The sequence below is a fragment of the Taudactylus pleione genome, unplaced genomic scaffold (assembly GCF_031769625.1).
Source record: "Taudactylus pleione unplaced genomic scaffold, aTauple2 ptg001263l, whole genome shotgun sequence".
Lineage (NCBI taxonomy): Eukaryota > Metazoa > Chordata > Amphibia > Anura > Myobatrachidae > Taudactylus > Taudactylus pleione.
This window is the reverse complement of record NW_028285663.1, coordinates 179251-250911: the sequence shown is the minus strand read 5'-3', so window position 1 is coordinate 250911 and position 71661 is coordinate 179251. Positions and strand designations below refer to the sequence as shown.

Below are 71661 nucleotides of genomic sequence, written 5' to 3'. Positions count from 1 at the left end.
TACCGCAGTCCCTATGACTACGTAGTGTTAGGTGTGAGAGTACCGCAGTCCCTATGACTACGTAGTGTTAGGTGTGAGAGTACCGCAGTTCCTATGACTACGTAGTGTTAGGTGTGAGAGTACCGCAGTCCCTATGACTACGTAGTGTTAGGTGTGAGAGTACCGCAGTCCCTATGACTACGTAGTGTTAGGTGTGAGAGTACCGCAGTCCCTATGACTACGTAGTGTTAGGTGTGAGAGTACCGCGGTCCCTATGACTACGTAGTGTTAGGTGTGAGAGTACCGCGGTCCCTATGACTACGTAGTGTTAGGTGTGAGAGTACCGCGGTCCCTATGACTACGTAGTGTTAGGTGTGAGAGTACCGCAGTCCCTATGACTACGTAGTGTTAGGTGTGAGAGTACCGCAGTCCCTATGACTACGTAGTGTTAGGTGTGAGAGTACCGCAGTCCCTATGACTACGTAGTGTTAGGTGTGAGAGTACCGCAGTCCCTATGACTACGTAGTGTTAGGTGTGAGAGTACCGCAGTCCCTATGACTACGTAGTGTTAGGTGTGAGAGTACCGCAGTTCCTATGACTACGTAGTGTTAGGTGTGAGAGTACCGCAGTCCCTATGACTACGTAGTGTTAGGTGTGAGAGTACCGCAGTCCCTATGACTACGTAGTGTTAGGTGTGAGAGTACCGCAGTCCCTATGACTACGTAGTGTTAGGTGTGAGAGTACCGCGGTCCCTATGACTACGTAGTGTTAGGTGTGAGAGTACCGCGGTCCCTATGACTACGTAGTGTTAGGTGTGAGAGTACCGCGGTCCCTATGACTACGTAGTGTTAGGTGTGAGAGTACCGCGGTCCCTATGACTACGTAGTGTTAGGTGTGAGAGTACCGCGGTCCCTATGACTACGTAGTGTTAGGTGTGAGAGTACCGCGGTCCCTATGACTACGTAGTGTTTGGTGTGAGAGTACCGCGGTCCCTATGACTACGTAGTGTTAGGTGTGAGAGTACCGCGGTCCCTATGACTACGTAGTGTTAGGTGTGAGAGTACCGCAGTCCCTATGACTACGTAGTGTTAGGTGTGAGAGTACCGCAGTCCCTATGACTACGTAGTGTTAGGTGTGAGAGTACCTCAGTCCCTATGACTACGTAGTGTTAGGTGTGAGAGTACCGCAGTCCCTATGACTACGTAGTGTTAGGTGTGAGAGTACCGCAGTCCCTATGACTTCGTAGTGTTAGGTGTGAGAGTACCGCAGTCCCTATGACTACGTAGTGTTAGGTGTGAGAGTACCGCAGTCCCTATGACTACGTAGTGTTAGGTGTGAGAGTACCGCGATCCCTATGACTGCGTAGTGTTAGGTGTGAGAGTACCGCGGGTCCCTATGACTGCGTAGTGTTAGGTGTGAGAGTACCGCGGTCCCTATGACTGCGTAGTGTTAGGTGTGAGAGTACCGCGGTCCCTATGACTGCGTAGTGTTAGGTGTGAGAGTACCGCGGCCCCTATGACTACGTAGTGTTAGGTGTGAGAGTACCGCGGTCCCTATGACTACGTAGTGTTAGGTGTGAGAGTACCGCGGTCCCTATGACTACGTAGTGTTAGGTGTGAGAGTACCGCGGTCCCTATGACTACGTAGTGTTAGGTGTGAGAGTACCGCGGTCCCTATGACTACGTAGTGTTAGGTGTGAGAGTACCGCGGTCCCTATGACTACGTAGTGTTAGGTGTGAGAGTACCGCGGTCCCTATGACTACGTAGTGTTAGGTGTGAGAGTACCGCGGTCCCTATGACTACGTAGTGTTAGGTGTGAGAGTACCGCGGTCCCTATGACTACGTAGTGTTAGGTGTGAGAGTACCGCAGTCCCTATGACTACGTAGTGTTAGGTGTGAGAGTACCGCGGTCCCTATGACTACGTAGTGTTAGGTGTGAGAGTACCGCTGTCCCTATGACTACGTAGTGTTAGGTGTGAGAGTACCGCGGTCCCTATGACTACGTAGTGTTAGGTGTGAGAGTACCGCGGTCCCTATGACTACGTAGTGTTAGGTGTGAGAGTACCGCGGTCCCTATGACTACGTAGTGTTAGGTGTGAGAGTACCGCGGTCCCTATGACTACGTAGTGTTAGGTGTGAGAGTACCGCGGTCCCTATGACTACGTAGTGTTAGGTGTGAGAGTACCGCAGTCCCTATGACTACGTAGTGATAGGTGTGAGAGTACCGCAGTCCCTATGACTACGTAGTGTTAGGTGTGAGAGTACCGCAGTCCCTATGACTACGTAGTGTTAGGTGTGAGAGTACCGCAGTCCCTATGACTACGTAGTGTTAGGTGTGAGAGTACCGCAGTCCCTATGACTACGTAGTGTTAGGTGTGAGAGTACCGCAGTCCCTATGACTACGTAGTGTTAGGTGTGAGAGTACCGCAGTCCCTATGACTACGTAGTGTTAGGTGTGAGAGTACCGCAGTCCCTATAACTACGTAGTGTTAGGTGTGAGAGTACCGCAGTCCCTATGACTACGTAGTGTTAGGTGTGAGAGTACCGCAGTCCCTATGACTACGTAGTGTTAGGTGTGAGAGTACCGCAGTCCCTATGACTACGTAGTGTTAGGTGTGAGAGTACCGCAGACCCTATGACTAAGTAGTGTTAGGTGTGAGAGTACCGCAGTCCCTATGACTACGTAGTGTTAGGTGTGAGAGTACCGCAGACCCTATGACTACGTAGTGTTAGGTGTGAGAGTACCGCAGTCCCTATGACTACGTAGTGTTAGGTGTGAGAGTACCGCAGTCCCTATGACTACGTAGTGTTAGGTGTGAGAGTACCGCAGTCCCTATGACTACGTAGTGTTAGGTGTGAGAGTACCGCAGTCCCTATGACTACGTAGTGTTAGGTGTGAGAGTACCGCAGTCCCTATGACTACGTAGTGTTAGGTGTGAGAGTACCGCAGTCCCTATGACTACGTAGTGTTAGGTGTGAGAGTACCGCAGTCCCTATGACTACGTAGTGTTAGGTGTGAGAGTACCGCAGTCCCTATGACTACGTAGTGTTAGGTGTGAGAGTACCGCAGTCCCTATGACTACGTAGTGTTAGGTGTGAGAGTACCGCAGTCCTATGACTACGTAGTGTTAGGTGTGAGAGTACCGCAGTCCCTATGACTACGTAGTGTTAGGTGTGAGAGTACCGCAGTCCCTATGACTACGTAGTGTTAGGTGTGAGAGTACCGCAGTCCCTATGACTACGTAGTGTTAGGTGTGAGAGTACCTCTGTCCCTATGACTACGTAGTGTTAGGTGTGAGAGTACCGCAGTCCCTATGACTACGTAGTGTTAGGTGTGAGAGTACCGCAGTCCCTATGACTTCGTAGTGTTAGGTGTGAGAGTACCGCAGTCCCTATGACTACGTAGTGTTAGGTGTGAGAATACCGCAGTCCCTATGACTACGTAGTGTTAGGTGTGAGAGTACCGCAGTCCCTATGACTACGTAGTGTTAGGTGTGAGAGTACCGCAGTCCCTATGACTACGTAGTGTTAGGTGTGAGAGTACCGCAGTCCCTATGACTACGTAGTGTTAGGTGTGAGAGTACCGCGGTCCCTATGACTACGTAGTGTTAGGTGTGAGAGTACCGCGGTCCCTATGACTACGTAGTGTTAGGTGTGAGAGTACCGCAGTCCCTATGTACCGCAGTCCCTATGACTACGTAGTGTTAGGTGTGAGAGTACCGCGGTCCCTATGACTACGTAGTGTTAGGTGTGAGAGTACTGCGGTCCCTATGACTACGTAGTGTTAGGTGTGAGAGTACTGCAGTCCACTATGACTACGTAGTGTTAGGTGTGAGAGTACTGCAGTCCCTATGACTACGTAGTGTTAGGTGTGAGAATACTGCAGTCCCTATGACTACGTAGTGTTAGGTGTGAGAGTACTGCAGTCCCTATGACTACGTAGTGTTAGGTGTGAGAGTACTGCAGTCCCTATGACTACGTAGTGTTAGGTGTGAGAGTACTGCAGTCCCTATGACTACGTAGTGTTAGGTGTGAGAGTACTGCAGTCCCTATGACTACGTAGTGTTAGGTGTGAGAGTACTGCAGTCCCTATGACTACGTAGTGTTAGGTGTGAGAGTACTGCAGTCCCTATGACTACGTAGTGTTAGGTGTGAGAATACTGCAGTCCCTATGACTACGTAGTGTTAGGTGTGAGAGTACTGCAGTCCCTATGACTACGTAGTGTTAGGTGTGAGAGTACCGCAGTCCCTATGACTACGTAGTGTTAGGTGTGAGAGTACCGCAGTCCCTATGACTACGTAGTGTTAGGTGTGAGAGTACCGCAGTCCCTATGACTACGTAGTGTTAGGTGTAAGAGTACCGCAGTCCCTATGACTACGTAGTGTTAGGTGTAAGAGTACCGCAGTCCCTATGACTACGTAGTGTTAGGTGTGAGAGTACCGCAGTCCCTATGACTACGTAGTGTTAGGTGTGAGAGTACCGCAGTCCCTATGACTACGTAGTGTTAGGTGTGAGAGTACCGCAGTCCCTATGACTACGTAGTGTTAGGTGTGAGAGTACCGCAGTCCCCTATGACTACGTAGTGTTAGGTGTGAGAGTACCGCAGTCCCTATGACTACGTAGTGTTAGGTGTGAGAGTACCGCGGTCCCTATGACTACGTAGTGTTAGGTGTGAGAGTACCGCGGTCCCTATGACTACGTAGTGTTAGGTGTGAGAGTACCGCGGTCCCTATGACTACGTAGTGTTAGGTGTGAGAATACCGCGGTCCCTATGACTACGTAGTGTCAGGTGTGAGAGTACCGCGGTCCCTATGACTACGTAGTGTCAGGTGTGAGAGTACCGCGGTCCCTATGACTACGTAGTGTTAGGTGTGAGAGTACTGCGGTCCCTATGACTACGTAGTGTTAGGTGTGAGAATACTGCAGTCCCTATGACTACGTAGTGTTAGGTGTAAGAGTACTGCAGTCCCTATGACTACGTAGTGTTAGGTGTAAGAGTAGTGAGTGTGAGTAGTGTGTGATAGTGAGAGATCACTGAGTGTGAGTAGTGTGTGATAGTGAGAGGTCACTGAGTGTGAGTAGTGTGTCATAGTGAGAGGTCACTGAGTGTGAGTAGTGTGTCATAGTGAGAGGTCACTGAGTGTGAGTAGTGTGTGATAGTGAGAGGTCACTGAGTGTGAGTAGTGTGTGATAGTGAGAGGTCACTGAGTGTGAGTAGTGTTTGATAGTGAGAGGTCACTGAGTGTGAGTAGTGTGTGATAGTGAGAGGTCACTGAGTGTGAGTAGTGTGTGATAGCGAGAGGTCACTGAGTGTGAGTAGTGTGTGATAGTGAGAGGTCACTGAGTGTGAGTAGTGTGTGATAGTGAGAGGTCACTGAGTGTGAGTAGTGTGTGATAGTGAGAGGTCACTGAGTGTGAGTATTGTGTGATAGTGAGAGGTCACTGAGTGTGAGTAGTGTTTGATAGTGAGAGGTCACTGTGTGTGAGTAATGTGTGATAGTGAGAGGTCACTGAGTGTGAGTAACGTGTGATAGTTAGAGGTCACTGAGTGTGAGTAATGTGTGATAGTGAGAGGTCACTGAGTGTGAGTAATGTGTGATAGTGAGAGGTCACTGAGTGTGAGTAATGTGTGATAGTGAGAGATCACAGAGTGTGAATAGTGTGTGACAGTGAGAGGTCACTGATTGTGAGTAGTGTGTGATAGTGAGAGGTCACCGTGTGTGAGCAGTGTGTGATAGTGAGAGGTCACCGAGTGTGAGCAGTGTGTGATAATGAGAGGTCACCGAGTGTGAGTAGTGTGTGATAGTGAGAGGTCACAGAGTGTGAGTAGTGTGTGATAGTGAGAGGTCACCGAGTGTGAGCAGTGTGTGATAGTGAGAGGTCACAGAGTGTGAGCAGTGTGTGATAGTGAGAGGTCACTGAGTGTGAGCAGTGTGTGATAGTGAGAGGTCACTGTTTGTGAGTAATGTGTGATAGTGAGAGGTCACTGAGTGTGAGTAATGTGTGATAGTGAGAGGTCACTGAGTGTAAGTAATGTGTGATAGTGAGAGGTCACTGAGTGTGAGTAATGTGTGATAGTGAGAGATCACTGAGTGTGAATAGTGTGTGACAGTGAGAGGTCACTGATTGTGAGTAGTGTGTGATAGTGAGAGGTCACTGAGTGTGAGTAGTGTGTGATAGTGAGAGGTCACTGAGTGTGAGTAGTGTGTGATAGTGAGAGGTCACTGAGTGTGAGTTATGTGTGATAGTGAGAGATCACTGAGTGTGAATAGTGTGTGACAGTGAGAGGTCACTGATTGTGAGTAGTGTGTGATAGTGAGAGGTCACTGAGTGTGAGTAGTGTGTGATAGTGAGAGATCACTGAGTGTGAATAGTGTGTGACAGTGAGAGGTCACTCTGTGTGAGTAATGTGTGATAGTGAGAGGTCACTGAGTGTGAGTAGTGTGTGATAGTGAGAGGTCACTGAGTGTGAGTAGTGTGTGATAGTGAGAGGTCACTGAGTGTGAGTAATGTGTGATAGTGAGAGGTCACTGAGTTTGAGTAGTATGTAATAGTGAGAGGTCACTGAGTGTGAGTAGTGTGTGATAGTGAGAGGTCACTGAGTGTCAGTAGTGTGTGATAGTGAGAGGTCACTGAGTGTGAGTAGTGTGTGATAGTGAGAGGTCAATGAGTGTGAGCAGTGTGTGATAGTGAGAGGTCACTGAGTGTGAGTAGTGTGTGATAGTGAGAGGTCACTGAGTGTGAGTAGTGTGTGAGAGTGAGAGGTCACTGTGACCGGACGCCTTTCGCCTAGGCCGTCCCTGGTCACGGGTTAGCGCTTTTGGACTCCCACTCACCGTCAGTGACCGCCTGTCCCTAACTCCGCCCACTGCGCCGTGGGCGTTTAACGATGCTGCCACCACCAAACTCTACCATCGGCGTTTGGAACCGCTTATTAGGTACACTCAGGCTCCTGCCTTGGAACCTGGAACCGCTTCTGCTGCGTATGCGTTTGATTAACTGCAGACACACCTCCTGTTTGGTGTCGGCTGTTCCCACCTGATCCCTCGCAATGGACCAGGTCTGCACGGTAGCTGGCAGAAGGCTTGAACTTGGAGACACGGAGCTCTTACCCAGAACAGCAGGAGAACGGAATAGCGTTTTGCGCAATTCTGTTAGTCGCAGGATTGAGGCACAATTGAAGTCAGGCAAGGCGTTTATTGCTCAAAGTCTTAAAAAAGACCCTCCCTTCAGATTGAAGGGGAATATCAGCATACAAGATGTTACAGGAATCATACAGCAGGTCTCCTCCACACAGAAGTTACAGGGTTGTACCACATACAGGGCTCACAGTCCCTCTTTTTATGTCATTCTAACACACACTTCCACAGGGGGTAAGTCTGCCCTGTGGTTTCCAACCAATCACCTTAAGTGCATGACCTGTGCATGTGCTGGCCACATGCACATTTAACATTGTCCCCTATGGACAGTAGGGAGTGGTCACTCCTCTGAGCCTGAGACTACCTGGTGTTTTGGTCACCACCCAGGAGTCAGCTCGTCTAGGGCTGGGGGAGGTTTTCCTAAAAAAAACCATACTTCCAGGAATCTGCTAAGGGACCAGCCCAGCCACCTAAACTTTAAACACAAACTGATTTATCATACATTATACTGTCTCCTAAAATGTTGGTATAACATGTCACAGGAAATAGTAAATGACATTCATCCTGATTCCATATCAATCAGTTTTTCATTTCCAACCTTAACACTATTCAGTGACAACCAAAAGGTTCTTAAAAACAAATTGTCTTTTCAGAGTAAGTTCTGTACATGTAGTGTTTGGCTATATGACACCTTCACACAGAGACCTTCCAGTCACCCTATTCATCACACCTCCTGCTAAGGGAATCACAATCAGCATCTAGTATCTGCAGACACAGAGGCTGCTCATGTCTTATACAGACATATATTCAAGAAGTGCATTTTCTCTACAAAATATACATGTAATCCATATAGTGCATAGCCTATTAAATATACGTTGCTTCATGCACTAATGCATTGCAGATCAGCTGCAGTGCATTACAGAAATACATATATACTTTAATACAGTTTATTATAAACCATGTGCAATGTGCTTTTACACTGTCCTTTTAAAAATGACGGCACAGCACGGGGGTTAACCCCTTCACTGCTGTGGCAGCCATTAACCCCGTGTGGCCTGCCTCTGGCCACACTTCTCCCCCCCCTCTCAAGCGGGCCACCAGAGGTCCATGTCCCAATGATTTGGCTCCTGGTCCCGCAGTCTCTTGGGGGGTTCAGGGAGATTACCTGGGGGGCTTCGGCTCCGGCCTAGACAGTTTGCAGTGGGCCTTTCCTTGTCGGTGCACAAGGTCCAAATAGTCACACTGAAGTCCAAGGCTCCACCACAACAGTCTGTCCGTTACCCTTTTGGGGGACCAGTCACACACATAGTGCTGAAGGTGGTCCAATGCCCAAACAATTGCCAACCACTGTGTTCCAGTTGTGGCATACCCCACCTCCCACTGTAGCAGTATCCTGCTCAAACAAGCCACAGGTTGCTCTGGCCCATATGGCCCCTCCTGGCTCAGTACTGCTCCCAGTCCGTACAATGACGCATTAGTTCGTACCACAATGTCCTGGTCCTGAAATTGCGCCGACTGCACTGGAGCTGGTATCAGAGCCTCCTTCAATGACTGGAATGCCAACTCACGAGCGGGTATCCAGTCCACTGACTTGGGAAGTCCCTCCCTTGTCAACTCTGTAAGGGGTGTCACTACAGTACTACAGTCAGGGACAACTCGTCCGTAGGGCCTTACAGTTTCTAAGGTCAGTACCTGTCTTGGGGTTGTGGGCCGGGGACAGTCTCTGGTTGCCTCCACCCCCACTGGTCTGGGCCTACCACTGTCTCCCCCCACTCTATACCCTGGGAACTGCACCTCTGTCATCTCCACCTGGCATCTGTCTGCACTACCTGTCAGACCTGCCCTACCATCCTCCTCCTATGACTATGGGAACCTACCCTGTCACCTAGGCCTTTTCTCACCACCTTGTCCGCTACCTGTTCCATAGTGATGGCGGGCAGATCACCAGCCTCTGAGCTCCGTGTGACATCCACCACGTGTAGGCTGCGTGTCTTCCCCGATCTACTTGGCACAAGCAGTGGACCTTGCTCCCTAACTGGACTATCCCCTTCTACCTTCCTGGCTTCCCTGTACCTTAACCCTCCCCGCCAGGTCACACTCACTGCCGCTATCCCTGAAAGGCCGCTGCCAGCTTGGCACGATATGCCTTGCAGATGTGGGTCAGCAAGCTGAGCTTCCCTGAACTCTTGTCTGGGGCCCTCACTTCCTTCTAAGTAGGGACAGTCTACAGGGGGATATGGGTTGGCATCGCTAGGGTCAGTTTGGTTGAGGTCAGTCAAAGGGAAGTCAGTGTGGTCACTCATACTCACCGCCGGAGTTGGTAAACCACTAGGGACAGGAGCATCACTGGGCACCCTCACAGGATCAAACGAGCCGGAACCAACATCCTCTGCGTTGCTAGGGGACGTAGGCATGCCAGAGGCAAAAGGCATGCTGGGTAGATGTGCTGATCTATCCGCTGTAATCTTTTCCTCTGGGCTGGTTGATGCTGTGGTAAGCTGTGCTGGCAGTGGTCTAGCCGCTGTGGTCTTTTCCTCTGGGCTGGGCTGTTCTGGTGCAGTTGATGTAGACTGTGATCCGGAAACTTGACTCCGGGCGATGGCGTCAGCAAACGTGGTAACGATTCCACCACCAAGGTCATTCCCCAGGACCACATCAGCTGGAAGGCCATCCATGACAGCAACATCCCTCAACTCTGGGCCAGCTCCCCAGTCCAGGTAGACTCTCGCCACAGGTACCTCTCGCTCCATTCCGCCTGCCACGGTCACTTTGGCAGTGCGACCTGGCAGTACTGTAGCAGGATCAATAAGGTAGGGGCTCACAACAGTGATTGAGGCCCCAGAGTCTCTTAATTCTTGTCCCTGCAGGGGCCCCACTTGGACCATCTGCAGGTGCCGCCACATATTTTGGGGTGGCCCCTTGGCCATGCAGGTGACTCTCTCCGTAGAGTTCACCTGATTCTCCCCACACTCCATTGGACTGTCTGGAGTAGGAACAGTCTCTTTGGGCTCACCTCCCCGGGTCAGGCAAGCAAGCCGGGCTCCAGCACTCGGATTTGGGGCACGAGTCTGGGGTGCTTGGGGTGTGGGACAGTTCATCCTCAGATGTCCGATTTTCCCACAGCCATAACACTTCTTGTCCAGTCGGGGCCCCGGTGGTCCCTGATGATTTGCAGGGAGAGGGCGGGGCGATTGCTGGCCAAGAGCACCCGGGTTGGAGGATGCCCGCTTTGGGGGGTGATGAGCAGAAGAGGGGTGTTCCCCTGGTTGTACAGTCCATTGGGGTCGGCCACTAGTCGGGCGCTTCTGCCCTTGTGGCCGAATTGCCACATACTTGTCTGCTAACTGGGCTGCCATCTTCAAGCTGGGTGGCTCCCGGTCTAGCACCCACTCCTTCACCTCCAGGGCACACCTACGGTAGATCTGCTCTTGGCACAGCAGATCAACCAGTGCATCCCAGGTAGTGGCACCAGATCCCTTCACCCACTTCACCACGTACTGCCTCAGCTGGGTGGCGAACTGCTCATGGGTGCTGGTAGGGTTCTTGGGCAAGTCCCGGAACTTTTTCCTGTAGGACTCAGGAGTGACAAAGTATCGCTGTAGGAGGGCCCTTACGACTTCGTCATAGTCACCGCAGTCCTCGGTGGCCACTCCTCGATAGGCCTCCAGGGTCTCTCCTTTCAAATACTTGCAAATGTCCATCAATGTCCCCATCACTGTCTGCAAATTTGGCAAACTGGATACGTCCTGATCTGGGTACAGCAGTCTGCAACGGTGCTTGGGGTACCACGGCCCGTGGTGCCCGCTCATCATGCCACATCCGAATGATGAGCATACGTTCTTGTTCCGTTGCCTTTTCTCCCAATTCCGCTAGCCGCTCCGCTAGGGTATCCATTCTGTCCCCCCTGGGACGTTGGGATCCCTGCCATGCTGGGGAATGCTGAGAAACATAACTGCTGTGAGAGGGGGCGGGACTTGTTGCCCTCACCACGTTCTGAGGGGCGCCCATTAACGTAACGCTGGCCGCACTTTCCACCTCCGTCTGAGGCAACTTCATTCCGCTGTAATCAGCCATCCTGCGCGTTCTCCTGAACTGCAGTTACTCCTCTCCTGAGTAACTCGGCTTCTCTCGTCGGGTGACCGAAAAGCCGCCTGGGATTATCCCACCGCTGTGCCACCAGATGTGACCGGACGCCTTTCGCCTAGGCCGTCCCTGGTCACGGGTTAGCGCTTTTGGACTCCCACTCACCGTCAGTGACCGCCTGTCACTAACTCCGCCCACTGCGCCATGGGCGTTTAACGATGCTGCCACCACCAAACTCTACCATCGGCGTTTGGAACCGCTTACTAGGTACACTCAGGCTCCTGCCTTGGAACCTGGAACCGCTTCTGCTGCGTATGCGTTTGATTAACTGCGGACACACCTCCTGTTTGGTGTCGGCTGTTCCCACCTGATCCCTCGCAATGGACCAGGTCTGCACGGTAGCTGGCAGAGGGCTTGAACTTGGAGACACGGAGCTCTTACCCAGAACAGCAGGAGAACGGAATAGCGTTTTGCGCAATTCTGTTAGTCGCAGGATTGAGGCACAATTGAAGTCAGGCAAGGTGTTTATTGCTCAATGTCTTAAAAAAGACCCTCCCTTCAGATTGAAGGGGAATATCAGCATACAAGATGTTACAGGAATCATACAGCAGGTCTCCTCCACACAGAAGTTACAGGGTTGTACCACATACAGGGCTCACAGTCCCTCTTTTTATGTCATTCTAACACACACTTCCACAGGGGGTAAGTCTGCCCTGTGGTTTCCAACCAATCACCTTAAGTGCATGACCTGTGCATGTGCTAGCCACATGCACATTTAACATTGTCCCCTATGGACAGTGGGGAGTGGTCACTCCCCTGAGCCTGAGACTACCTGGTGTTTTGGTCACCACCCAGGAGTCAGCTCGTCTAGGGCCGGGGGAGGTTTTCCTAAAAAAACCATACTTCCAGGAATCTGCTAAGGGACCAGCCCAGCCACCTAAACTTTAAACACAAACTGATTTATCATACATTATACTGTCTCCTATAATGTTGGTATAACATGTCACAGGAAATAGTAAATGACATTCATCCTGATTCCATATCAATCAGTTTTTCATTTCCAACCTTAACACTATTCAGTGACAACCAAAAGGTTCTTAAAAACAAATTGTCTTTTCAGAGTAAGTTCTGTACATGTAGTGTTTGGCTATATGACACCTTCACACAGAGACCTTCCAGTCACCATATTCATCACACCTCCTGCTAAGGGAATCACAAACAGCATCTAGTATCTGCAGAGACAGAGGCTGCTCATGTCTTATACAGACATATATTCAAGAAGTGCATTTTCTCTACAAAATATACATGTAATCCATATAGTGCACAGCCTATTAAATATACGTTGCTTCATGCACTAATGCATTGCAGATCAGCTGCAGTGCATTACAGAAATACATATATACTTTAATACAGTTTATTATAAACCATGTGCAGTGTGCTTTTACACTGTCCTTTTAAAAATGACGACACAGCACGGGGGTTAACCCCTTCACTGCTGTGGCAGCCATTAACCCCGTGTGGCCTGCCTCCGGCCACACTTCTCCCCCCCCCTCTCAAGCGGGCCACCAGAGGTCCATGTCCCAACGATTTGGCTCCTGGTCCCGCAGTCTCTAGGGGGGTTCAGGAAGATTACCTGGGGGGCTTCGGCTCCGGCCTAGACAGTTTGCAGTGGGCCTTTCCTTGTCGGTGCACAAGGTCCAAATAGTCACACTGAAGTCCAAGGCTCCACCACAACAGTCTGTCCGTTACCCTTTTGGGGGACCAGTCACACACATAGTGCTGAAGGTGGTCCAATGCCCAAACAATTGCCAACCACTGTGTTCCAGTTGTGGCATACCCCACCTCCCACTGTAGCAGTATCCTGCTCAAACAAGCCACAGGTTGCTCCGGCCCATATGGCCCCTCCTGGCTCAGTACTGCTCCCAGTCCGTACAATGACGCATTAGTTCGTACCACAATGCCCTGGTCCTGAAATTGTGCCGACTGCACTGGAGCTGGTATCAGAGCCTCCTTCAATGACTGGAATGCCAACTCACGAGCGGGTATCCAGTCCACTGACTTGGGAAGTCCCTCCCTTGTCAACTCTGTAAGGGGTGTCACTACAGTACTACAGTCAGGGACAACTCGTCCGTAGGGCCTTACAGTTTCTAAGGTCAGTACCTGTCTTGGGGTTGTGGGCCGGGGACAGTCTCTGGTTGCCTCCACCCCCACTGGTCTGGGCCTACCACTGTCTCCCCCCACTCTATACCCTGGGAACTGCACCTCTGTCATCTCCACCTGGCATCTGTCTGCACTACCTGTCAGACCTGCCCTACCATCCTCCTCCTATGACTATGGGAACCTACCCTGTCACCTAGGCCTTTTCTCACCACCTTGTCCGCTACCTGTTCCATAGTGATGGCGGGCAGATCACCAGCCTCTGAGCTCCGTGTGACATCCACCACGTGTAGGCTGCGTGTCTTCCCCGATCTACTTGGCACAAGCAGTGGACCTTGCTCCCTAACTGGACTATCCCCTTCTACCTTCCTGGCTACCCTGTACCTTAACCCTTCCCGCCAGGTCACACTCACTGCCGCTATCCTTGAAAGGCCGCTGCCAGCTTGGCACGATATGCCTTGCAGATGTGGGTCAGCAAGCTGAGCTTCCCTGAACTCTTGTCTGGGGCCCTCACTTCCTTCTAAGTAGGGACAGTCTACAGGGGGATATGGGTTGGCATCGCTAGGGTCAGTTTGGTTGAGGTCAGTCAAAGGGAAGTCAGTGTGGTCACTCATACTCACCGCCGGAGTTGGTAAACCACTAGGGACAGGAGCATCACTGGGCACCCTCACAGGATCAAACGAGCCGGAACCAACATCCTCTGCGTTGCTAGGGGACGTAGGCATACCAGAGGCAAAAGGCATGCTGGGTAGATGTGCTGATCTATCCGCTGTAATCTTTTCCTCTGGGCTGGTTGATGCTGTGGTAAGCTGTGCTGGCAGTGGTCTAGCCGCTGTGGTCTTTTCCTCTGGGCTGGGCTGTTCTGGTGCAGTTGATGTAGACTGTGATCCGGAAACTTGACTCCGGGCGATGGCGTCAGCAAATGTGGTAACGATTCCACCACCAAGGTCATTCCCCAGGACCACATCAGCTGGAAGGCCATCCATGACAGCAACATCCCTCAACTCTGGGCCAGCTCCCCAGTCCAGGTAGACTCTCGCCACAGGTACCTCTCGCTCCATTCCGCCTGCCACGGTCAATTTGGCAGTGCGACCTGGCAGTACTGTAGCAGGATCAATAAGGTAGGGGCTCACAACAGTGATTGAGGCCCCAGAGTCTCTTAATTCTTGTCCCTGCAGGGGCCCCACTTGGACCATCTGCAGGTGCCGCCACATATTTTGGGGTGGCCCCTTGGCCATGCAGGTGACTCTCTCCGTAGAGTTCACCTGATTCTCCCCACACTCCATTGGACTGTCTGGAGTAGGAACAGTCTCTTTGGGCTCACCTCCCCGGGTCAGGCAAGCAAGCCGGGCTCCAGCACTCGGATTTGGGGCACGAGTCTGGGGTGCTTGGGGTGTGGGACAGTTCATCCTCAGATGTCCGATTTTCCCACAGCCATAACACTTCTTGTCCAGTCGGGGCCCCGGTGGTCCCTGATGATTTGCAGGGAGAGGGCGGGGCGATTGCTGGCCAAGAGCACCCGGGTTGGAGGATGCCCGCTTTGGGGGGTGATGAGCAGAAGAGGGGTGTTCCCCTGGTTGTACAGTCCATTGGGGTCGGCCACTAGTCGGGCGCTTCTGCCCTTGTGGCCGAATTGCCACATACTTGTCTGCTAACTGGGCTGCCATCTTCAAGCTGGGTGGCTCCCGGTCTAGCACCCACTCCTTCACCTCCAGGGCACACCTACGGTAGATCTGCTCTTGGCACAGCAGATCAACCAGTGCATCCCAGGTAGTGGCACCAGATCCCTTCACCCACTTCACCACGTACTGCCTCAGCTGGGTGGCGAACTGCTCATGGGTGCTGGTAGGGTTCTTGGGCAAGTCCCGGAACTTTTTCCTGTAGGACTCAGGAGTGACAAAGTATCGCTGTAGGAGGGCCCTTACGACTTCGTCATAGTCACCGCAGTCCTCGGTGGCCACTCCTCGATAGGCCTCCAGGGTCTCTCCTTTCAAATACTTGCAAATGTCCATCAATGTCCCCATCACTGTCTGCAAATTTGGCAAACTGGATACGTCCTGATCTGGGTACAGCAGTCTGCAACGGTGCTTGGGGTACCACGGCCCGTGGTGCCCACTCATCATGCCATATCCGAATGATGAGCATACGTTCTTGTTCCGTTGCCTTTTCTCCCAATTCCGCTAGCCGCTCCGCTAGGGTATCCATTCTGTCCCCCCTGGGACGTTGGGATCCCTGCCATGCTGGGGAATGCTGAGAAACATAACTGCTGTGAGAGGGGGCGGGACTTGTTGCCCTCACCACGTTCTGAGGGGCGCCCATTAACGTAACGCTGGCCGCACTTTCCACCTCCGTCTGAGGCAACTTCATTCCGCTGTAATCAGCCATCCTGCGCGTTCTCCTGAACTGCAGTTACTCCTCTCCTGAGTAACTCGGCTTCTCTCGTCGGGTGACCGAAAAGCCGCCTGGGATTATCCCACCGCTGTGCCACCAGATGTGACCGGACGCCTTTCGCCTAGGCCGTCCCTGGTCACGGGTTAGCGCTTTTGGACTCCCACTCACCGTCAGTGACCGCCTGTCACTAACTCCGCCCACTGCGCCATGGGCGTTTAACGATGCTGCCACCACCAAACTCTACCATCGGCGTTTGGAACCGCTTACTAGGTACACTCAGGCTCCTGCCTTGGAACCTGGAACCGCTTCTGCTGCGTATGCGTTTGATTAACTGCGGACACACCTCCTGTTTGGTGTCGGCTGTTCCCACCTGATCCCTCGCAATGGACCAGGTCTGCACGGTAGCTGGCAGAGGGCTTGAACTTGGAGACACGGAGCTCTTACCCAGAACAGCAGGAGAACGGAATAGCGTTTTGCGCAATTCTGTTAGTCGCAGGATTGAGGCACAATTGAAGTCAGGCAAGGTGTTTATTGCTCAATGTCTTAAAAAAGACCCTCCCTTCAGATTGAAGGGGAATATCAGCATACAAGATGTTACAGGAATCATACAGCAGGTCTCCTCCACACAGAAGTTACAGGGTTGTACCACATACAGGGCTCACAGTCCCTCTTTTTATGTCATTCTAACACACACTTCCACAGGGGGTAAGTCTGCCCTGTGGTTTCCAACCAATCACCTTAAGTGCATGACCTGTGCATGTGCTAGCCACATGCACATTTAACATTGTCCCCTATGGACAGTGGGGAGTGGTCACTCCCCTGAGCCTGAGACTACCTGGTGTTTTGGTCACCACCCAGGAGTCAGCTCGTCTAGGGCCGGGGGAGGTTTTCCTAAAAAAACCATACTTCCAGGAATCTGCTAAGGGACCAGCCCAGCCACCTAAACTTTAAACACAAACTGATTTATCATACATTATACTGTCTCCTATAATGTTGGTATAACATGTCACAGGAAATAGTAAATGACATTCATCCTGATTCCATATCAATCAGTTTTTCATTTCCAACCTTAACACTATTCAGTGACAACCAAAAGGTTCTTAAAAACAAATTGTCTTTTCAGAGTAAGTTCTGTACATGTAGTGTTTGGCTATATGACACCTTCACACAGAGACCTTCCAGTCACCATATTCATCACACCTCCTGCTAAGGGAATCACAAACAGCATCTAGTATCTGCAGAGACAGAGGCTGCTCATGTCTTATACAGACATATATTCAAGAAGTGCATTTTCTCTACAAAATATACATGTAATCCATATAGTGCACAGCCTATTAAATATACGTTGCTTCATGCACTAATGCATTGCAGATCAGCTGCAGTGCATTACAGAAATACATATATACTTTAATACAGTTTATTATAAACCATGTGCAGTGTGCTTTTACACTGTCCTTTTAAAAATGACGACACAGCACGGGGGTTAACCCCTTCACTGCTGTGGCAGCCATTAACCCCGTGTGGCCTGCCTCCGGCCACACTTCTCCCCCCCCCTCTCAAGCGGGCCACCAGAGGTCCATGTCCCAACGATTTGGCTCCTGGTCCCGCAGTCTCTAGGGGGGTTCAGGAAGATTACCTGGGGGGCTTCGGCTCCGGCCTAGACAGTTTGCAGTGGGCCTTTCCTTGTCGGTGCACAAGGTCCAAATAGTCACACTGAAGTCCAAGGCTCCACCACAACAGTCTGTCCGTTACCCTTTTGGGGGACCAGTCACACACATAGTGCTGAAGGTGGTCCAATGCCCAAACAATTGCCAACCACTGTGTTCCAGTTGTGGCATACCCCACCTCCCACTGTAGCAGTATCCTGCTCAAACAAGCCACAGGTTGCTCCGGCCCATATGGCCCCTCCTGGCTCAGTACTGCTCCCAGTCCGTACAATGACGCATTAGTTCGTACCACAATGCCCTGGTCCTGAAATTGTGCCGACTGCACTGGAGCTGGTATCAGAGCCTCCTTCAATGACTGGAATGCCAACTCACGAGCGGGTATCCAGTCCACTGACTTGGGAAGTCCCTCCCTTGTCAACTCTGTAAGGGGTGTCACTACAGTACTACAGTCAGGGACAACTCGTCCGTAGGGCCTTACAGTTTCTAAGGTCAGTACCTGTCTTGGGGTTGTGGGCCGGGGACAGTCTCTGGTTGCCTCCACCCCCACTGGTCTGGGCCTACCACTGTCTCCCCCCACTCTATACCCTGGGAACTGCACCTCTGTCATCTCCACCTGGCATCTGTCTGCACTACCTGTCAGACCTGCCCTACCATCCTCCTCCTATGACTATGGGAACCTACCCTGTCACCTAGGCCTTTTCTCACCACCTTGTCCGCTACCTGTTCCATAGTGATGGCGGGCAGATCACCAGCCTCTGAGCTCCGTGTGACATCCACCACGTGTAGGCTGCGTGTCTTCCCCGATCTACTTGGCACAAGCAGTGGACCTTGCTCCCTAACTGGACTATCCCCTTCTACCTTCCTGGCTACCCTGTACCTTAACCCTTCCCGCCAGGTCACACTCACTGCCGCTATCCTTGAAAGGCCGCTGCCAGCTTGGCATGATATGCCTTGCAGATGTGGGTCAGCAAGCTGAGCTTCCCTGAACTCTTGTCTGGGGCCCTCACTTCCTTCTAAGTAGGGACAGTCAACAGGGGGATATGGGTTGGCATCGCTAGGGTCAGTTTGGTTGAGGTCAGTCAAAGGGAAGTCAGTGTGGTCACTCATACTCACCGCCGGAGTTGGTAAACCACTAGGGACAGGAGCATCACTGGGCACCCTCACAGGATCAAACGAGCCGGAACCAACATCCTCTGCGTTGCTAGGGGACGTAGGCATACCAGAGGCAAAAGGCATGCTGGGTAGATGTGCTGATCTATCCGCTGTAATCTTTTCCTCTGGGCTGGTTGATGCTGTGGTAAGCTGTGCTGGCAGTGGTCTAGCCGCTGTGGTCTTTTCCTCTGGGCTGGGCTGTTCTGGTGCAGTTGATGTAGACTGTGATCCGGAAACTTGACTCCGGGCGATGGCGTCAGCAAACGTGGTAACGATTCCACCACCAAGGTCATTCCCCAGGACCACATCAGCTGGAAGGCCATCCATGACAGCAACATCCCTCAACTCTGGGCCAGCTCCCCAGTCCAGGTAGACTCTCGCCACAGGTACCTCTCGCTCCATTCCGCCTGCCACGGTCAATTTGGCAGTGCGACCTGGCAGTACTGTAGCAGGATCAATAAGGTAGGGGCTCACAACAGTGATTGAGGCCCCAGAGTCTCTTAATTCTTGTCCCTGCAGGGGCCCCACTTGGACCATCTGCAGGTGCCGCCACATATTTTGGGGTGGCCCCTTGGCCATGCAGGTGACTCTCTCTGTAGAGTTCACCTGATTCTCCCCACACTCCATTGGACTGTCTGGAGTAGGAACAGTCTCTTTGGGCTCACCTCCCCGGGTCAGGCAAGCAAGCCGGGCTCCAGCACTCAGATTTGGGGCACGAGTCTGGGGTGCTTGGGGTGTGGGACAGTTCATCCTCAGATGTCCGATTTTCCCACAGCCATAACACTTCTTGTCCAGTCGGGGCCCCGGTGGTCCCTGATGATTTGCAGGGAGAGGGCGGGGCGATTGCTGGCCAAGAGCACCCGGGTTGGAGGATGCCGGCTTTGGGGGGTGATGAGCAGAAGAGGGGTGTTCCCCTGGTTGTACAGTCCATTGGGGTCGGCTACTAGTCGGGCGCTTCTGCCCTTGTGGCCGAATTGCCACATACTTGTCTGCTAACTGGGCTGCCATCTTCAAGTTGGGTGGCTCTCGGTCTAGCACCCACTCCTTCACCTCCAGGGCACACCTACGGTAGAACTGCTCTTGGCACAGCAGATCAACCAGTGCATCCCAGGTAGTGGCACCAGATCCCTTCACCCACTTCACCACGTACTGCCTCAGCTGGGTGGCGAACTGCTCATGGGTGCTGGTAGGGTTCTTGGGCAAGTCCCGGAACTTTTTCCTGTAGGACTCAGGAGTGACAAAGTATCGCTGTAGGAGGGCCCTTACGACTTCGTCATAGTCACCGCAGTCCTCGGTGGCCACTCCTCGATAGGCCTCCAGGGCCTCTCCTTTCAAATACTTGCAAATGTCCATCAATGTCCCCATCACTGTCTGCAAATTTGGCAAACTGGATACGTCCTGATCTGGGTACAGCAGTCTGCAACGGTGCTTGGGGTACCACGGCCCGTGGTGCCTGCTCGTCATGCCACATCCGAATGATGAGCATACGTTCTTGTTCCGTTGCCTTTTCTCCCAATTCCGCTAGCCGCTCCGCTAGGGTATCCATTCTGTCCCCCCTGGGACGTTGGAATCCCTGCCATGCTGGGGAATGCTGAGAAACATAACTGCTGTGAGAGGGGGCGGGACTTGTTGCCCTCACCACGTTCTGAGGGGCGCCCATTAACGTAACGCTGGCCGCACTTTCCACCTCCGTCTGAGGCAACTCCATTCCGCTGTAATCAGCCATCCTGCGCGTTCTCCTGAACTGCAGTTACTCCTCTCCTGAGTAACTCGGCTTCTCTCATCGGGTGACCGAAAAGCCGCCTGGGATTATCCCACCGCTGTGCCACCAGATGTGACCGGACGCCTTTCGCCTAGGCCGTCCCTGGTCACGGGTTAGCACTTTTGGACTCCCACTCACCGTCAGTGACCGCCTGTCACTAACTCCGCCCACTGCCCGTGGGCGTTTAACGATGCTGCCACCACCAAACTCTACCATCGGCGTTTGGAACCGCTTACTAGGTACACTCAGGCTCCTGCCTTGGAACCTGGAACCGCTTCTGCTGCGTATGCGTTTGATTAACTGCGGACACACCTCCTGTTTGGTGTCGGCTGTTTCCACCTGATCCCTCGCAATGGACCAGGTCTGCACGGTAGCTGGCAGAGGGCTTGAACTTGGAGACACGGAGCTCTTACCCAGAACAGCAGGAGAACGGAATAGCGTTTTGCGCAATTCTGTTAGTTGCAGGATTGAGGCACAATTGAAGTCAGGCAAGGTGTTTATTGCTCAATGTCTTAAAAAAGACCCTCCCTTCAGATTGAAGGGGAATATCAGCATACAAGATGTTACAGGAATCATACAGCAGGTCTCCTCCACACAGAAGTTACAGGGTTGTACCACATACAGGGCTCACAGTCCCTCTTTTTATGTCATTCTAACACACACTTCCACAGGGGGTAAGTCTGCCCTGTGGTTTCCAACCAATCACCTTAAGTGCATGACCTGTGCATGTGCTAGCCACATGCACATTTAACATTGTCCCCTATGGACAGTGGGGAGTGGTCACTCCCCTGAGCCTGAGACTACCTGGTGTTTTGGTCACCACCCAGGAGTCAGCTCGTCTAGGGCCGGGGGAGGTTTTCCTAAAAAAACCATACTTCCAGGAATCTGCTAAGGGACCAGCCCAGCCACCTAAACTTTAAACACAACTGATTTATCATACATTATACTGTCTCCTATAATGTTGGTATAACATGTCACAGGAAATAGTAAATGACATTCATCCTGATTCCATATCAATCAGTTTTTTATTTCCAACCTTAACACTATTCAGTGACATCCAAAAGGTTCTTAAAAACAAATTGTCTTTTCAGAGTAAGTTCTGTACATGTAGTGTTTGGCTATATGACACCTTCACACAGAGACCTTCCAGTCACCCTATTCATCACACCTCCTGCTAAGGGAATCACAATCAGCATCTAGTATCTGCAGACACAGAGGCTGCTCATGTCTTATACAGACATATATTCAATAAGTGCATTTTCTCTACAAAATATACATGTAATCCATATAGTGCATAGCCTATTAAATATACGTTGCTTCATGCACTAATGCATTGCAGATCAGCTGCAGTGCATTACAGAAATACATATATACTTTAATACAGTTTATTATAAACCATGTGCAGTGTGCTTTTACACTGTCCTTTTAAAAATGACGGCACAGCACGGGGGTTAACCCCTTCACTGCTGTGGCAGCCATTAACCCCGTGTGGCCTGCCTCCGGCCACAGTCACTGAGTGTGAGTAGTGTGTGATAGTGAGAGGTCACTGAGTGTGAGCAGTGTGTGATAGTGAGAGGTCACTGAGTGTGAGTAGTGTGTGATAGTGAGAGGTCACTGAGTGTGAGCAGTGTGTGATAGTGAGAGGTCACTGAGTGTGAGTAGTGTGTGATAGTGAGAGGTCACTGAGTGTGAGTAGTGTGTGATAGTGAGAGGTCACTGAGTGTGAGTAGTGTGTGATAGTGAGAGGTCACTGAGTGTGAGTAGTGTGTGATAGTGAGAGGTCACTGAGTGTGAGTAGTGTGTGATAGTGAGAGGTCACTGAGTGTGAGTAATGTGTGATAGTGAGAGGTCACTGAGTGTGAGTAGTGTGTGATAGTGAGAGGTCACTGAGTGTGAGTAGTGTGTGATAGTGAGAGGTCACTGAGTGTGAGTAGTGTGTGATAGTGAGAGGTCACTGAGTGTGAGTAGTGTGTGATAGTGAGAGGTCACTGAGTGTGAGTAGTGTGTGATAGTGAGAGGTCACTGAGTGTGAGTAGTGTGTGATAGTGAGAGGTCACTGAGTGTGAGTAGTGTGTGATAGTGAGAGGTCACTGAGTGTGAGTAGTGTGTGATAGTGAGAGGTCACTGAGTGTGAGTAGTGTGTGATAGTGAGAGGTCACTGAGTGTGAGTAGTGTGTGATAGTGAGAGGTCACTGAGTGTGAGTAGTGTGTGATAGTGAGAGGTCACTGAGTGTGAGTAGTGTGTGATAGTGAGAGGTCACTGAGTGTGAGTAGTGTGTGATAGTGAGAGGTCACTGAGTGTGAGTAATGTGTGATAGTGAGAGGTCACTGAGTGTGAGTAGTGTGTGATAGTGAGAGATCACTGAGTGTGAGTAGTGTGTGATAGTGAGAGGTCACTGAGTGTGAGTAGTGTGTGATAGTGAGAGGTCACTGAGTGTGAGTAGTGTGTGATAGTGAGAGGTCACTGAGTGTGAGTAGTGTGTGATAGTGAGAGGTCACTGAGTGTGATTAGCGTGTGATAGTGAGAGGTCACTGATTGTGAGTAGTGTGTGATAGTGAGAGGTCACTGAGTGTGAGTAGTGTGTGATAGTGAGAGGTCACTGATTGTGAGTAGTGTGTGATAGTGAGAGGTCACTGAGTGTGAGTAGTGTGTGATAGTGAGAGATCACTGAGTGTGAGTAGTGTGTGATAGTGAGAGGTCACTGAGTGTGAGTAGTGTGTGATAGTGAGAGGTCACTGAGTGTGAGTAGTGTGTGATAGTGAGAGGTCACTGAGTGTGAGTAGTGTGTGATAGTGAGAGGTCACTGAGTGTGAGTAGTGTGTGATAGTGAGAGATCACTGAGTGTGAGTAGTGTGTGATAGTGAGAGGTCACTGAGTGTGAGTAGTGTGTGATAGTGAGAGGTCACTGAGTGTGAGTAGTGTGTGATAGTGAGAGGTCACTGAGTGTGAGTAGTGTGTGATAGTGAGAGGTCACTGAGTGTGATTAGCGTGTGATAGTGAGAGGTCACTGATTGTGAGTAGTGTGTGATAGTGAGAGGTCACTGAGTGTGAGTAGTGTGTGATAGTGAGAGGTCACTGATTGTGAGTAGTGTGTGATAGTGAGAGGTCACTGAGTGTGAGTAGTGTGTGATAGTGAGAGATCACTGAGTGTGAGTAGTGTGTGATAGTGAGAGGTCACTGAGTGTGAGTAGTGTGTGATAGTGAGAGGTCACTGAGTGTGAGTAGTGTGTGATAGTGACACAGATTTGTCCTCTCCTACATTATTGCTCTGTCTCATGCTCTTCTCACTTCTCTCAGGTTTGCGGCGTCTCACTGGCCTCCTGGATGTCTCAGAAGATTTATCTGAAATGAAGGAGGAGAAGAGACAGATGGACACAGAACAGAAAGTTTCTATTCTACAGATCTTCAGGTCTCGGACATATAGACAACCCATCATTGTGGCCATTATTCTACAGCTGTCCCAACAACTGTCTGGAATAAATGCGGTGCGTATGCCCCTCCCCCTGCAGGGTGATAATGTGACACAGACAGAAGGGAGCTATGAGCCTGTCCCTCCCCCTGCAGGGTGACACAGACAGACGGGAGCTATGAGTCTGTCCCTCCCCCTGCAGGGTGACACAGACAGACGGGAGCTATGAGTCTGTCCCTCCCCCTGCAGGGTGACACAGACAGACGGGAGCTATGAGTCTGTCCCTCCCCCTGCAGGGTGACACAGACAGAAGGGAGCTATGAGCCTGCTCCTCCCCCTGCAGGGTGACACAGACAGAAGGGAGCTATGAGCCTGTCCCTCCCCCTGCAGGGTGACACAGACAGAAGGGAGCTATGGGCCTGTCCCTCCCCCTGCAGGGTGACACAGACAGAAGGGAGCTATGAGTCTGTCCCTCCCCCTGCAGGGTGACACAGACAGAAGGGAGCTATGAGCCTGTCCCTCCCCCTGCAGGGTGACACAGACAGAAGGGAGCTATGAGCCTGCCCCTCCCCCTGCAGGGTGACACAGACAGATGGGATCTATGAGCCTGTCCCTCCCCCTGCAGGGTGACACAGACAGACGGGAGATATGAGTCTGTCCCTCCCCCTGCAGGGTGACACAGACAGAAGGGAGCTATGAGTCTGTCCCTCCCCCTGCAGGGTGACACAGACAGAAGGGAGCTATGAGCCTGTCCCTCCCCCTGCAGGGTGACACAGACAGAAGGGAGCTATGAGCCTGTCCCTCCCCCTGCAGGGTGACACAGACAGAAGGGAGCTATGAGCCTGCCCCTCCCCCTGCAGGGTGACACAGACAGACGGGAGCTATGAGCCTGTCCCTCCCCCTGCAGGGTGACACAGACAGAAGGGAGCTATGAGCCTGCCCCTCCCCCTGCAGGGTGACACAGACAGACGGGAGCTATGAGTCTGTCCCTCCCCCTGCAGGGTGACACAGACAGACGGGAGCTATGAGTCTGCCCCTCCCCCTGCAGGGTGACACAGACAGACGGGAGCTATGAGTCTGCCCCTCCCCCTGCAGGGTGACACAGACAGACGGGAGATATGAGTCTGTCCCTCCCCCTGCAGGGTGACACAGACAGAAGGGAGCTATGAGTCTGTCCCTCCCCCTGCAGGGTGACACAGACAGAAGGGAGCTATGAGCCTGCCCCTCCCCCTGCAGGGTGACACAGACAGACGGGAGCTATGAGTCTGTCCCTCCCCCTGCAGGGTGACACAGACAGACGGGAGCTATGAGTCTGCCCCTCCCCCTGCAGGGTGACACAGACAGACGGGAGCTATGAGTCTGTCCCTCCCCCTGCAGGGTGACACAGACAGACGGGAGCTATGAGTCTGTCCCTCCCCCTGCAGGGTGACACAGACAGAAGGGAGCTATGAGTCTGTCCCTCCCCCTGCAGGGTGACACAGACAGAAGGGAGCTATGAGCCTGCCCCTCCCCCTGCAGGGTGACACAGACAGACGGGAGCTATGAGTCTGTCCCTCCCCCTGCAGGGTGACACAGACAGACGGGAGCTATGAGTCTGTCCCTCCCCCTGCAGGGTGACACAGACAGACGGGAGCTATGAGTCTGTCCCTCCCCCTGCAGGGTGACACAGACAGACGGGAGCTATGAGTCTGTCCCTCCCCCTGCAGGGTGACACAGACAGACGGGAGATATGAGTCTGTCCCTCCCCCTGCAGGGTGACACAGACAGAAGGGAGCTATGAGTCTGTCCCTCCCCCTGCAGGGTGACACAGACAGAAGGGAGCTATGAGCCTGCCCCTCCCCCTGCAGGGTGACACAGACAGACGGGAGCTATGAGTCTGTCCCTCCCCCTGCAGGGTGACACAGACAGACGGGAGCTATGAGTCTGTCCCTCCCCCTGCAGGGTGACACAGACAGACGGGAGATATGAATCTGTCCCTCCCCCTGCAGGGTGACACAGACAGAAGGGAGCTATGAGTCTGTCCCTCCCCCTGCAGGGTGACACAGACAGAAGGGAGCTATGAGTCTGTCCCTCCCCCTGCAGGGTGACACAGACAGAAGGGAGCTATGAGCCTGTCCCTCCCCCTGCAGGGTGACACAGACAGAAGGGAGCTATGAGCCTGTCCCTATGCCTATGGAGTACACTTCTCAAAATTTACCGCAACTGGCCGCCGCACAAGTGTGGTTTGTCGTCTGTGCATCCGCAGGAGTCCCTATAGAGGAGTGAAAAGCCCCCCTATGTGGTCACTTTACTCCGAGCACATGGTAGGGACTGGTTCCTTCTGGAGCCCCTGTCCCTGCCTGTTATATGTAATACATGTGGCCGCTATGCCACCACGGGAGATTATTTTACACCCACATCGCATTGAGCATAGCCATGACCCATTCCACGCGGGATGCAATGCTCTGTGCCTGGATTTCCCTGATTGCCGTCACCTGTGCTGACCTAGGTAAATGATAAGAAAGGTGTCTCAGCACAGGTGACGGCATTCAGGGAAATCCAGGAGCAGAGTATTGTGTCCCGCCTGGAATGGGCCATGTTGGGAGAATTGCATTGGGTATATGATTATTAATAAATGGGCCCTTTACACCAGAGGTTCCCAGACTCGGTGCTCAAGGCACCCTAACGGTCCAGGGTTTAAAGATATCCATGGTTGAGCACAGATGGTTAAATTAAAAGAGATGAGGTACTAATTAGGTCACCTGTGGTCAAGCATGGTAATCCCTAAAACCTGGACTGTTAGGGTGACAGATGGGAGCAATCAGTCTGTCCTTTCCCCTCTGGGCTTACTGTGACCTGTAAGTGTCCTTCTCAAATGATAAAAAACTAATTTGTCTTCTCCCCCAGATTTTCTATTATTCTACTGACATCTTCAGCAAGGCAGGCGTGGAGCAGCCGATATACGCTACAATCGGTGCCGGAATCGTCAATACAGCGTTTACTGTTGTATCGGTGAGATGTGTAGTTGTGTATCTGTGATATTATCTGTCATCATGTTTTATGTAACGCACCACAGAGCTAAGCGGCATTAGCAGCAGAGATAGCAGCTGGGGTCCCCTATATGCAAATCTACAATATTCACCTATAGATATTATAATGTGGCATAATTAGTTTTATTGCAGAAAATTACCAAGCTTTCCTCAGGATACAATATAACATAATATAAAAAGTAATTGACCACACATAGGGGCCTATTCATTATCGGAGGCTGTATGGCGTCCGATGATGAAGTATTGGACTCGCAGCGGGGGAAACGTGACACCAGGGTAATCATTGCTTCGGTGCAGGGACAACTGTTCTGAAAAGCAGCTGCCACCTCAGTTAGTATCGCAGTTACAGAAGTAGCTGCGTTACTTACCTTCTTCCCGTCAGCGCGGTTACCCATGCGTGACCCGAGGTCATAAATGCGTAAAGCTGCCGGGGAGTTAGTGAGGAGGCGGTGGAGGGATCCGCTCGGATTCCTCTTCACATACCCGGAACTCCTTACCATGGGAAGGAGCAGGGCTACACGAACAAGTGCTGTCTGAAGATGGAGATTGTTCTCGTGAGCAAACTCCAAAAACTTTCAGTATTCAGAGTTTGCTGAATATCAGGTGGTCCTATCGGATCCCAGATGATGAATGGTCCCACAGAGATAGACATCACTGAGTGTGAGTAGTGTGTGACAGTGAGAGGTCACTGAGTGTGAGTAGTGTGTGACAGTGAGAGGTCACTGAGTGTGAGTAGTGTGTGACAGTGAGAGGTCACTGAGTGTGAGTAGTGTGTGACAGTGAGAGGTCACTGAGTGTGAGTAGTGTGTGACAGTGAGAGGTCACTGAGTGTGAGTAGTGTGTGATAGTGAGAGGTCACTGAGTGTGATTAGCGTGTGATAGTGAGAGGTCACTGAGTGTGATTAGCGTGTGATAGTGAGAGATCACTGAGTGTGAGTAGCGTGTGATAGTGAGAGATCACTGAGTGTGAGTAGCGTGTGATAGTGACAGATCACTGAGTGTGAGTAGCGTGTGATAGTGAGAGGTCTCTGAGTGTGAGTAGTGTGTGATAGTGAGAGGTCACTGAGTGTCAGTAGTGTGTGACAGTGAGAGATCACTGAGTGTGAGTAGTGTGTGACAGTGAGAGGTCACTGAGTGTGAGTAGTGTGTGATAGTGAGAGGTCACTGAGTGTCAGTAGTGTGTGACAGTGAGAGATCACTGAGTGTGAGTAGTGTGTGACAGTGAGAGGTCACTGAGTGTGAGTAGTGTGTGACAGTGAGAGGTCACTGAGTGTGAGTAGTGTGTGACAGTGAGAGGTCACTGAGTGTGAGTAGTGTGTGACAGTGAGAGGTCACTGAGTGTGAGTAGTGTGTGACAGTGAGAGGTCACTGAGTGTGATTAGCGTGTGACAGTGAGAGGTCACTGAGTGTGATTAGCGTGTGATAGTGAGAGATCACTGAGTGTGAGTAGCGTGTGATAGTGAGAGATCACTGAGTGTGAGTAGCGTGTGATAGTGACAGATCACTGAGTGTGAGTAGCGTGTGATAGTGAGAGGTCTCTGAGTGTGAGTAGTGTGTGATAGTGAGAGGTCACTGAGTGTCTGTAGTGTGTGATAGTGAGAGATCACTGAGTGTGAGTAGTGTGTGACAGTGAGAGGTCACTGAGTGTGAGTAGTGTGTGATAGTGAGAGGTCACTGAGTGTCAGTAGTGTGTGACAGTGAGAGATCACTGAGTGTGAGTAGTGTGTGACAGTGAGAGGTCACTGAGTGTGAGTAGTGTGTGACAGTGAGAGGTCACTGAGTGTGAGTAGTGTGTGACAGTGAGAGGTCACTGAGTGTGAGTAGTGTGTGACAGTGAGAGGTCACTGAGTGTGAGTAGTGTGTGACAGTGAGAGGTCACTGAGTGTGAGTAGCGTGTGATAGTGAGAGGTCACTGAGTGTGAGTAGCGTGTGATAGTGAGAGGTCACTGAGTTTCAGTAGCGTGTGATAGTGAGAGATCACTGAGTGTGAGTAGCCTGTGATTGTGAGAGATCACTGAGTGTGAGTAGCGTCTGATTGTGAGAGAGCACTGAGTGTGAGTAGCGTGTGATAGTGAGAGATCACTGAGTGTGAGTAGTGTGTGATAGTGAGAGATCACTTAGTGTGAGTAGCGTGTGATAGTGAGAGGTCACTGAGTGTGAGTAGCGTGTGATAGTGAGAGATCACTGAGTGTGAGTAGCGTGTGATAGTGAGAGATCACTGAGTGTGAGTAGCGTGTGATAGTGAGAGATCACTGAGTGTGAGTAGTGTGTGATAGTGAGAGATCACTGAGTGTGAGTAGTGTGTGATAGTGAGAGGTCACTGAGTGTGAGTAGTGTGTGATAGTGAGAGATCACTGAGTGTGAGTAGTGTGTGATAGTGAGAGGTCACTGAGTGTGAGTAGTGTATAAGCCAATTAACATAATGATGACCTTGATATTTACCACCCACAGCTTAGCTAGCGACCAGGGTGATGGTCGCAATGGTAAAGACCATCGCCACCATCGGGGCTTGCGACCAGACCCTAAGGTTGGGTCTGGGCACTCGCAAGGTCCAGGGAGCTTCCTGCTCTGATCGAGCAGGAAGTTCCCCACTGACATAACTGCTGATGTCAGTGCGGCTGCCCTCAAAACGGTAGGCATTCCGTTTTGGAAACCACCCCCCCGGCCCGCCTACAAAACGGGGCGAGCTGTCGATCAACATCAACAGCCTCCCCTTTAGTAGCTGGCTCCGGAGCGAGAGAGATGGGGCTACCCATCGATCCGGTTGCAAGCACATTGGTGCTTGCGACCGGGTCTGAATGACCCCCTATTATTGAGGTACATAAGACAGTGGACCTCATTCAGAGCGAGCGCTCGCATTTTGCGGCCGCATCTAAAAAATGTTCCGTCCTCCTGGCCACTCGCTAGGCTGTGGGTTACCACACACAGCTTTAGCGAGCAGCCAGGATGATGGTGGCGATAGTCAAGACCATCGCGACCATCAGGGCTTGCGACGAGACCCTTGTGGTAATGGAGCCTATATTCTGACACAGGAACGCTGGAGTAAGGTAATGGAGCCTATGCTCTTGCACAGGAACGCTGGAGTATGGTAATGGAGCCTATGCTCTGGCACAGGAACGCTGGAGTATGGTAATAGAGCCTATAGTCTGGCACTGGAACGCTGGAGTATGGTAATGGAGCCTATACTCTGGCACAGGAATGCTGGAGTATGGTAATGGAGCCTATACTCTGGCACTGGAACGCTGGAGTATGGTAATGGAGCCTATACTCTGGCATTGGAACGCTGGAGTATGGTAATGGAGCCTATACTCTGGCACAGGAACGCTGGAGTATGGTAATGGAGCCTATACTCTGGCACAGGAACGCTGGAGTATGGTAATGGAGCCTATACTCTGGCACTGGAACGCTGGAGTATGGTAATGGAGCCTATACTCTGGCACAGGAACGCTGGAGTATGGTAATGGAGCCTATACTCTGGCACAGGAACGCTGGAGTATGGTAATGGAGCCTATACTCTGGCACAGGAACGCTGGAGTATGGTAATGGAGCCTATACTCTGGCACAGGAACGCTGGAGTATGGTAATGGAGCCTATACTCTGGCACAGGAACGCTGGAGTATGGTAATGGAGCCTGTACTCTGGCACAGGAACGCTGGAGTATGGTAATGGAGCCTGTACTCTGGCACAGGAACGCTGGAGTAAGGTAATGGAGCCTATACTCTGGCACAGGAACGCTGGAGTAAGGTAATGGAGCCTATACTCTGGCACAGGAACGCTGGAGTAAGGTAATGGAGTCTATACTCTCGCAGTGGAGTGCTCCATGGAACTTCCTTATATAGGTCAGAGTTCACACAGTCTCCAATCAGCACTTCCTTAACTTATGTGCCTGTCTCTTTAAATCTTATACAGAGTGGCGCGCACGCTCCCATGGGAGCCGCGGCCGCCTGCAAACAGCCGCCGGAGGATGGGAACAGCTGACAGCGGGCGCCGGGGATCTCCTGCCCGCTGTCCCCGCCGGACCAAGTAAGCAAGACCTGGATTCGGCGACGCTGTGACAGACAGACTTGATTATTGCCGAATAAAAAAGTGTCATCAGCTCCTTTGGGAGGTCAAACTTCTTAATCTGCCGTAGGGAATACAACCTCTGATGCGCCCTCGTGACAATAGCGTCTATGTTTTTCTCGCACTTCAAATCTCGGGAGATTAGAGAACACAAAAATGTGACAGAATCCACCACAGATACAACGACGTTAGCTATAATCAATGGAGACGCATTAACAGAGCGTCTTCCAAAAATCGATCATCATCTCCACTGTCATGGACGGTTTCAACTTAAGTTATTCCGGCTGAACCACCGCGCCAAGCGCTCCACCTCTCTCTTGTAAGCAGATTCGCCCCCGTCTGTGATCAGTCCGATAATCGTAGTGTCATCTGCAAATTTCAGGAGTTTGACCGATGGGTCCCCAGAGGTGTAGAACAGCCGGGGGTCATGGACATCCTTGGGGAGCCCCAGTACTAATCCTTCTGATACCCAAGGTGGCCTAATCGCCTGTAGCACTGCTCCATAGATTGGCCTGAATTACAGGTCACTATCACACTCCTCTGTGTCTAGGACATACAGTATAGCTGCTGATACTGGCACTACATGCTTGCCCTCTGCCAACTTCACATGGAATCCTTTGTCTTCTAGGACATATGACAATTAGGTTAGTCCCTAAATCTGTTGACTATGGTTTAATCTTTAATCCTTCCTGCGACTGTCTGTATCAAGCTTTTTCTGCGCGCAGTTTGTCTCTCACTCAACATTCACAGGATTTATGTCCCACTTTGTGACACTTGTACTTAAGCCGTTTTGCGCTTAGTGTCCTTATTATTATTATATTTATTTATATGGCGCCACAAGTGTTCCGCAGCGCCTTACAAAGTACAAAAACAAATTGTATACAAGTGACTTACAGAACAATACAATACAGGACATGGATAATATATATTGCTACATTAGTGACCATATCACCCAGATAAGCAACAGAGCATAAGCAACCAAGTGTTAGGTGCCCTAGTGGTGAGTAAGAAGTAAATGACACTATAGTAAGGAGAAGCACAAGAGGGTAGATGGCCCTGCTCGTGAGAGCTTACATTCTAAAAAGGTGGGGGAAGACAAACTGGGTTGACACAGATGGGGTAGATGGGGACGAATGAGCATGTAGCAAGGAGTTAGAATGATAGCTGGAAGGCTTTGATGAAGTAGTGGGTCTTGAGAGCCCGTTTGAAGGATTGCAAACAGGTGGAGAGTCTGATGCGGAGTGGGAGAGAGTTCCAGAGGTGGGGAGCAGTGCGGGCAAAATCTTGGAGGCGGGAGTGGGAGGAAGTAATCAGCTGGCATGAAAGGCGGCGTGCATTAGTTGAGCGAAGAGGGCGGAGAGGAGCGTGAAGGGAGATGAGATCAGAGATGTATATGGGAGAAGATTGGGTGAGGGCTTTGTGAGCGAGCGTGAGAACCTTAAATTGGACTCTGAAAGGGAAGGGGAGCCAGTGTAGGGCTTGTAGGAGAGGGGAGGCAGATACAGAATGTTTGGAGAGGAAGATAAGCCGTGCAGCAGCATTGAGGACAGACTGGAGAGGAGAGAGATGGGATTTGGGGAGGCCAGATAGGAGGAGGTTACAATAGTCCAATCTGGAGATGACCAGTGAGTGTATGAGGGTTTTAGTAGCATCCTGGGTGAGATAGGGTCTGATCTTAGAAATATTTTTGAGATGGAAACGACAGGACTGTGAAAGGTTCTGGATATGTGGTTTGAAGGAGAGGGATGAGTCCAGGATAACTCCAAGACAGCGCACCTTGGGACTAGATGAGATAGTTATTCCATCAATTGATAAAGAAATAGTGGGAAGTGAGGTGATGTGGGAGGGTGGGAAGATGATTAGCTCTGTCTTAGACATATTAAGTTTAAGAAATCGCTGGGACATCCAGGAAGAGACAGCAGAGAGACAGTTGGAGATACGAGTCAGAAGAGAGGGGGAGAGATCAGGGGAGGAAAGGTAGATTTGAGTATCATCAGCATAGAGATGATAATGGAGGTCAAAAGAGCTGATGAGTTCACCTAGAGAGGAAGTATAGAGGGAGAATAGGAGAGGACCAAGAACAGAACCTTGGGGAACACCTACTGTAAGAGGCTGTGGAGGGGAAGAGGAGTCGTGAGAGGAAACTGAAAAAGATCGGTCAGAGAGGTAGGATGACAGCCAGGAGAGGGCAGTTTCACGTAGACCAAGGGAGTGAAGGCTATTCAGCAGGAGAGGGTGGTCCACAGTGTCAAAAGCAGCAGAGAGATCAAGGAGAATGAGAAGAGAGTAGTGGCCTTGGGATTTGGCAGCAAGGAGGTCATTGCTGACTTTTGTGAGGGCAGTTTCAGTGGAGTGGAGAGAACGGAAGCCAGACTGAAAAGGGTCAAGGAGGGAGTGGGAGGAAAGAAAAGTGGTAAGGCGGTTGTAGACAATCCGCTCAAGGAGTTTGGAGGCAAAGGGGAGGAGAGAGATGGGACGGTAGTTAAAAAGAAGGTTAGGATCAAGGGTAGGTTTTTTAAGAATGGGGGAGACAAGGGCATGTTTGAATGCAGAAGGAACAGTGCCTGATGAGAGGGAGAGGTTAATGAGGTGGGCAAGATGGGAGCAGGCTGAGAGAGAGAGGAAGCGGAGGAGGCGGGAGGGGATGGGATCAAGGGGGGAGGTGGAAGGGGGGGAGGACCGGATGAGGGCCATGACTTCCTCTCCAGATACAGGGGAGAAGGATGTTAGAGTTGGTAAAGTTGATGGGGAGGGGTGACTAGGGAAAGGAGGAGGTGGAGAGCTGGGGGACTGATTGGATATGATGTCCTGACGTATGGAATCAATTTTAGATGTAAAGTAGGTAGCAAAGTCAAGGGCAGTGAGCAAGGAGGGGAGACGAGGAGGGGGTGGGCGAAGGAGGGATTTGAAAGTAGTGAAGAGACGCTGGGGATTAGAGGACTGAGAGGAGATGAGGTTCTTAAAGTATGACTGTTTAGAGAGGGAGAGCGCAGCACTATAGGATGAGAGCATAAATTTGAAATGGAGAAAATCTGCCTTAGAGCGTGATCTTCTCCACTGTCGCTCAGCAGTTCGAGAACACTTTTGCAGGTATCTGGTGCATTTGGAATGCCAGGGTTGAGGAGTAGATCTGCGAGTGTGAATAGTGATCGCTGGGGCAACAGAGTCCAGAGCAGAAGTAAGGGAGGCATTGTATAGGGAGGCGGCTTGTTCAGGGCAGGAGAGAGAGAGGATGGGGGAGAGAAGTGAGTCAAGCAGGGAAGAAAAGGAACCTGTGTCAATAGTGTCAATGTTACGCTTAGTAATGGAGGCTTTTGGAGGTAGAGGAGGGGAAGGAGAGAGGGACAGGTTAAAAGAGAGAAGGTGATGGTCAGAAAGAGGGAATGGGGAATTGAGGTGGTCAGAAATATCACAACGGTGTGTGAATACCAGATCAAGCACATGGCCACTCACATGGGAGGGTGAGGAGGTCCATTGGGAGAGACCAAGTGACGATGTGAGGGAGAGGAGTTTGGAGGCAGAGGATTCTGTGGGGATATCAATTGGAATATTGAAGTCACCTAGGATAATGGAGGGAAGGTCTGAGGAGAGAAAGTGAGGGAGCCAGGAAGCAAAGTTGTCAAGGAACTTGGAGCGAGGGCCAGGGGGACGGTAAATGACAGCTACTTGGAGGTGTACTGGGTGGAAGAGGCGTATAGTATGGACTTCAAATGAAGAGAATGTGAGGGATGGTTCAGAGGGAATGGGTTGGTATGAGTAACCAGGGGATAGAAGGACCCCAACACCACCACCATGGCGACCCCCAGGTCGTGGGGTGTGGGAAAAGGTGAGGCCCCCAGAGGAGAGAGCTGCAGCAGAAGCGGTGTCAGAGGGTGAAATCCAGGTTTCAGTAATAGCTAGGAGATTCAGGGAGTTGGAGATGAAAAGGTCATGGGTTGGGACCAGTTTATTACAGACTGACCTGGCATTCCAGAGGGCACAGGATAGAGGGACAGAGTTTGTTGGAGAGATTTGAATGAGATTATCAGGGTTGCTATAGCGTGGGGGTGAGATTAATTTGGGGGACCGAGCTGAATAGAGTGTAGCGATGGTGCGGACTCCAGTGCTAGAAGGGGAGCCAGTAGAAGGTGGGCAGGAAGGGAAATTAATGATGTGTGGATGGATGTGGGGTAAAGTGACATGGAGAGGGGAGTGGGAGGAGGGATTAGCAGTGAGGTTGTAGGACCCCTGTGGAGTATAAGAGAATGAAAGTGGAGTAATGGGAGAAGATGGGGAGGAAGGTAAACAGAGGAAAGGAGATAAGGGGAAGAGGAAATGGAAGAGACAAGGGGGAAAGGATAAAGATGGAAGCAAGGGGCAGAACAAAAGATTAGGTAGACACTGAGTGAAGGTGGGATTTAAAGAAAACATGGTAATAGTAAGGAAGATGTAAATAGGGGAAGAAAAGTTAAAAGTAGGAATGAAGACAGAATGTAGGAGAGAGCAGATGTCCAGAAACGCAAGTAATAGTGCAGTGTGGGAAAAGAGTCTGTACTGCAAAAGTTTATTATTGAGTATAAAAAAGTGGAGATTTGGTGGGAGCAGAAATTAAATAGTAAAATATACAGTGGTAGGAGCTAGATCTAAGACTTAGAAAAAGAGCTAAGGTAAAAGTACATTATTATAGAGGTAAACTGACATAACACAGATAAGTATACATTAGGATTATATGTAAAGCACAGAGCCAGCAGCAATAGTAGCAAGGGAGGCACCAGACAGGGAGTTCAGTGATGAATGTCCTGGTTATGTGTCCACAGGAGCTAGTAGTATGGAGACTGTGACCTCACAATTGTTCATTCCACTTTGTCCAATTAATTAGGTTGTTGTTTGGTGGGTTTCCTTCTGTTTCACTGCTGTTTAACGCTGATATAACGCCAATTAATCGATTTAAAAAGAAGTTGACACTTTTAAAATAGGACACTTCTAAAGATAGGGCGTCCAGCCAAGGCGAGTAAAGCAGAGCGCTCATCCTCTATGTATTCTTTTGTTATTGTTTTTCAAAATGTTTTTATTTGAATTTTAAATATAATGAATACAATAAATTTTATAGACATATAATAAAGAGAAAATAATAATAATAGAATAGAAGGTAGCGATAATTACTTTGCTGACATCATACAATGATTCAATAATTAGTGCTATAACCCCACATAAGAAAATGTTATACAAGTTACATAACACATATATTCATTGCACTAACTTGTTGATAAGGAGGTGGAAGAGCATTGAGACCAGCCCTGATGAAGCCCCATAAGGAGACAAAACGCGTAGGGTAAAGAGGTTCTGAGATCCACTATTAAAAAAATACACAAACTCTGAGCCTGAGGGTAACGGTGGAAAAATCTTATATCCTGAGAGTGGAAAGTCTGCAGCTAACTGATATAATATGTATTGTCAAAAGTGTGTGTTATACAAATAAATAAAAAAAAAAATCAAATTAGAGTAATGGGTTTACAGCCCTATGGTATTATCTACTGGGGTATAGCACCATTGATTATTAAGCTTGTTGGAGCAGGTTTGTACCTCCCAGATACTAGATGCCCCCTAGAACAATTTAATCCTTGTCAGCCACCAGAGTTTAGTTTACTATATAAGCGCCCTCTAGTGGTTTGTTTGTGAATGTTATTTTGGTCAGAACTCACTAATAGGGGTCATGATAGAGATAGAGATATCTCGCACCAGCTAGTTTCTCACATTTTATTAAGCCAGCACAACATTGATACATATGGAGATAAATAAATGTAAATCAAAGCTGCAGTAACAGGTGTTAGGGAAGATGTTCAGGTCTCTTGTGTACAATGATACATAAGCCCCAAAGTCTGTGTTTTATGTTGTACAATGATAATCACAGGCTGTGCAGTGACTGTTATCCCTCCTTTTCCCACACTTATGGTGTATATGAAATTAGGGGCTTCAGCTGTTTTGGGAACAGGCTCTGGCCTGCTTCCAGACGTGGTTCTGTCCATGTTTGTAACCAGCTGCAGTACCGCAGAGCCTGACCCCCGACGCGCACCGGTGCAGAGCCTGACCCCCGATGCGCACCTGTGCAGAGCCACAGCCTTTTGCTTTAATGGTTTTTCCTCTATTCTAAAAGCTGACACGCAGCCAGGGTTGAGAAGAGGAGTGAGGAGGAAGAGGAGGGAGGAAGGAGGAGGAATAATAATATGGGGGTGGTGGTATATGGGGGAGGAGAGGTAGCTTACAGTATTACTCCCATCCCAGTCATGTAAAAGGAGGAAAGGCTAAGAACAATTATTAAGTAACCTTCCGTAGTGGGAAATGTGGTAAGATGGGCACAGGGAGGGGCAGGAGAAAGCACCGGTCACCCAGCTAAGTAACCTGCTGTAGTGGGGAATGTAAGACAGGCACAGGGAGGGGCAGGAGAAAGCACCAGTCACCCAGCTAAGTAACCTGCCATTGTGGGGAATGTGGTAAGACGGGCACAGGGAGGGCAGGAGAAAGCACCAGTCACCCAGCTAAGTAACCTGCCGTAGTGGGGAATGTGGTAAGACGGGCACAGGGAGGGGCAGGAGAAAGCACCAGTCACCCAGCTATGTAACCCGACGTAGTGGGGAATGTGGTAAGACGGGCACAGGGAGGGGGGCAGGAGTTGAGGCTGCAGATGTATTTTGGTGCAGACGTTGGTTACTGTGTGTTGGTCGTAGTTACAGAGAACATTATCCTTCCATTACAGCTCTTCCTTATTGAGAGGGCCGGGCGACGGACGCTACACCTGGCGGGGCTGGCAGGGATGATCATCTGCGCATTACTAATGACTGTAGCGATGGTCTTACAGGTAAGAGTGACAGCAACACAACCCGTACCTGCTCCTAGCATTGGATCCTACACTGAGGCCCAAAGGAACGGTGTATGCTGTTAGTCATGCAACTGCCAAGATGCCCTGTAATTATATAGTGTGTGCCCTGTATATAGTGTGTATGCCCTGTATGTAAGAAAATGCCAGCACAGCAATATAGGGCACACACCAAAGACAGCTAAATTGGGCGAAGGTTGGTTTATGGCTTCTTATAATGGGCAACATTCCTGCCGCTATCTGGCACAAGGGCCAATACCAGGAACCCTTCCGGCACGGCCTTTGGCCTGGAAACAATCGTATACTGTATATTAGATGACAGGTAATCTATAGGGAATAGAGCTCATTGAATTCCCTGCTACACACAGGACACAATACCAGCCATCAGCCCTCTCAGCATGGCGGCTATATTTGGATTTGTGGCATTCTTTGAGATTGGTCCCGGTCCTATCCCGTGGTTTATTGTTGCTGAACTGTTTAGCCAAGGTCCGCGGCCAGCAGCCATGGCTATTGCCGGATGCATGAACTGGACATCTAACTTCATCATTGGAATGGGATTCCCATACGTAGCGGTGAGTAACACAGATAGACAAAACCAAATATAACGGGGGTTACACCTCATACATATGTGAGACGGAGGGGGGCAGGAGAGAGCAGGGACAGATGACGGATACTGGGAGTATACACAGACCAGGGAAGGGGTCACCTTATATCATTACTACATAACACACAGGGGGATAGATCAGGGTAATACAGGGGTTACGCCTCATACATATGGGAGAGGGGGGGGGGGGGGGGAGCAGGAGAGAGCAGGGACAGATGGCAGATACTGGGAGTATACACAGACCAGGGAAGGGGTCACCTTATATCATTACTACATAACACACAGGGGGATAGATCAGGGTAATACAGGGGTTACACCTCATACATATGGGAGACGGGGGGCAGGAGAGAGCAGGGACAGATGGCGGATACTGGGAGTATACACAGACCAGGGAAGGGGTCACCTTATATCATTACTACATAACACACAGGGGGATAGATCAGGGTAATACAGGGGTTACACCTCATACATATGGGAGACGGGGGGCAGGAGAGAGCAGGGACAGATGGTGGATACTGGGAGTATACACAGACCAGGGAAGGGGTCACCTTATATCATTACTACATAACACACAGGGGGATAGATCAGGGTAATACAGGGGTTACACCTCATACATATGGGAGACGGGGGAGCAAGAGAGAGCAAGGACAGATGGCAGATACTGGGAGTATACACAGACCAGGGAAGGGGTCACCTTAGGTCAGAGGTTCCCAAAGTCCACCATTACAGTCCATGTTTTAGGGATATCCATGCTTGAGCGCACAGGTGACTTAATTAGTACCTCAATCCATTTGATTTAACCATGTGGACTCAAGCTTGGATATCCCTAAAACATGGACTGTAATGGCAGACTTTGGGAACCTCTGCCTTAGGTCATTGCTCCATAACATAACCAGCACTGTGACTATATATGGAGGTCCTTCTGTCTGTACCGGAGACATGGATTATGACCTGAGAAATACAGAGACATTGTACACCTTAGTCACACACAAGAAATGAGGGGTGTTTAGTATGTAAATGGCGGTGACGAGTCTGATTTTGCAGGATCTCTGTGGCCCCTACGTGTTCCTCCTCTTTGCCACGTTACTGCTGGGATTTCTCATATTCACGTATTTCCGTGTCCCAGAGACACGGGGGAGATCGTTTGAGGAAATTGCTCATGCCTTTCGCAGAAGAAACCCATCACTGCTGGACAATGAAATAAAGGCCAGTACGGAGCTGGACAGCCTCGGCGGTGCCGATGACGCATGAGAATAGCCAATGGGACAACACCACAGACTAGCTGTAACATTCTGATACCCTCAGCCAGGAGGCAGCTGACTCAGAACACAAAGTGTCCTTTATCTAATGTGTGTGACATAGTATTCCTCATACAGATTGTGTAACGATAGCGCCAGCTCCCACATTGTGGTGTGGTCCCTCACACAGATCATAGAAACCAATGACTGGTGTGCAAGGAGCATGCAAAGCCTTCAACAAAAGCATCCTGCAGCCTACATTGCCTATAGAAGCAGGCTCGTAGCACAGTACAGGGTGGGGCGTGTTCCCAGCTTTTGCACAGTGTATAGCATAGGTCCTATTTCCCATTAAGTGCCTTTTTATTACACCTAGACGGATGTTCTATAGGCCCTCATCCATAGACACTAAGTCACAGCAGACACTGCTTGGAAACAATTAGCACCCGTCAGCCATGGCACACGCAGGACACCCACCCAACACATTCAGCACCAGTCAGCCATGGCGCACGCAGGACACCCACCCAACACATTCAGCACCAGTCAGCCATGGTGCACGCAGGACACCCACCCAACACATTCACCACCCGTCAGCCACGGTGCACGCAGGACACCCACCCAACACATTCAGCACCCGTCAGCCACGGTGCAGACAGGACAGACACCCAACACATTCAGCACCCTTCAGCCATGGCGCACACAGGACAGACACCCAACACATTCAGCACCCATCAGCCATGGCGCACACAGGACAGACACCCAACACATTCAGCACCCATCAGCCATGGCGCACACAGGACAGACACCCAACACATTCAGCACCCATCAGCCATGGCGCACACAGGACAGACACCCAACACATTCAGCACCCATCAGCCATGGCGCACACAGGACAGACACCCAACACATTCAGCACCCATCAGCCATGGCGCACACAGGACAGACACCCAACACATTCAGCACCCATCAGCCATGGCGCACACAGGACAGACACCCAACACATTCAGCATTCATCAGCCATGGCGCACACAGGACAGACACCCAACACATTCAGCATTCATCAGCCATGGCGCACACAGGACAGACACCCAACACATTCAGCACCCTTCAGCCATGGTGCACACAGGACAGACACCCAACACATTCAGCACCCGTCAGCCATGATGCACACAGGACAGACACCCAACACATTCAGCACCCTTCAGCCATGGTGCACACAGGACACCCAACACATTCAGCACCTGTCAGCCATGGCGCACACAGGACAGACACCCAACACATTCAGCACCCGTCAGCCATGGTGCACACAGGACACAGTTACAGTAATACACACAAGCCATACTAATAGGTGTAACAGGCAGCACACTACATAGACTACGCTACAGCCAGCACTGTCCATGTTACATTGTACAATGAGTGTAATGTCACATTAAGTATATTATGTATAAATGTATTTATATTTTTGCTGTGCAAATTAAAATCTAAATAAATCTTTCACGTGTTATCACAAGACCGGACCCTACCTAACCGAAGGAACCTAGAAGCCATGCCAGTCCATGCTGATGGAGAAGGTCCCCATAGGCCACCACAGTTCCTGCTCAGTACAGGTTATTACTGCTGGGCAGTAGGTCATGGTCCTGGTCCTCCCCATACAGACAGGGAGACACGAGCACCAAGGAAATATGGACGGCAACGGTGATGTATTGTAAGACATGGGAGCCAGGACCCAAAATGAGCAAAAGCTTCCCGTGACAGGCGCTCGCCTCCTGCACCTTCCCGTGACAGGCGCTCGCCTCCTGCACCTTCCCGTGACAGGCGCTCGCCTCCTTTGTATGAAGCCATGCAGGCTGCTTAATGATCAATTCCAGCTCCAAGGCAGAGACTGCTCTATAGTCTGGCAGGTGCCCACATGTTACCCTATGCCTAGTACACCGCTCCTCACACGTGCAGAGCGTCTCTAGGACCTGGGATGGGGAAGGAGACTGTGCACACAGGCTGTATCCTCCCATCTGTACAGAGACGGTGCCCATGTGTATCCCTACGCCTAGTACACCGCTCCTCACACGTGCAGACCGTCTCTAGGGCCTGGGAAGGGGAAGGAGACTCCGTGCACACAGGCTGTATCCTCCCATCTGTACAGAGACGGTGCCCATGTGTACCCCTACGCCTAGTACACCGCTCCTCACACGTGCAGAGCGTCTCTAGGACCTGGGATGGGGAAGGAGACTGTGCACACAGGCTGTATCCTCCCATCTGTACAGAGACGGTGCCCATGTGTATCCCTACGCCTAGTACACCGCTCCTCACACGTGCAGACCGTCTCTAGGGCCTGGGAAGGGGAAGGAGACTCCGTGCACACAGGCTGTATCCTCCCATCTGTACAGAGACGGTGCCCATGTGTACCCCTACGCCTAGTACACCGCTCCTCACACGTGCAGAGCGTCTCTAGGGCCTGGGATGGGGAAGGAGACTCCGTGCACACAGGCTGTATCCTCCCATCTGTACAGAGATGGTGCCCATGTGTACCCCTACGCCTAGTACACCGCTCCTCACACGTGCAGAGCGTCTCTAGGGCCTGGGATGGGGAAGGAGACTGTGCACACAGGCTGTATCCTCCCATCTGTACAGAGACGGTGCCCATGTGTACCCCTACGCCTAGTACACCACTCCTCACACGTGCAGAGCGTCTCTAGGACCTGGGATGGGGAAGGAGACTCCGTGCACACAGGCTGTATCCTCCCATCTGTACAGAGACGGTGCCCATGTGTAACCCTACGCCTAGTACACCGCTCCTCACACGTGCAGAGCGTCTCTAGGACCTGGGATGGGGAAGGAGACTCCGTGCACACAGGCTGTATCCTCCCATCTGTACAGAGATGGTGCCCATGTGTACCCCTACGCCTAGTACACCGCTCCTCACACGTGCAGAGCGTCTCTAGGGCCTGGGATGGGGAAGGAGACTGTGCACACAGGCTGTATCCTCCCATCTGTACAGAGACTGTGCCCATGTGTACCCCTACGCCTAGTACACCGCTCCTCACACGTGCAGAGCGTCTCTAGGACCTGGGATGGGGAAGGAGACTGTGCACACAGGCTGTATCCTCCCATCTGTACAGAGATGGTGCCCATGTGTACCCCTACGCCTAGTACACCGCTCCTCACACGTGCAGAGCGTCTCTAGGGCCTGGGAAGGGGAAGAAGACTCCGTGCACACAGGCTGTATCCTCCCATCTGTACAGAGATGGTGCCCATGTGTACCCCTACGCCTAGTACACAGCTCCTCACACGTGCAGACCGTCTCTAGGGCCTGGGAAGGGGAAGGAGACTCCGTGCACACAGGCTGTATCCTCCCATCTGTACAGAGACGGTGCCCATGTGTACCCCTACGCCTAGTACACCGCTCCTCACACGTGCAGAGCGTCTCTAGGGCCTGCGATGGGGAAGGAGACTCCGTGCACACAGGCTGTATCCTCCCATCTGTACAGAGATGGTGCCCATGTGTACCCCTACGCCTAGTACACCGCTCCTCACACGTGCAGACCGTCTCTAGGGCCTGGGATGGGGAAGGAGACTCCGTGCACACAGGCTGTATCCTCCCATCTGTACAGAGATGGTGCCCATGTGTATCCCTACACCTAGTACACCGCTCCTCACACGTGCAGAGCATCTCTAGGGCCTGGGATGGGGAAGGAGACTCCGTGCACACAGGCCGTATCCTCCCATCTGTACAGAGACGGTGAATAGATGACGAGATTGTAATCCTCTGACAGTCTGTACCTAGAATGGTGGAATCTGGCGTGGGTCAGTCACAACCGCCCACCTCACGTTACATACAGTCATGAAGGGCCAGGGTGAGACCATTTTGAAATTGTCCTCCATTGCCAGCAAGCGAGGCCGCGCTAAACCTCTCAGCGTGATTGAATTGTGGGTTAGTATTTGGAAAGTTATATACTCTAAGATCATATATCAGAGGTCTCACGTATGGGGAAAGCACACACCGTAATAAGACACAGCACTCAGATTCTGCAGTTCCATCTTTACTACTACACAAGTGCAATAAATCCCATGTCCCAAAATACAAACAATCCCCCCACACTGTGACAGGAGGTGGGTACTCTCCCCTATTCAATCCATGTTATTCCCAAATAGCTGTGCAGCTGTAAGATGGAAGAAATCCACAGCACCTGTGGGGATAAAAGCAGGAGTCTAAGTGAGAACAGTAACCCCCCCACCACCACCCACAAGACCCCAACAAGGGCCCCCAGGCGGGCAGACAGGAGGCAGAGCGCCCAGGCGGGCAGACAGGAGGCAGAGCAGAGCGCCCAGGCGGGCAGACAGGAGGCAGAGCAGAGCGCCCAGGCGGGCAGACAGGAGGCCGAGCAGAGCGCCCAGGCGGGCAGACAGGAGGCCGAGCAGAGCGCCCAGGCGGGCAGACAGGAGGCAGAGCAGAGAATTACCTGATGACAGATGCAGTCTGTGACTAATGAGATCACTCAGTGGGGGTGTCCGCCACAAGTGTATTTGGTGGAGAGGCCTGTAACAGAGGAGAACATTGAGGCCCAGTATGAGTGCAGGACAGAACAGGAGGACGTGGGATGCACCAGCCTGAAGCCCACAGAAGGGATCTATTACATACTGACTGATATCCCTGCTGCAATGGGAGCAGGGGCCAGGACATGCACAGCAGCAGTGTGTGTGTGTGACATACATGTGGTGTGAGCGGCACAGCAGTGTGTGTGTGTGTGTGTGTGTGACATACATGTGGTGTGAGCAGCATAGGTGACCGGTACAGCAGTGTGTGTGTGTGTATGTTACATACATGTGGTGTGAGCAGCATAGGTGACCGGCACAGCAGTGTGTGTGTGTGTTACATACATGTGGTGTGAGCGGCACAGCAGTGTGTGTGTGTTACATACATGTGGTGTGAGCGGCACAGCAGTGTGTGTGTTACATACATGTGGTGTGAGCGGCACAGCAGTGTGTGTGTGTTACATACATGTGGTGTGAGCGGCACAGCAGTGTGTGTGTGTTACATACATGTGGTGTGAGCGGCACAGCAGTGTGTGTGTGTTACATACATGTGGTGTGAGCGGCACAGCAGTGTGTGTGTGTTACATACATGTGGTGTGAGCGGCACAGCAGTGTGTGCGTGTTACATACATGTGGTGTGAGCGGCACAGCAGTGTGTGCGTGTTACATACATGTGGTGTGAGCGGCACAGCAGTGTGTGTGTGTGTTACATACATGTGGTGTGAGCGGCACAGCAGTCACATCCTCTCCCTTTGTCTATAGAGCAGATGGGGGAGTCTGCCGGCATCACTGACCAGGAGCAGACATGGGAACATGACCAGACCACAGTCACATTGTACAGACAGCCCCAGAGCCCCCTATGGGCAGAGTTATCCCTTATGCTGGGTACACACTAGATCAGGAAGTTTCACGTTTCTAAAGTTGCTCACCCCTCCAGTAACGTTGGAGACCACTGAAGAGATACTAAATAAAATCTGCCTAATAACTGAACAAATGCAGGAAATCTAATGAAAACAATGTAGCATAGAATATAACAGAGCATTTCATTATTACAGTGATATTGTTGTAGTCGGTAAAACAAGAGATATGGTAAGAACTTACCTTTGTTATCTCTGTTTCTACGAAGTCCATAGGGTCCACAGGGTTGACCTTGGGGTATAGCTGGATCTGGATCCATGGGCACCACGCAGTTAAAGCTTTAGCTGCTCCCAGGATGCACTTGGGTCCGTCCTCCTCTATACCCCGCCCCCGGCCACAGCACCTCAGTTGGTAAGCAGCCCAGGCCGGAGGAGGAGACTAAACAGAGAGAAGGAAGACTGGAACACACAAGAAACCATACTCACAGAAATGGGAGACGGAAAACCGGTGACCAGCCACACAGCCCATTTGAAGCCAGGTGCGTCAGGGCGGGCGCCCTGTGGACCCTATGGACTTCGTAGAAACAGAGATAACAAAGGTAAGTTCTTACCATATCTCTTGTTTTCTACTTCAGGGTCCATAGGGGGTCCACAGGGTTGACCTTGGGGATGTCCCAAAGCAGTACAACTAAGGGCGGGGACGCTCCTGTGCTGAAAGGAGTACCCGGCGCCCAAAGGATGCATCCTGAGAGGCGAAGGTGTCAAACGCATAGAACCTCAAAAACGTTTGAATTGAAGACCAAGTGGCTGCCTTACACAGCTGAACAGCGGAGGCGCCACGTCTAGCAGCCCAAGAGGGACCCACAGAACGAGTGGAATGAGCCTTAACAGAGGCTGGCACAGGTAAGCCCTCCTGTGCATAAGCCTCACAAATAACGGAACGAAGCCAACGGGCTAACGTTTGTTTGTTGGCAGGCCAATCCCTCTTGTGAAAACCAAAGAGGATAAACAAGGAATCAGACTTCCTAACCGAAGCCGTCCGGTCTACATAAATTCTAAGCGCCCGGACCACATCTAAGGAAGTCTCACCAGCTGAAAGATCAGGGGACTGAAAAGCTGGCACAACAAGTTCCTGATTAATATGGAACTTCGAGACCACTTTGGGCAAAAACTCAGGACGAGTGCGGAGCACCGCTCTGTCCTGGTGAAAAATCAGGAAAGGAGGGCGACAGGAAAGCGCCCCCAATTCAGACACCCTCCTGGCCGAAGCAATTGCCAGGAGAAAAACAGTCTTAAATGTCAGCCACTTGAGCTCCACCGCCTCAAGAGGCTCAAACGGAGGACCCTGCAGGACCCGTAGCACCACCGCCAAGTCCCAAGGAGCCACAGGAGGCACAAAGGGAGGCTGGATCCTGAGAACACCTTGGAAAAAGGTGTGAACGTCTGGTAGTATTGCAATCCGCCGTTGAAACCACACGGACAAGGCGGACACATGAACCTTCAGAGATGCAAGGCGTAAGCCGAGATCCAATCCTGACAGAAGAAATTCCAAGATCCTAGAAACTCGGAACACCTGAGGATCATAATGTCTGGACTCACACCACTGAAAGTAAGTGTGCCACACTCTGTGATAAATCCGTGCTGAAGCAGGCTTGCGTGCCCTGAGCATGGTACCAATAACCGAACTGGAGAAGCCCCGAGACCTCAAGACTGCTGTCTCAAGAGCCACGCCGTCAAAGACAGCCGACCCAGATCCGGGTAAAGGCAGGGCCCCTGAGACAACAGGTCCCGACGCTGAGGAAGAAGGTACGGAGCGTCGATGGAGAGGCTCCTGAGATCGGAGTACCAAGGACGTCTGGGCCACGCCGGAGCTACCAGCACGAGCATGCCGCCGTCCTGCTTGAATTTCCGCAGAACCCGAGGAAGCAGGGATATCAGAGGAAACAGATACGCCAGGTGAAACGTCCATTTCACCGACAGCGCGTCCACCAGACTTGCACCTGCGTCTCTTGTCCTTGACCCATAAACGGGCAACTTGTGATTGTGACGGGAGGCCATCAATCCCAGCTCCGGCAGTCCCCACCTGTCCACGAGTAGCTGAAACACCTCTGGGTGAAGCGACCATTCCCCGGGATGCACGTCGTGACGGCTGAGGAAGTCCGCCTCCCAATTGAGGACTCCGGGGATGAAGACCGCCGAGATCGCTGGAATGTGACCCTCCGCCCAAGTCAGGATATGAGACACCTCCGACATCGCTGCCTGACTGCGAGTTCCGCCTTGGTGATTGATATACGCCACCGTGGTGGCGTTGTCGGACTGCACCTGTACCGCCCTTCCGTGAAGAGCGGGGCCGGACGACTGCAGGGCCCTGAATACTGCCCGCAGTTCCAGGATGTTGATGGGGAGAAGTGCTTCTTCCGCTGACCAACGACCCTGAAGCGACAAAGAGCCGGTCACTGCCCCCCAACCCCGGAGACTGGCATCCGTCGTGAGCAGGACCCAGTCCGGGATCCAAAATGGGCGCCCCTCGACCAGATGAGCTGTCTGAAGCCACCAAGCCAAAGATAGCCGAACGTCCGGAGACAACACCAGCACCTGAGAGCGGATCCGGTGAGGTAACCCGTTCCATTCTGATAGAATCAGCCCCTGCAGGGGCCGGGAATGGAACTGGGCAAATTCCACCATGTCGAATGTCGACACCATGGACCCCAGAACTCTCATAGCCGAATGGACCGACAGGCGGCAACGGCTCAGGCAACTGCGTATCCGCAGCTGTAGGGAGGCGACCTTCTCCGGAGTCAGGAAGATCCTTTGCTGACGCGAATCCAGCAGGGCTCCCAAATGAACCATCCGCTGTGATGGAATCAGGGAGGACTTTTTCCAATTTATCAACCACCCGTGTGCTTGCAGGCAAGCGATCGTCAGGTGGAGATGTTGAAGCAGTACCTCCGAGGAGCTCGCCAGCAACAGGAGGTCGTCCAGGTACGGCAGCAACCGTACATTCTGGTTCCGAAGATGTGCGGCCATGACCGCCATAATCTTCGTAAACACCCTCGGTGCCGTGGAGAGACCAAAGGGTAGTGCCCGGAACTGATAGTGGTGTTGAAGGATAGCGAACCTCAGATACCGCTGGTGTGAAGATGCTATCGGAACATGGAGGTAGGCGTCCTGGATGTCCAGGGACACCATGTAAACCCCCGGTTCCATCGCCAGAATGATGGAACGTAACGTTTCCATCCTGAACTTGGGAACTCTGAGGAATTTGTTCAGAGACTTCAAGTTGAGGATAGGGCGATGAGAACCATTGGGTTTCTGCACCAGAAACAGAGACGAATAATACCCCGTCCCTCGTTGTGATAGAGGAACGGGAACAATGACCCCTGCTTTCAGCAAGGACTCTATAGCCTCCTGAACCTGTAACGCCTTGGTCTTGTCCTGAGAAGGACTTGTGCAGAAAAACTGGTGGGGTGGTCTGTGCCGAAAAGACAGGGCGTACCCCTGGAAGACCACTTCTCGAACCCAGGCATCCATGGTGGTATTGTGCCAGCACTGGGCAAATAGAAGAAGTCGGCCTCCCACTCTGAGGTCCCCCAGAGGGAGGCCCGTCCCATCAGGCCGCAGGTTTATCTTCCTGCTTGGAAGAAGGGCGCCGAGCACTCCAGCCTTGCTTCTTGGGTTTAGAGGCCGTCTTACTCGCAGACTGTCTCGGGAAGGACTGACCTTTCGCCTTACCCTGAACCCGAAAGGAACGAAAAGCCGAACTCCGAACCTTAGCAGGCAGTGCCGCCGAAGGGAGGAAGGCCGACTTGGATTTAGCCAGGGTGTCCACTATTTTGTCCAAGTCCGGACCAAATAGTAATTCCCCATTGAAAGGTAAGGCCTCCAGACCTTTCTTTGAATCAGAGTCCGCTCTCCAGGACCGCAACCATAAGGATCGGCGGGCAGACACCGCTGCAGCCAATACCCGCGAGGTCAGCAGACTAGCATCTAAAGAAGCTTCTCCAATGTAAGAAGCAGCGTCCCTCATTTGTCCCAACAACGCCCGCTGGACATCCGGAGCGTCGTCCGGGAAGGTATCTTCCAATGCATTGGCCCACCCCTCAATGGCCTTGGCCACCCAGGAGATGGCCATGGACGGTCGGGCCACCGCCCCGGAGAGGGAGTAAATAGACTTTAAGCAAGTCTCAACTTTCCTGTCCGTGGGATCCTTCAGCGAGGATATCGACGGTAATGGTAAGGTGGCGCCCCGAGTTAAACGGGTGACATGGGAATCCACCGCCGGTGGAGTTTCCCATTTTTTACAATGTGCCTCAGGGAAGGGGTAATTAGAAGCCAACCGCTTCTGAGGAAGGAATCTCTTACTGGGCGCCTGCCAAGCTACCGCCATATGATCCGTCAACTGATCAGACAGGGGAAACACCGCAGAAGCCACCTTAGTTTTTTTGAAACTAGGAAACTTCGACTTAGGAACCGGTGCCTCATCCTCTATAAGAAGAATAGCTCGCACCGCCCTAACTAGTGCTCGCACATTAATGGACGACTTGGTATCCATTTCCTGGACCGAGGCGTCCGAGTCAGTGTCATCAGGGACCTCCCCATCATCTGAGGAACCCTCTGAGTCCGATACCTGAGCAGCCCGTGTCATGAGTGGGCGTTTTGAAATCCTAGAAGGCATGTCAGTCTGCAACATTGACTGAAAAGCCGAGGAAGCGGCCGCCAAATTTTGCACGGAGTTGGAGAGCACATCCACCCAGGGTGGAGGAGTCACCATAGGGGCCTGAAAAGGTACCACAGGCTGCTGCGGCACAGGGGAAGCCTGCATATACATAGGCAACCCCGCATAGGGACCCACCGACTGAGACCCAGGAGGACTCCGCAATAACTGCGGGACACCCGGGGAATGGGGGATGGTCGGCTGGGACAACGACCTAGTAGGGAGAGCAGTCGGGACCGACAGACGGTCCGCAATAGACACCAGCACTTGAGAAAACATCGCCCACGGTGGTTCCTGCGCCAGAGAAGGTCTGGTTGGGCCAGGAGCCACCTGGCATCGACTACACAGGCCATCCTGTGACAAATCCTCCCTATCTACTCCTGCAGAACAGCGTCCGCAGGAGGCCAACACCGGAGCCACTGAGCGCTCAACCTCCTCGTCTGACATGACAGAATATATTATATATCTGGCACCAGGGTAGAAGTGAAACGCACTCACCGGTGTGCTGAACAACAGCCCACAATATGGCACTGACTAGCACACAACTGTATGTGACGGACCTCACAAATACGTGATCTATATAAGTGAGGTCAGTAGAAACGCCCCTCCCCCACACACCTGTAGGGCTTGTAGGAGAAGTAAAGGGATAGGTATAAGCTGACAGTAAGTAGAAAATAAGCACAGACAGGCAGCACTAGCAAAAGTCACATACCATGCAGGAAGATATACTCACTGCACCTTTACACTACAATCAACCTGCCCAGATTCAGTGTCTGGGAGGGCTATAGTGCTGTGTACGCTGTCCTTAATCAGGGGAGAGGTACGGTACACAGGGGGACCGGTCCGCGTGCTCCCTGAAGATCTGCGCTGCCACTGTGAGAAAATGGCCGCTGGAGACCTCAGAGGAGGAGTGGCCGAGTAGCTGCAGCTCAGCGACGCCAGACTCCGTGCTGAAAGGCGCGCTGAGCTGAGGGGAGGAGCCGCTGACAGGGAAGGCTTCCTCCCCTGGCTAGCATATTAACCCCAGGGCTTGCCGGCATCCCGCTTGCCATATATCCCTGGTGGTCTAGTGGTCCCACGGGTTATTCCTCCTCAGAGGGGGAGCCCGCCGCCACCGCTAGCGGCCCCCGGTCTGTCCCCTAGGACCGGGGGCAAAGGACTGCATCTTCAGGCAAAACCCGTGAGCCGCCACTAATCGGCGACTCGCGGCTTACCTTGTCCCCGGCGACTCCGGCAGCAGTCCAGGGAGGGACCCAGAGTCCGGCTAGTACGGACTCTGGCCTCCCGCCGCGATCCCCAGTGCAGTACTGGCGTCGCGGCGCCAGCGGGGAAGGAGAGCGGCAGCGTGGGCGTCTGCATAGACAGCCCGTCGCTGCCACACTAGAGCCTCTGTTGTAAAATAAAAATCAAACAGGCTCTTTTTTTTTTTTTAAATAAAAATAGAAAGCTTTTGGGGGCTGCTCCTGCAGCCCCCCTGCGCAGGTGACCCGACTCCGGCCGGGCACCAACTCAAACTGAGGTGCTGTGGCCGGGGGCGGGGTATAGAGGAGGACGGACCCAAGTGCATCCTGGGAGCAGCTAAAGCTTTAACTGCGTGGTGCCCATGGATCCAGATCCAGCTATACCCCAAGGTCAACCCTGTGGACCCCCTATGGACCCTGAAGTAGAAATAAAATGTAAGCACAGGCGCATATCACTGTTATTACCGGCCCCAGTGAGGTACGTGCAGGAGAGGAGCAGGAGATATAGGCTGGGCTGTGTGTGATTGTCCTGCAGGGCTGGGTGGGAGTCACTCGCTCTGCCATAGCGTAGGCACCATTGGTTGAAACAACAGGGATGCACCTCAGGTGACTGCTGTAGTGGCTGCGGAAATCACCTGACGGGCTTCCCTGTAGCTCCACCCATAGCGCGATGCCACGGGGGCACACGTCAGAGGTCACTCCCTCCTCTCTGCAGCTAAGTGGTGACTTACCAAAATAAAGACCGCAAGTGACAGGTTAAAGACCCCTGCCTTAGGTCGCCCGATCCTGCGGATCAGAGGGACATGTCGTCTATCTGGTACATTGTCTAGTGCAGGCCTGGTCACCCTGCGGCTCTCCAGCTGTTGTGATCTAGTGTGTACCAATGATATGTGCTCCCGTGGGTTACTAGTGACATCGCCCTAAGCCCTCTATCACCATCCATGCCATACTGCAGGGCTGACGGGGGGAGGTCGCCATCCATGCCATACTGCAGGGCTGACGGGGGGAGGTCGCCATCCATGCCATACTGCAGGGCTGACGGGGGGAGGTCGCCATCCATGCCATACTGCAGGGCTGACGGGGGGAGGTCGCCATCCATGCCATACTGCAGGGCTGACGGGGGGAGGTCGCCATCCATGCCATACTGCAGGGCTGACGGGGGGAGGTCGCCATCCATGCCATACTGCAGGGCTGACGGGGGGAGGTCGCCATCCATGCCATACTGCAGGGCTGACGGGGGGAGGTCGCCATCCATGCCATACTGCAGGGCTGACGGGGGGAGGTCGCCATCCATGCCATACTGCAGGGCTGACGGGGGGAGGTCGCCATCCATGCCATACTGCAGGGCTGACGGGGGGAGGTCGCCATCCATGCCATACTGCAGGGCTGACGGGGGGAGGTCGCCATCCATGCCATACTGCAGGGCTGACGGGGGGACGTCGCCATCCATGCCATACTGCAGGGCTGACGGGGGGACGTCGCCATCCATGCCATACTGCAGGGCTGACGGGGGGACGTCGCCATCCATGCCATACTGCAGGGCTGACGGGGGGACGTCGCCATCCATGCCATACTGCAGGGCTGACGGGGGGACGTCGCCATCCATGCCATACTGCAGGGCTGACGGGGGGACGTCGCCATCCATGCCATACTGCAGGGCTGACGGGGGGACGTCGCCATCCATGCCATACTGCAGGGCTGACGGGGGGACGTCGCCATCCATGCCATACTGCAGGGCTGACGGGGGGACGTCGCCATCCATGCCATACTGCAGGGCTGACGACGCCATCTATGCCATACTGCAGGGCTGACGACGCCATCTATGCCATACTGCAGGGCTGACGGGGGGACGTCGCCATCCATGCCATACTGCAGGGCTGACGGGGGGACGTCGCCATCCATGCCATACTGCAGGGCTGACGGGGGGACGTCGCCATCCATGCCATACTGCAGGGCTGACGGGGGGACGTCGCCATCCATGCCATACTGCAGGGCTGACGGGGGGACGTCGCCATCCATGCTATACTGCAGGGCTGACGGGGGGACGTCGCCATCCATGCCATACTGCAGGGCTGACGACGCCATCTATGCCATACTGCAGGGCTGACGACGCCATCTATGCCATACTGCAGGGCTGACGGGGGACGTCCCCACGCCATACTGCAGCATGGAACGTCCCTACGCCATCAGACCCAGCATCGGCAAGTGTCTATGTACTTGCTGCCGGGTCCCATTGCCGGCAATGTCGTGCTGGGTACAGTCCAATGTGTACCCAGCTTAAGCCAGAGGTTCCCAAACTGTCTTCAAGACACCCTAACAGTCCAGGTGTTAAGGATTACCATGCACAGGTGAGTTAATTAGTACCTCATTGGCCTATGTACTAAGTCTTGGAGAGAGAAAGTGGACAGAGATAAGGCACCAACCAATCAGCTCCTAACGGCCGTGTCACAGGAGGTGTATGAAAATTGAGTTGGAAGCTGATTGGTTGGTACTCTGTTCAGTATCTCCATCCAAATCTTAGTAAATAAACTACTCAATGTTTTGATTTAACCTGTGCTCAACCATGGATATCCCTAAAACCTGGACAGTTTGGGTGCCTAGAGGACAGTTTGGCCTAAGAATACAAGTTGCTCACAGGGCATAAAATGGGCTTATGATACAGATAGATGCTGGGTGATACAGAATACCTTTACAGACAATACCTTTTATTCCCACCCATGGGGAAGTCATCTAGGGCACAGGTTCTCACACTGTCTACAGGACCCCACACAGTGCATGTTTTCCAGGTCTCCTCACAGAATCACAAGTGAGAATTAGCTCCACCAGTGAACTTTTAAAACGTGTCAGTGAGTAATGAATACACCTGTGCTCCTGCCGGGTGACCTGGGAAAACATGAACTGTGTGGGGTCCTGAAGACAGAGTTTGAGAACCTGTTCTAGGTAATTGTAATGCTCATGGAATAGCACTTCTCATGAGAACAGACCAGACAAGTCTGCCATTACTGACCAAGGTGCTCCCTCTATAAGGAGCAATCTATATAGGTGGCTGCATATTAAGTAGTCCTAAGATGCACCTATAAGGAATGCTTAGTGTGCTGAAATGTCCAAACAGGAGAAGCCCAGACACATGGCCTACGAGGCTTCACCGCAGCAGACAGCAAGCCCAGGCCTACGAGGCTTCACCGCAGCAGACAGCAAGCCCAGGCCTACGAGGCTTCACCGCAGCAGACAGCAAGCCCAGGCCTACGAGGCTTCACCGCAGCAGACAGCAAGCCCAGGCCTACGAGGCTTCACCGCAGCAGACAGCAAGCCCAGGCCTACGAGGCTTCACCGCAGCAGACAGCAAGCCCAGGCCTACGAGGCTTCACCGCAGCAGACAGCAAGCCCAGGCCTACGAGGCTTCACCGCAGCAGACAGCAAGCCCAGGCCTACGAGGCTTCACCGCAGCAGACAGCAAGCCCAGGCCTACGAGGCTTCACCGCAGCAGACAGCAAGCCCAGGCCTACGAGGCTTCACCGCAGCAGACAGCAAGCCCAGGCCTACGAGGCTTCACCGCAGCAGACAGCAAGCCCAGGCCTACGAGGCTTCACCGCAGCAGACAGCAAGCCCAGGCCTACGAGGCTTCACCGCAGCAGACAGCAAGCCCAGGCCTACGAGGCTTCACCGCAGCAGACAGCAAGCCCAGGCCTACGAGGCTTCACCGCAGCAGACAGCAAGCCCAGGCCTACGAGGCTTCACCGCAGCAGACAGCAAGCCCAGGCCTACGAGGCTTCACCGCAGCAGACAGCAAGCCCAGGCCTACGAGGCTTCACCGCAGCAGACAGTAAGCCCAGGCCTACATGGCTTCACTGAGCAGACATTAAGCCAAAACACAAGACTTACTAGTATAACAGGGCATCCAACAGCCAATTCTCCATATAACAGTAGCATCCACATTTAGCCTAGGCCAGAGGTTCCCAAACTCACTAACAGTCCAGGTTTTAAGGATATCCATGCTTGACCACAGGTGACTTAATACCTCAGTCAAATTGATTTAACCACCAGTGGTCAACCATGGATCTCTCTAAAACGTGAACTGTTGAGGAGCAAGGAGGACGGTGTTTTGGAACCTCTGGTGTACGCTGTATTACAGGAATAAAAGACTGATGGCTGAACTAGTCGCACTTACAGCCAAGGTTACCACTGACTGAACAAATCCTTAAAGTTTGCCAAGTGGAAAAACACCTGTGCCAGTGTTCAAGTGCAGAAGGTAGCTGGACTAGAGCCCGTCACCTTCGGGCAATGGCCATCATCTCAGGGGAGTGGGGACCCCAAACACTTACACACGTTACTCTGATGTCTGTAAAGGCAAGATGTGGATTTCTGAGCACAAGGAGGGGTGATGGGAGACGCCCCATCAGAAAGGGTACGTTATTGGGGAGCTCGCTGAGGGAATTACAGACCCACTGGTAGTGTCAGGAAGGAGCACATTAGAATCTCTCTGATCTGTGCTTTTTTGCCTTATTCTAGATAATGGTCTGATGAACCTATAGGGCGCAGTCCACCAAGACTGAGCCCTTCATCTGGTTGAACCTGAGGATTAGAGTACCTGATGGGACAGTGGAGGTATCGCTGTTAATAAGCCATGTTAGATAAAGTATGCATTGCACAAGATGGAAGGCCTTACCGGAACCACCTCAGCAGGTTTATCAGATATTCTAGAAGGCTCTTCTGTGGGGGAGCTTTGTGTGGACTCTGCTGGGCTTTTTCCATCACCCTACAGGAAGATTCAGATGGACATTCATAAATCCTACACTTCCCAAGCATTCAGTGTGACCTGCAGCACCAGAACACTCACCTGTGCTGCAGCTTGTCCCGCTGCTACTCCTTGTCGCCTACGACGCTGGAAATAAGGGCGGTTGCGCTGCCGCTGAGGTTCTGGGCGAGGTCCTATATCAGATGTAGGTTTGGTTTCCCCGTCGCCTCCCTCTGTTGCCTGAGGTGGGGGTCGTGGACGGAAGGGTCTGCCGGAAGGATAAGGGGACACCACAATAAGGAAAGCAGGCCTGGAAATGACATGGTACTGTGCAACTGCAGATGACCTGAAGCTTCGTACAGACACCTTTCCACATTGTTCAACAAGTACTCCCATATCTGGCCAACGTTAGTCCTCTACAGCCTCTGCTCTGTGATCTCCCTGTAAGAGCTGGCATTGTCCATTCATACTATATTATCCAGGTCCTTGTCCTGCATTGTACTGTAAGTCACTGGTCAACTTTTTGTTTATGTACTTTAAGGCACTGCGGAACACTTGAGGCGCCATATAAATACTAATATGATTGATATTCTCATTTAATGATTCACCATTTACATGCAGCTGAACACTGAATCCTCCTAACAGGCTTCTGCTAAGAACAAGACATTTCACGCTCGCTCCTGACGTAGCTGGCCCTTGGCACTATATAAAGGTTACACATCAGGATTAGGGTGACCTCAGATCATTACATGCTGCAGTATCTAATCCTGGCTCCTGTACGTAGCTGGCCCTTGGCACTATATAAAGGTTACACATTAGGATTAGGGAGACCTCAGAGAGATCATTACATGCTGCTGTATCTAATCCTGGCTCCTGTACGTAGCTGGCCCTTGGCACTATATAAAGGTTACACATCAGGATAAGGGAGACCTCAGAGATCATTACATGCTGTATTTAATCCTGGCTCCTGTACATAGCTGGCCCATGGCACTATATAAAGGTTACACATCAGGATTAGGGTGACTTCAGATCATTACATGCTGCAGTATCTAATCCTGGCTCCTGTACGTAGCTGGCCCTTGGCACTATATAAAGGTTACACATCAGGATAAGGGAGACCTCAGAGATCATTACATGCTGTATTTAATCCTGGCTCCTGTATGTAGCTGGCCCTTGGCACTATATAAAGGTTACACATCAGGATAAGGGAGACCTCAGATCATTACATGCTGTATTTAATCCTGGCTCCTGTACATAGCTGGCCCTTGGCACTATATAAAGGTTACACATCAGGATAAGGGAGACCTCAGATCATTACATGCTGTATTTAATCCTGGCTCCTGTACATAGCTGGCCCTTGGCACTATATAAAGGTTACACATCAGGATTAGGGAGACCTCAGAGATCATTACATGCTGCTGTATCTAATCCTGGTTCCTGTATGTAGCTGGCCCTTGGCACTATATAAAGGTTACACATCAGGATTAGGGAGACCTCAGAGATCATTACATGCTGTATTTAATCCTGGCTCCTGTATGTATCTAGCCCTTGGCACTATATAATGGTTACACATCAGGATAAGGGAGACCTCAGAGATCATTACATGCTGTATTTAATCCTGGCTCCTGTATGTAGCTGGCCCTTGGCACTATATAAAGGTTACACATCAGGATAAGGGAGACCTCAGATCATTACATGCTGTATTTAATCCTGGCTCCTGTACGTAGCTGGCCCTTGGCACTATATAAAGGTTACACATCAGGATAAGGGAGACCTCAGATCATTACATGCTGTATTTAATCCTGGCTCCTGTATGTAGCTGGCCCTTGGCACTATATAAAGGTTACACATCAGGATTAGGGAGACCTCAGAGATCATTACATGCTGCTGTATCTAATCCTGGTTCCTGTATGTAGCTGGCCCTTGGCACTATATAAAGGTTACAAATCAGGATTAGGGAGACCTCAGAGAGATCTTTACATGCTGCTGTACCTAATCCTGGCTCCTGTATGTAGCTGGCCCTTGGCACTATATAAAGGATTAGGGAGAAAGATTCTTTAGCCTGACCAAACATCGGGTTGAATTGAATTCCCCCCAAAGAGTAGATATACTGCATTTCTTCAGTTGATGTAACACTGAGGGCATTTTTATTTCTGGGTGAATATATCCATGAATATGCATTAAAAAAATGTATAGTCTTCAACTTAGGAAGTTTGTTTCTGGAGATAAATAAGCAGCATGATCTTTTACGGTTAAAATACTGCCCCACGACCATAAGGCAATTTTCTTATGTAGCAGATGCATGTTGTCCACTCAAGTGGACGTGTATATCTTTAGTTTTACAGTTTAAAAATAAGCCACATTTTTATAAGACCTGAAGACTAATAAAAAGCTAAAAATACATAAGTGTTAAAACCATTACAATTAATGACCCAGTAACTTGGGGAGACAGTAAGATGGGAGACAGGTTGGGGTGTAACTGGGAAGCAATGAGGCAGAAGGACAGAGGGGTGAGAGATGAGGGAGGGATAAGCTTGGACAGAGGGGTGAGAGATGAGGGAGGGATAAGCTTGGACAGAGGGGTGAGAGATGAGGGAGGGATAAGCTTGGACAGAGGGGTGAGAGATGAGGGAGGGATAAGCTTGGACAGAGGGGTGAGAGATGAGGGAGGGATAAGCTTGGACAGAGGGGTGAGAGATGAGGGAGGGATAAGCTTGGACAGAGGGGTGAGAGATGAGGGAGGGATAAGCTTGGACAGAGGGGTGAGAGATGAGGGAGGGATAAGCTTGGACAGAGGGGTGAGAGATGAGGGAGGGATAAGCTTGGACAGAGGGGTGAGAGATGAGGGAGGGATAAGCTTGGACAGAGGGGTGAGAGATGAGGGAGGGATAAGCTTGGACAGAGGGGTGAGAGATGAGGGAGGGATAAGCTTGGACAGAGGGGTGAGAGATGAGGGAGGGATAAGCTTGGACAGAGGGGTGAGAGATGAGGGAGGGATAAGCTTGGACAGAGGGGTGAGAGATGAGGGAGGGATAAGCTTGGACAGAGGGGTGAGAGATATGAGGGATAAGCTTGGACAGAGGGGTGAGAGATGAGGGATAAGCTTGGACAGAGGGGTGAGAGATAAGAGGGAGGGATAAGCTTGGACAGAGGGGTGACAGTTAAGAGGGAGGGATAAGCTTGGACAGAGGGGTGAGAGATAAGAGGGATAAGCTTGGACAGAGGGGTGAGAGATATGAGGGATAAGCTTGGACAGAGGGGTGAGAGATAAGAGGGAGGGATAAGCTTGGACAGAGGGGTGACAGATAAGAGGGAGGGATAAGCTTGGACAGAGGGGTGAGAGATAAGAGGGATAAGCTTGGACAGAGGGGTGAGAGATATGAGGGATAAGCTTGGACAGAGGGGTGAGAGATGAGGGATAAGCTTGGACAGAGGGGTGAGAGATATGAGGGATAAGCTTGGACAGAGGGGTGAGAGATGAGGGATAAGCTTGGACAGAGGGGTGAGAGATAAGAGGGAGGGATAAGCTTGGACAGAGGGGTGAGAGATGAGGGAGGATAAGCTTGGACAGAGGGGTGAGAGATAAGAGGGATAAGCTTGGACAGAGGGGTGAGAGATATGAGGGATAAGCTTGGACAGAGGGGTGAGAGATAAGAGGGAGGGATAAGCTTGGACAGAGGGGTGAGAGATAAGAGGGAGGGATAAGCTTGGACAGAGGGGTGAGAGATAAGAGGGATAAGCTTGGACAGAGGGGTGAGAGATAAGAGGGATAAGCCTGGACAGAGGGGTGAGAGATGAGGGAGGATAAGCTTGGACAGAGGGGTGAGAGATATGAGGGAGGGATAAGCTTGGCAGAGGGGTGAGAGATAAGACGGAGGGACACACTTTGCTGAGTAACAGAGCAGGCTGGTTGGGATGACAGGGCTGGGAGTGTGAGCTCCAGTAGAGGGGAGAAGTCCTGTTGCAGTGGAGGTACAGCAAGAAGATAAGGTCTGAGTGTAGACTGAGGGGGAACACGGATAGGTCATCATACAAGGTAGCAGGCACCAGTATCCTACCTGCGGAATCTGGGGCGGAACCTTCGTGGCGGAAGTCTCTGCTGATCATCTCCAGCTGGTGGAGCTTCAGGAAGGGCAGGGTCTTTAGTCTCTGCATCCTACAGATGGACCAGATAGTATGTTTTATGTCTTACACAAGCAGATACACCAAGAACCTGAACGGCTAGAGTTCTGTACAGGACGAAAGAAAGCTACTAGTCCAGTATGAGACAGCACACATCCCATCCAAATGGTGCAGAGCAGGGTGAGCTATAGAGACCAACACTTCCCCATGTCACTGGACAAATCACCATTATACAGAGCAGGGTGAGCTATAGAGGTGACCAACACTTCCCCATGTCACTGGACAAATCACCATCATACAGAGCAGGGTGAGCTATAGAGGTGACCAACACTTCCCCATGTCACTGGACAAATCACCATCATACAGAGCAGGGTGATCTATAGAGGTGACCAACACTTCCCCATGTCACTGGACAAATCACCATTATACAGAGCACGGTGATCTATAGAGGTGACCAACACTTCCCCATGTCACTGGACTAATCACCATCATACAGAGCAGGGTGAGCTATAGAGGTGACCAACACTTCCCCATGTCACTGGACAAATCACCATCATACAGAGCAGGGTGATCTATAGAGGTGACCAACACTTCACCATGTCACTGGACAAATCACCATCATACAGAGCAGGGTGAGCTATAGAGGAGACCAACACTTCACCATGTCACTGGACAAATCACCATTATACAGAGCAGGGTGATCTATAGAGGAGACCAACACTTCCCCCATGTCACTGGACAAATCACTATTATACAGAGCAGGTTGATCTACAGAGGTGACCAACACTTCCCCATGTCACTGGACAAATCACCATTATACAGAGCAGGGTGAGCTATAGAGGTGACCAACACTTCCCCATGTCACTGGACAAATCACCATCATACAGAGCAGGGTGATCTATAGAGGTGACCAACACTTCCCCATGTCACTGGACAAATCACCATCATACAGAGCAGGGTGAGCTATAGAGGAGACCAACACTTCCCCATGTCACTGGACAAATCATCATACAGAGCAGGGTGAGCTATAGAGGTGACCAATACTTCCCCCATGTCACTGGACAAATCATCATACAGAGCAGGGTATTGTGTAGACATGGAGAGGCAGAACGAGTCTCAGCTCCTCCATCCCAGGGACATATACAGCCTGGATCTGGATCACCCCACGTACACCTGCTATTATCAGATCCCCCATATATTATAGCAGCACAGCAAGCCGCCTTCCCCAGCTCATCATAACTAAACCGTATTTTGATTTCTGGGTCCCAGATAAAACCTTCACACTGATATTACCTTATAGGAAAGTGACAATAGTGGAAATACCATGGTTATGACTCAGTGAGAAAGTCCCACCATAGAACAGAGTGAATGTATTTGCAGCAGATTAATGGCTGCATGAGGCTGTGTGTATAGAGGTCACACAATAGTCTGCGGTCCTTGGCTCACCTCTGCAGTTTGGTCCTGCTGATTGGGTGTTCTGCCTCCTCTACCAAAACGGCGTCTGTAGAAGAATGGAGGAGGAGGACGCCTTCGCTGGACGGGTCTCTGCTGGGGGGACGTCTCCTCCACTCTCTCCCCTTCACTCACTTGATCTGTACTTACACCTTCTCCACTAGACTCTGCAGCATTCTCCCCCCTTGGCCGGTAAAAGCGCCTGCGGAACCGACGTCTATTGGGTGCAAATCTGCTTCCTTTAACAGGCACACCACCAGGGCCAGTCACGTTTGCTGCCTCAGCTCCCTACGTAGACATAAGCGGCAACTGATGAGTCCTCCCATCCCTATCCACCATGGGCACGGATAGGAACACAATCCACTAACCTTCTCTCCTTCCACCACATCAAATTCCACCGTCTCACCATCTCCAACGCTGCGCAGAAACTTCCGGGGGTTGTTTCTCTTTATGGCTGTCTGAAGAGGAATGAAAGGGTTTCATCGCAGAGTAAAAGGTGGGAGGCAGCAACATGGCACTTTTAGGGAAGATCCCTCATCTTATTAATGGGCAGTGCTGCAGACTGAGCCTGGCACAAGGACCTGAGGTGCACATTAGGTACATTAACAGATTCCTTTCCTGTAATACCTCCAGCTACCTCTGCCTGTAGTGTACAGTTACTGATAGCAATGATATACCGAGCATTATTTAGTTATTAATCGGTTCATGAGAAATTACTCTCCCGGCTCTACCACAAACAAGGAGGCATTAAACAAATGGCCACTTTATTAGCTAGACCTAGGTAGGACCCAGACCATTGCAGCCCGAATTCTGTGCGGCATGGACACAGGTTGCTGGAAACATTCCTCACGCATTCTGGTCCATGGCGAGATAATCACATCACAGGGCTGCTGCAAGTCTACCAGGCCACAGTCCAATCATGCGGCATTGTCCCAAGACCTGGTGACTGTTGCATCCATGGAACCACCTTGTATATGGGGAGACTGGCCATAGAGGGAAGGAACAATACTCCAGAAGGCCGTAGCATTTAAATAGTAGTCAAGTGGTACTAAAGGGCATGATATGCGAGGAGTAAACTTTCCCCACCCCATAGACATAAGTTAGGATGGATCATGTATGAAGGTTTACACCACTCTGGTCATTTGCATTACGGACATCTTCCCAGCAGCCTGAACCAGTATTGCCATTTTCCTCTGACTTCTCAGGGAGTTATTGCCCACACTAGTGCCCCTCACACTGTTCCATAGACTCTAAAGACTGCAGAGCCTGAAGATCTCACGAGAGCAGCAATTTCTGAGATATACTCAAACCAATCATTCCACAGTCACCTAGATCACAATTCTCCATGCCTAGCCTGAACTGCATGACAATGTCCGAATGCTTCGATGCATCGAATTGCTGGCACATGATTGGCTGATTAGATATGGTATAATATATAATAAAGTGGTCACTATGTACAAGAATAGCAGGTTATTGGCTCATTTGAGTAAACCTGATTCTACCACAGCTTCAATTGGGATTAAATCTGCAGCTTAACATCCCATTTCCGTACACAAAGTGCGCCTTGTATTCGTATTGTGAAAGACCAGGTGCAGAACCGGGCCCTTTACTAGAGTCTCGGTCTGTAACCAAGTCTGCGTAATCCAGCTGCAGAATACATAGCCTCCTGCACAGACTTACCTGCTAATGCCACATAAAGAGCTGGTCACTTAGAAAGCTATGCAACAGACTAGTGTAAGTAAAAAAAGGTATATAGCGGAACAGCAATTGCCATGTCAATAGAGGATGCTTGATACTTCGTCAATTCCATTTGTCTATCTGGGGGGCACTGCTACCACGGGGTTGTTTGAGGGCACAGGAGCTGGGCACTTAAAGGTCATTTTGTTTATTGTTAAAGTTCCTCCTCTCCTAACTATCCTCAGTTTTAAATTACAAAGCCCCGTTAAGACCGGATGTAAACGAACTATAGAAGCAAAACAAACTCCAGAATAAGCATAAAGGAAAGTAAGCAGCATCTCTAATAGATTTATCGGGAGTACCAAAAATCTGCATTCATCCAATCCATGGAACGCTACTGCCACAGTGATATTCTAGAGCTGTCCATAAGGGAGGGCACCTTCAGAACAGGCTAAAGGTTAAACTTGCCAAGCAAGCATCTCTGCTTCACAGAAACACTGCTAACCAAGTAGCGCAAACAAATCAGGTGTAAGGAGTCAAAATCTGAGCTGGGAGCAGCCACTGGCTCCAGAATATATCTAATGGGTAGTGGGCTGGACCCAACTGGCAACTGTTTTTAGGCACTGACCTATCTTTTCTGTACATCAGAGTTCCATCTTAGTACTGACCATCCTACCAAGCTAATCCCACATTGCTCCAACATACAGAAGAGGAAGAAAAGCCTGATCAGAGGAAGCACCAGATAGAATAACAAACTTCTGATTAAGGTGGAACCTGGACTGTCTTAGGATAAAGAGACAGTCATGCATAACGCAGCCCTTCCGCTGTGAAAAAATATAAACATTCAGAAGCTAGATTTGCAGTACCCCCAAATCCTGAGACTAATGCAATAGCCAGAAGGACAGCTTCCACCCCATGTGTAAAGCTGAAAGGACCCTGTACAAGATGCCATGGCTCCATGCACATGGAGACAGTACGTGTACAGTATTTAATCTCCAGACAACTCTTTTGGAAACAACCAGAAAGGTGCAGGCCACATTCCAGTTTGCAGTAAAGAAAATACCCTGCAAAACAGATAAGTGGCAGCCAGAGCGCACACCACCATATCACCAGCCGTAAAACCCCAGGCTCTTAAGATAATGGCTTCATCTGGACCCTTTGGGCAGCAGATATTTCACCACAGAGTTTTCACCCAGGTCCTGCTGCCATGCTTAGCACATCAAAATACATAGGAACCTGGGAACCCTTCCATCTTCTCTTGCTTGAGAACATGAGTGAGCCATGGAAGTAGGAGAGAAAAACTGGAAGTCCCATGGAATGGTCACAGCTCCCACAAGAGAAAAAGTGGCCCTGGACTAGAACTGTCTGGTGGCCATCAGATTCACTTGCCAGCAACAATATTCCACTAAGACTGAAAACCACTAGATAGAAACATCATTCTCTGAAGAATGCAACATCACTTTACAACCCACCTCCCAATTCTCCACTCATGGAAAAAGCATAGCTGGAACTAAGCAGTCAGCCCAGGTCAGAACCCAAGAGTACTGATCAGCAGGGAAAGCCTCATAAGCGGATTGGTGTCTTATCAGGACTGTCCAGTAGATGGAACAGCTGGTCCTTACACAAGTTTCCCATCCACAACCGCCTCCTGAGAGACTGGTCGGTCTCTGGCATCAGACTAATTGAGCTGTTCAGCTAACTGGCTATTTGACAAACAATTCAGGGGGATGTTAATCTGGAGTAATTGAAGCCTGGGGTACTGGAAAGTTTGAACGACGAACATCTTCCCTAGAAACTTCAAGCTGAGGAGAACAGAGGCCATTAGAGCTCCCAGCATACTGACACAAGACTGCAGAGATTTTCTGCAGGAGTTAAAGTTTAAACCCAGGAGCTGCATTCGTTGACTGGGTACAAAGTTGGTTTTGCAGTCATCTGAAGTCTAGTGGGGGAAGTTTGGCTGCAGAAAAAAACGTAAACTTGAAATAATACTCATCCAGGTAAGTGACAATCATGACCTCCTGACATCTTAACAGGACTCTGCCATAATCTTTGTAAAGAATCGAAGCAAGATGGCAAGACCAAAAAGGCAATGCCCTGAAGTGAAAATTAAGAACCGGGGTCTCAAATCTGAGAAGACCGTAGTGTTCTAATTAGATCAGAGCATGGAGATCAGCATTCTTGGGCATGCAATCGGGAAGCCGACTGCCTAAATACCGGCAGCCGGCTTCCAGACTGTCATATCCCGGCAAGGGTGAAATGCCGGGCGTCTAGATGTAGACGCCCGGCATTTCCCCGATGCCGGGAGACCGGCGCCCGGCATCCAGATCGTAGTGATGGCGGGCGCCGCAAGCGTTAAGTTTAGGGCTCCCGGGGGGGACTTATGGTTAGGCACCCCCCGGGAGGGTTAGGCTAGGGGGCGGGAGGGTTAGGCACCCCGGGGTGGAATTAGGTTTAGGCAGTGGGGAAGGGGGTGGTTAGGGTTAGGCACCCCTAAGGAGGGTTAGGTTAGACAATACTTACCTATCCACGATGGGATTTCCAGCGCTGTCGGGCCTCCACTGCCGGGATCTCTGCTGATGTCGGGCTGCCGCTGCCGGGATTTCATACCAATTCCCATCCTTGATGTCTATGGACACTTAAAATGTATTTGCCTTTATGCCATTGTCCAGATGATCTAAGACAAACATCTTAAGGTTTCTGGACCAGAAAAATAAAACCTGAGTTATCTGTTCGGGTGGAATGAGACAAAAATAAGCAGTGAAGCTACAGCTTTCAGAAAGCATCCAAACTTTGTTTTTCAGTCAGTGACGCCATAATTCTTTGTCACCCACATGTCTGAGTAATATATCAGTCGGTCTCGGAACAGTAGAGTCCCCACAACTGGAGCTGGGTACACAGCCCCCTACCCCTCTGAACAATCTTGGAAAAAGAGTACTGGCTTCTTGCGCACTGCTGCTGCCCACCAAAACCTGTTGAAAGGTCTACAAAAAGGATGAAACCTTGGTCCCCAGATGTAGTAACATACCAGAAGTGTGACCGGTTGCCTTTCGTCTAGGCCGGCCCTGGTCATGGGTTAGCGCTTTTGGACTCCCACTAACCATCAGTGACCGCCTGTCACTAACTCCGCCCACTGCACGAGTTTACTGAAGCTGCCACAACCAAGGTCCTTTCAGCGGTGCTTGGAAGCGATTTTTACGTTACCCTCAGGCTCCTATCTCGGCACCTGGACCAGCTTCTGCTGCGTATGCATTTGATTAGCTACAGCCACACCCCTTGATTGGTGTCGGCTGAATCCTCCTGATCTCTTGCAATGGACCAGGTCTGCATGGTAGCTTGGCAGAGGGCTTGAACTTGGAGACGCTGCGCTCTTACCCAGAACAGCAGGAGAACGGAATAGCGTTGTGGCGCAATTCTGTTGGTCGCAGGATTAAGGTGCAATTGAAGTAAAGGAAAATTGTGTTTTATTGCGCAGAGTCTTAAAGAAGACTCAACCTTCCGAATGAAAGGGTACATACAGCATACAGGAATCTTATCAAGTCAGCAGTAGTTCTCCACAAAGGATTTTCAAAGATGTACAATTTTACCAGACACGAAGCCTCCTTTTATGCCACTCTAATACAAATTACCAAGGGGGTAAGTCCGCCCTGGGTTCCTTCTAGCCAATCATACTAGCTCACAAAATATAAATAAACACATCTTACATTTTAAAGATACTAACCTGATTTCCTCTTCACCACCTGAAATCAGTTGGCTTCCTAAAGCCTAAACTGAGTTAGCATTTACTGTTTCTGAAAAAGTAAATATAATGCAAATTCCTATTGCATTAGTCTTTTCACATGTCTGACTAAACCAGTTTGGGTTTTCTGAGTCTTAGCCAGTTTGGTAAAAACAAGTTGTTTGTGTTTAGGAAGCTTCTATGTTGTGTAAGAGCTTAGAAGGTGCTGAGTATTGTACATAGACACACCAGAGACCTCCGCATTACATTTCAATAAAAGTGCTAAACGAAGGTTTGGTGACTACATCAGGATAATTAACATGTCACTAGGTGGTGAGAATCTTATAACCATTTGACTTAAATGTTACAGCCTACTAAAACAAAACTTATAAATTCCTTATAAGTGCATTTCCACAACTGCGCACAGCACATTGAATATGACATGCTCAAACACATACATTCGCAGTACATGGCGCACTGCGCCTAAAGGTCCTTTCACAAATGGTGCAGCGGCATGAGGGTTAATCTCTTCAGTGCCGGGGCAGCCATTTTAATCACGTGTGCTCAGCCTCCGGTCACAGGAAGAAAAAAAAAAAAAAAAAACAACTTCTGACCGGATGCTTCAAAGCTTTAACAAGCTCAGCTCCAATCAGAAACATCCTAGCAAATGGCAATGCCTCCAAAGTAGTGTCTTGAAATCAGTTGTCCAAGACAGAAACCAGAAATGTTTGAGCCAAGCAAAGCTGCACACACCAATTTCATGCTACCCTCAAACTTTACCAAGTCCAGGAGTTCAGACCTAGGATGGTCCAACTGTATGCCTTGCTTGAAAAGTTCTGAATATTTTAAGACTCATGCCTATGCTAGGTTAAAACCTGCGTGCCACCCACTGCTACATAGATGGACTTAGGATGGTCTTCAATTTTCAGCCAGCGGCATTCCTTTACGGTTCACTCCTGGAATAGTAAGAGCAGTAACCTTAGGAGAGGACTTGCCACCAGGAAATCCACTATATCGGCCAGTGTGTATGAAGTCAATGACCAGCGATGCGTGCTGCCACTGGTCGTTGAAGACAGTTTGTTGCCCGTACTTGCAGCCCAATTTCCCCAATGTCGTTGAAGGTCTACTGCATATCGTTTCGTTCAGTTTGTAAAATCGTTCACTTTGTATGCCCAATACCGTTCACTCTGGGTATTACAAGGGAAATTGTACAACATCGTTATCGGTGAATCATTCATAACATCGGCTAGTGTGTATGCAACTTTAGACTATTGGAAACCAACTTGGCATAAGAAACATCTGTTCTTACTCATGGTACCCTCAACAGGTTTCCCCAAGGATAAAAAATAACCTTCATCTTCTGGATATCTCCTGCAAAAGTTTATGGTCAAAGTCAGACAGAAGCATTTGCCCTAGTTCCTCAACCACCTTATCTACAAAGACCAAGACTCATCATGAAATTTCCCTCAGAAAACACTGGATCACCAGCCCAGTGGACTTTTATCCACTTACATCACCTAGTATAAAACCCCTAAGTCTATCCAAAGAGGAAGCTCTGCTCTCCATCCCGTGGCCACTGAATAAGAGCCTGCTGCCACAGGAGGAATCATACCCACTGGCTTAGTGACCTCATACAGAGCAAAAAGAATTGCTCTCATCCGGACTATGTTTGGTCAAAATCTGTAAATGCAAAGGAAAATAAACCTTCGTGGATCCTATACCAGTACTTCCTAGACAAGCACGTGTCCTGATCCTCCACCTCACATGCTACGCAATCAGGTTCTGACTGTCCACTAAATAAACTGGCACCTAGAGCAGGTGAAAAAAACATTTTCCTCCTCCTCCAGCCTTAACCATTGGAACAGATCCAATTTTAGTAATTTAATATAGAAACCATAGGAAGAAATAAAACAGACACTAACAGGTCTGACATATGCAAGGAAGAGTGCTGGTTCACACCCTATGCGCTCTGCGTGCTTAAAGTGTGCACCGCCATTTTCTTTTTCCTGCATGGTACTACAAATCTCAGGATAGAATAACCTCTCATCTAAAGTTAGGGTGTGCAGTAGAAGTAACCCCCCCCTTTCCACTAATAGATCTGACCAATACTTTAAATATCTATGCTGGTACAGATCTAGGATATTTAGTATGATTACATTAATATTACTGCCCAATGGAGGATACAGAGAGGACAGCAGCAAATGGCAACAGAAGCTGGAGCCTTCAGAAGAGACTTTTCCAGGAAGTGAAGATGAGCTCTCCCCCATAGGATCACCGGCAGTCTGCTGTACAGAAGCTCTGCGCAGCCTGTCCGCTCACTCACACCCACGAAAGTCCTCAGTGCTTGTCCAATAGCAGGTGTGTGGTGGGGAGGGGGGTCCTTTATCAGGCCAGACACTGTCTGTTCCACGTCTCCTATGGGAATCCTGCACAAGAGCACTCAGCACTTTATAGAATGTGCCTGGCCCCATCAGGCAACCAGCAAACCCACACTTTGATATAGGGGTGAGCGGGTTCGGATTTCTGAAATCCGAACCCCCCCTATCCGAGGCCGATCAGAGTCAGGCTCGACTTTTCCCGCCTGACTTGGATCTGAAATCGAGGCAAAAAGTCATCATCCCGCCTTCCGGGTCTCGTGGGTTTTGGATCCTATATAAGGTACCCGCATCGGCGCCATTTTCTCACTCGGCTGTGGACAGTGAAGAGGGAGGGTGGGAGTTAGGGCTGGCTGGGCTCTGTAGTGTAGTGCAGAGTAGTGTTGTGCTGTGCTGCTCATAGGGGCTGTGTCCACTACTTCAAAGTCCATAGGGGCTGGCTGGACTGTGTTGTGCAGTCAGTTGTCCATAGGGGCTGTGTCCACTCCAAAGTCCTGTGCAGTGTCCCAGTCCTAAAGGGGTGCTGTAGTGTTGTCCAGGGGCTGCTCTGTCCGTCAGGGGTGCTCCCCCCAAGTGCTAAAAAAAAAATATATTTTTTCTGTGTTTGTGAATAGTGTGTGCAGTAGCCGCACGTGCATCAACAAAGTAGTGCCAAGCGTGCGCCTGTGTCATAAGTAAAGGGCTGGCTGGCTTGACCGTTAAAGGGTGCTGTAACCCCCAAAGTACATTCCAAACAAAATAAAAAAATATTTTCTGTGTTTGTGAATTGTGTGCACTGTGGCTGCACGTGCATCAACAAAGGAGCAGCGCCAAGCGTGCGCCTGTGTCATAAGTAAAGGGCCGGCTGGCTCATTTCTTAAAGGGTGGTGTAACCCACAAAGTGCACTACTCACCAGCAAAAATAAAAAAATATTTTCTGTGTTTGTGTGCACCTTAACCGCACGTATATATCAATATAACAAATGGAGGACCAAACTTTCTCCGATAAAAATAAAATAGGGAAAGATCAAGAACCACTTCCTCCTAGTGCTGAAGCTGCTGCCACTAGTCATGACAGACGATAAAATGCCATCAACGTCGTCTGCCAAGGCCGATGCCCAATGTCAAAGGAGAGGGCACATACAATCCCAAATGACAAAGTTCAGGAAAATGACCTTGAAAAAAACATTTAAATCAGCTGAAGAGAAATGTAAACTTGCCAATATGCCATTTACGACACGGAGTGGCAAGGAATGGCTAAGGTCTTTCCCTATGTTCATGACTAGTGGTTCAGCTTCACATGACGATGGAAGCCCTCCTCCCGCTAAAAAAAAATCAAACGAGTTAAGCTGGCAAAAGCACAGCGAAGAACTGTGCGTTCTAAGAAGATATCACAAATCCCCAAGGAGAGTCCAAGTGTGGTGGCGGTTGCGATGCCTGACCTTCCCAGCACTGGACGGGAAGAGGTGGCTCTTTCCACCATTTGCACGCCCCCTGCAAGTGCTGAAAGGAGCACCCAGAGTCCACTTGCTGATATGCAAATTGAAGATGTCACTGTTGAAGTACAACAGGATGAGGATACTGGTGTAGCTGGCGCTGTGGAGGAAGTTGGCGAGGAGGATTATGATGGTGATGTGGTTTGTTTAAATCAGGCTCCAGGGGAGACAGTTGTTGTCCGTGGGATGAAAAAGCCCATCACGGTCATGCCTGGGCAGAAGACCAAACATTCCACCTCTTTGGTCTGGCAATATTTCTATCCAAACCCGGACAACAACTGTCTTGCCATATGTACCATATGTAAAGGTGGAATAAGTAGGGGTAGGGACGTCAACCACCTAGGAACATCCTCCCTTATACAGCACCTGCAGCGCGTTCATAAAAAGTTACTGTCAAGTTCAGAAACTTTGGCTAAGACCGTAAGCAGTCCAGGGACACCTAAATCCCTTTTTCCTGTTTTATCCAAGGAATCGGTGGATGAGGACGACATCTTGCCTCCATAGAGCCAGTTTGTGCAGGGACACATTAATTGCCAGCTTGTTTTGTGGGGGCCCAAACGAACCAATCATTTCAGCCACAGTTGTGTGGCAGACCCTGGCGCTGAAATGATTGGTTTGTTAAAGTGTGCATGTCCTATTTATACAACATAAGGGTGGGTGGGAGGGCCCAAGGACAATTCCATCTTACACCTCTTTTTTCTTTGAATTATGTACTGTTTGGGGCCTAGTTTTTCAAACTGCCATCCTGTCTGCCACTGCAGTATCATGCCTAGATGGGTCACGTGTTTGTGCCGCCCACTCGTGTCGCTTAGCATAGTCATCCAGCTACCTCGGTGCAATCTTTAGGCCATAAAAACAATATTGTGATGTGTGAGGTGTTCAGAATAGACTGTAAATGAGTGGAAATTAAGGTTGTTGAGCCTCCTCCATAGTGCTTAAACCTAACCCTGGTACTTACACCTTTGGTATGCTGGCACCAGGATTCTGACAGGTGTCGGGCTTCCGGCACAGGCACTCTAAGCCCCGGTATCCCAACTGTTGGGATTTTGAATGGATCCAGTTTACAGGAAAGGAGCTTAAAAGATAATTCACCTCTAAAATGCCCAATTCCTCAACACAAGCCCAAGGCAGCAGTGGCCCTCAGACTGGATGTAGTATAAATGTAACCATAGAGACAGAACTCGCGGGCTTCATCCGCTCAGACCTGTAACTCCACTATCGTAACATAAGTGTCCCCCACAGAT

At 50.8% G+C, this 71661-nt stretch overlaps 2 protein-coding genes across 2 annotated transcripts in view; one reads left to right on the top strand and one right to left on the bottom strand.

The window, feature by feature from the left end:
- Window positions 1-23403: 23403 nt before the first annotated feature.
- LOC148450400 (solute carrier family 2, facilitated glucose transporter member 4-like) lies at window positions 23404-41034 on the top strand. The gene is made up of 5 exons (XM_088462528.1): window positions 23404-23817; window positions 26628-26732; window positions 37566-37667; window positions 38054-38257; window positions 39334-41034. The coding sequence occupies exons 1-5, from the start codon at window positions 23608-23610 to the stop codon at window positions 39538-39540; spliced, it is 828 nt and encodes a 275-aa protein (XP_088318654.1). The 5' UTR covers window positions 23404-23607; the 3' UTR covers window positions 39541-41034.
- Window positions 41035-43545: 2511 nt separating this feature from the next.
- Window positions 43546-71661, bottom strand: part of LOC148450399 (Y-box-binding protein 2-A-like) — a 47386-nt gene continuing 19270 nt past the window's right edge. Inside the window, exons 4-10 of the mRNA XM_088462527.1 lie at window positions 61544-61633; window positions 61170-61463; window positions 59660-59757; window positions 55704-55869; window positions 55533-55622; window positions 43982-44058; window positions 43546-43708 (exon numbers count right to left, since the gene is read on the bottom strand). Of these exons, the coding sequence (XP_088318653.1) occupies window positions 44014-44058; window positions 55533-55622; window positions 55704-55869; window positions 59660-59757; window positions 61170-61463; window positions 61544-61633 (783 nt within the window). The 3' untranslated portion in view covers window positions 43546-43708; window positions 43982-44013. The remainder of the gene's footprint in view (window positions 43709-43981; window positions 44059-55532; window positions 55623-55703; window positions 55870-59659; window positions 59758-61169; window positions 61464-61543; window positions 61634-71661) is intronic.

What these genes read in the sequence shown, in the direction of transcription:
- LOC148450400 (XM_088462528.1), top strand. Translation starts at nt 23,608, where the DNA reads ATGCTCTTCTCACTTCTCTCAGGTTTGCGGCGTCTCACTGGCCTCCTG. An exon ending in AACTGTCTGGAATAAATGCG is followed by an intron (nt 23,818 to 26,627) that starts GTGCGTATGCCC and finishes CTTCTCCCCCAG; the next exon opens with ATTTTCTATTATTCTACTGA. An exon ending in CAGCGTTTACTGTTGTATCG is followed by an intron (nt 26,733 to 37,565) that starts GTGAGATGTGTA and finishes CTTCCATTACAG; the next exon opens with CTCTTCCTTATTGAGAGGGC.